The sequence below is a fragment of the Petaurus breviceps genome, unplaced genomic scaffold (assembly GCF_028583685.1).
Source record: "Petaurus breviceps papuanus isolate PSGF00001 unplaced genomic scaffold, PetGlider_PUasm1.0 90769, whole genome shotgun sequence".
Taxonomy (NCBI): Eukaryota; Metazoa; Chordata; class Mammalia; order Diprotodontia; family Petauridae; genus Petaurus; species Petaurus breviceps.
In genome coordinates, this window is record NW_027187341.1 from 15192367 (window position 1) to 15264455 (window position 72089).

General features: G+C 36.6%; 1 protein-coding gene across 3 annotated transcripts; it reads right to left on the reverse strand.

The window, feature by feature from the left end:
- Positions 1-4832: 4832 nt before the first annotated feature.
- Positions 4833-59961, reverse strand: LOC138146660 (TSC22 domain family protein 1-like). 3 transcript variants are annotated; one of them, XR_011164559.1, is made up of 3 exons: positions 56815-59961; positions 8024-8193; positions 4833-7162 (listed from the first exon to the last, which is right to left on the reverse strand). XR_011164559.1 is itself a non-coding variant. In XM_069068702.1 (3 exons), the coding sequence occupies exons 1-3, from the start codon at positions 59688-59690 to the stop codon at positions 7145-7147; spliced, it is 3051 nt and encodes a 1016-aa protein (XP_068924803.1). In that variant the 5' UTR covers positions 59691-59961; the 3' UTR covers positions 4833-7144. The 3 variants fall into 3 exon arrangements, 2 of the variants coding, with proteins under 2 accessions (XP_068924803.1, XP_068924802.1); XM_069068702.1 differs by having other exon boundaries at positions 8024-8180; XM_069068701.1 differs by having other exon boundaries at positions 4833-8180.
- Positions 59962-72089: the final 12128 nt, after the last annotated feature.

A 72089-nucleotide genomic window follows, 5' to 3' on the forward strand; every position in this document is an offset into this window, starting at 1 on the left:
GTCATATTGCTAAGATTTATATAGCACTCAAAGTTTTGTAAAGTGCTTTCTACACTGTGCTGTCTCTTTGGTCCTCACAACCACTGTGTGAAGATGCTACTATTATCCCCATATTACAGATGAGTAAACTGAGGCTAAGCCATTAAGTGATTTGCCCAAGATGACACTGCTAGTATCTAGATTTGAACCCAGGTCTCCCTGAATCCAAGCTCAACACCCTAGGTACTTATTTCTGAAGGATACTTTTGCCTAGAAAACAGAGTATTTAGGGGGAAAGTGATAAATCTTCAGATATTTAAAGACAGTTCCCATCTTGTAGAGGAATTAAGTTATTCTTTGTTGCCCCAGAGGACAGAACTAGAACCAATTAACTGAAGATAGAGAGGTAGATTTTGGCTCAATAAAAGGAAAGCAGCATGGAGTCAGGTGACCTGGAGGGCAGTTTCCAGCTGTCCCAAGACATTTAATCTCCTCATACCCCAAGGCCTCAGTATTTTTATCTGTAAAATGGGGCTGTAGGAAGAAGGGAAGATATATTGGACTAGATGACATGCAAGTACCCCTCTGGCTCTACCACTACATCATTTAATGTCTAAAAACGGGACTCTCTAAATAACTAGGGATCCTCACTGTAGCTATTCAAGCGGAAGCTGGATAAATACCTCTTCAAAGTTGCTATAGAACAATCATGTCATACTAGATAGAAGGGAGGGGGTCAGTAATCTATACATAAGGATCCCTGAAGATCATATACTGACTTAGTTTTAAAATGTGATGTTATCTGCATTTTATTATATTTTTACTTATAGTTACATATTTCCCAATTATATTTTAATCTGGTTCGGGCTGCACTTGGGAATGCTGCCTGCCATGTATGGGTCACATATCTTGATGCTTCTGCTGCAGAATATAGGTTACTACATATAGAAAGCCTGAATAAAATGTTCTTTCATGTCCCTTCCAAATAAAACGATGTTAAAAATAATAAATACACTGTATTATAAATAAGATAGAATTGATATAAAGAATTCATGAATGACCCATGTACATTTATATATATTCCATAAAAGCAGAGGTTCTTAGCTTTTTGTGTATCGTGGTCCCCTTTGGAAGTCTGGTGAAACCTATAAATCCATTCTCAGAATGGCTTTAAAATAAAATACTTAGGATTACAAAGGAAACCAATTATGAAGTACAGTTAGAAAAATATATTTTTTAATTAAGTTCATGGGGCCTGAGTTAAGGATCCTGTCAATAAAACATCTGTTTACAAGAATTATATAATAGAGGCTAGATGTTGGTGTGATACGATAAAGTGAAATTTAAAACTAAAATATTGGATATCCCTGACAACCAAAGGTCATTTGAAAGACATGATATCTCTAAAATGATCATATAAATTAATGCCAAAATATCCAATTTATGAAAATTCACTTTCTACTCAACATTTCAGTAGTATTAAATTAATCCATTAATTTAGTACTCAATTAATTAGGTACACATGACCAATAGCTGGCATTTCTACAGCATTTTAAGGTTTGCAAAGAAAGGACTTTACATGTTATCCTAATTAATCCTCCAAACAAACCTGTGACAAGGGAGTACTATGATCCCCATTTTAAAGAGGAAAAAGAGGCTGACTTTGCCAGGGTCACACAGCTACTAGGTATCTGAGGCAGGATTAAGATTCAGATCTTCCTGATTCCAAGTCCATCCTTCTCCACCGCTTCTACTACCTCGATGCCAAGACAGGTACACCAGCAAGAGAATCTTTAATAACCAAAGAGTAGCTCACTTTTCAGATTAGTATCCCCTCAATTCTGGAAATTGAGACAATATCTGTCATGCTACAGAACAAAAGCCCTTTAACCTAATTGAATCCCTCAGAGAATCAGTTTAAATATAAAATATTGACCAAATGATCCATTCATATCTTTATCAGTGAATCTGTTTCACTTTTGCCTATAAAAATGTATGAAAATGTTATTTCCTTTGTTCTTCAATCTGAACATGTCTGAAGATAACTAATATGTGAAAAACAACTAATATGTGAACTAATATGTGAAAAGCATAATGAACTCCTCAGAACAAAGACCACTGGATTCAGTAATTATGTTTTATATATTCTATATAGGCCTAATAACATAAATAAGAATATCTACTCAGATTGAAACAACTTAACTTTTTGGGCCACGTAGTCAATGACTATTCAATGTCAGTTAACAAGAGAAAAATGAACATGAGTAAATCTTCTCTTATTAAAATTTTTAGTAATAGTCGACTCTTGTTACTCTGAAGATGAATTATTGTCAGTGACACAAGGCTTTTCCCCAACCTACTAACCAGCTGGGCCTCAGGTAGCAGGTCATCACTAGGACAGTCTGGTTGAAGTATAAAGATTCAGTATCTCTGTGTATGAATTCTATGAATGCATTCCAAAAAACAATCATTTTCCAATTGTTTACTTATCTTCTTCCATCCATTTGAACCAATCACCAAAAGTTGACTGCTGTTTAATTAGGTAAATTAATTAGACCAGAGAAATTACAAAAGTTTTCAAAAAATCAAAATGGAAGGTCAATTTTTGCTTTAAAAAAAATGAATCATTTCAAATCAACTTTCAATACTTGGCTGTCTTTTCCTTACCTACCTCTTTGAGGGATATTTTTTAATAGAATTCCTAAAAACCATTCTGAAAACTTCATTTACCCTTTAAAAGTTTTCTGTCTTTTTATTATAAATGATTTACTCACAAGGATCCTGAGTGTAAAGGTATTTGTTTTAAAAAAAGATATTAGACAGCTATAAGTCTAATTTTTAAAAATTAAAATCATTCCAATTTCAGGAATATGCACTTATTTAAAATGTTAATTTTTCCCTTGATTAACTGTGAAAATTGTACCCTGTAAATACAAAGAAAGTAAAGAAACCATAATTTAATACCTTAAAATTTTGCCAGCATGGCATAGTAGATAGAGGGCCTGCCTAAAAGTTGGGAAAAATAGTTTCAGTACCGCTTTAGGGCAATACTGGCTATAAATTATATACAAATTGCTCATTAGAGCACAGGTAGTTCTCACACTAAGGGCCCTCCACTCCAATAAAATCATAGGCTTAAGTTAAAAAAAAATGTTTTAGCATTTCCCTTACTCTATTATATTGCATTTTAAAAAAGCTTAGAAAACATGTAACCTGTATTTGATACAGGTTTTGATTTGATACCTGTATTTTATAGCATTAAAGCAATGAAATGAATTGTGTAAGAAAAATTAAGTCTACATCATTACTTTATAGTCATGATGTGTTAGTTTTCATTTTGTGAGAATATACAAATATCAATTTGGTTTCATATTGAAATATGATAATATTTAAATAAATTGATAATATTTAGAAGACATTTTTAAAAGTACAAAATTTATCTCCATCTTGGTGGAGGTAAAGTGGATATTATGATAACAAGAGAAAAATCACTGTTGTTAACCAAGTTACAGGCATATATGCCCAAGACTATGCCTTGAGGATATAAAATTAAGCCAACTGGTATTCTATAAGGTTTAATTTAGAATAATCCTTCCCCTCTATCCCTCAGTTTTAAACTAGACCTGAACAAAATGGTCACCAGTTCAATTTAGTATTGAATTCTTTTCAACTTTTAAGTTTGGTTTTTTCTGGAGGCAATCACACAGCTAATAAGTGTCTGAGATAGAACTTGAATTCAGGTCCTCCCAACTTCAGGGGCTAGTGAGCTAACCACTGTGCCATCTATGGTTAAGTATTAAAAGAAAGATTTTTTTCATTTTCATTTCATTCCAGTAAGTGGAATACATATTAGGACACAGAATTTTTCCTTTTAATAAATGGCAATATATATATATCAACAGTAATTAGGTCATGCCAACTGCTTCTGCCCAAAGTTCAGCTTTGACGCCTCCATTATTAAATAAAAATTTTAATTAAATTAATTAATATTAAATAAAAAAATAAACAAAAATGATTTTATGGGCATAGTCAAGAACAATGCTATATTTTGGTTAAAAAGTAGTTTCAAAATTTAATCTGGCATTTGTTTCCCTTTATTAATAAGCAAAAACTTACCATACCCTTTGGTATAAAGTATGTAGATGCTACATTGTTCAGATTTATCAAGAATTCTTTAAAGTCTAATTCCAAAGATGTGATCACCCTACACCATCTTTACTAGCCTCTACCAATACACTTACCAGAAGGGAGCACCCAACAGCAATGAGCCTGAAAACATTTAGTACTATTATTATTGATCATATTATATAAGTATAAATATACTTTTAATTTTTTTTAATTCTGCTCATAAGACCATTATTTTATTTCAGGCCAACCTAATTTATTTTGGGCCCCAGGAAAGGGTTAATTTAACTTGAAATTTCTTGCCTAAAACTCCTTCTCAATCTTATCCTGAATCTGCATAGTTCATTTGTGGTGAAATTCCTCTTCATATCCCAGAGATAAGTCCATGTGCTCCTAGTGGACTCTGCACAGAAAAGGCAAATTCTTCCATCTGATCCAATTAAGTTGATGGCTCCAAAAAGACCTAACTCTTATTCAAGACCAAATATCCTCCTTTCCCAGGTTGCCTCTCACTGGAGTGTACTGCTAACAGTAATAATGATAATGATAAAAACATGCATTGATATAGTGCTTTAAGTTTTGCAAAGCACATGTTAACTCATTTGAACCAAGCCAAGACTTTGGGACTGTTACTAACTACCAAGAGTTAATTAATAGTGAGAGTTCAATTTCCACATCAATGAGTTGAGGCAGAGTCTAAAATAGAACAACACTCTTCCTTTCAACAATTTTTGTCAATTGTGTGCAAACCTGTTTCTTAACACAGGCTATCATCTTCAAATGTCAGGATTTTTTTCAACTGTTTTAATCTGTCCAGCTTTTAAGTAATAATCATTTAAATTATGTCATACTACAGAGATTCAAAGAAAAATTTAAATTTTAAACAATGTTTACAGATTGTCAGATTTTTTTTTTAACTTCTGAAGGCTAAAAAAAATGCTACATATTGGAATGTTTATTTGCTATGTACCAAAATGAATCTCATTTTCTGATGACAAAATATGGTCAAAATAAATTATTCTGGAGAAAAATAGCAAAGATTAAGCTAATTTTAAAAATGTAGACAAGCAGACTAAATAAAACCACTTATTTCACACACTAACTGTGTAAAGAACAGTTTTCATTTAAATCCATTCCACTTTTAAAACAGAATCACCCTCCAAGTGAACAAAAATCAATTAAATAGTATATTATATTCAGAAATGTCTAGAGAAAATACAAAATTTTTCATTCATTTTTAAACTGTCGTATTCAATGTCTATTCCTGAAATACAAATAAGTCATTTATAAATAAGCACATTTCTCATGAAGAAAACATTTATTTACATAATCATATGTACAAATATTCAAAAATATTAACCATACTAAGAAAAATACCAGCTTTGTCTTGATGGTCATATAAAAAAAACACTGAAAAATATAGTACTATATACAATCTATTGTCTTACTGACACCAGATATTCAAAATTTGTCAAGAAAATGTTAAGTTTAGGTAAACAAAATAGAATTTAAATAAATTCACATAAAAATACAAGTTTAATTTTTAAAAAATCTTTTTGGGCACTAGCTATAGGGTCAGGCACTTTTTAAAAAAATAAACCTTAAGGAATTACTGGGATTTAATGCAAGATATTAAGAGACCAAATTACTGTTCATCTCCAAATTTACAATAACCAACCAACAATAAAAACACAGTAAGTCTGAAACTGAAAGTTGGTTTTGGCTTGTGTCATGGTTTATGGACTTTAATTTGATTTTCAAGAAAACTATTTTACTTACTGAACTTTTAAATTTTTATTTCTGTAAAATTCTTGATTACTATCATTTTAGTATGCATTGAGAAAATAAAATTAGGAATAAATTGAAATGGTACACTTTATGGGAATTCAAACCCCTTATGAGAGAATTCTACTCAAAGCTAATGTGATATCTTTTACATCTCTTCCTCTATTAAGGAATTATATGTGTAATAAATAATTTCTTTACAACAAAAATAAAAATTTAAAGGAATTTGGAAATTGGGGGCAAGGAAGAAGGCAGGGATGGGTAGGAACCAGCAGCAAAATCTTTCGTATTAATCTTAAAAACTCTGGTACTACATTTTTGATTTTTAAAATGTGTAACACTGCACTTTAATCAAATATAAGTAAAAATCATACATCAACATCCAAATAAGCACTTCCCCTCACTAATAAGAGTTTAGAATAACTAATGTTTAACAAATCTCCATCACATACTTTTAAAAAGTTGCCTTAGAGCTTTCTGAAATTGAAGTGTGCATCCGCATTAGGCACGCCTTCCTGCAGCACCATACCTCAAATTAAACAAGGTATATACCACATTAGAAGACAGACCAAGTTGGACTAAGAATATACTCACAGTGTAGCCTCTTCTACTACTAAATTGGAGCTTTTGTAGATAGATTTGATGAATGTGATGGTGGTAAGGTCCAAGATTAGAAAATAGTTAGGATTTCAGATCATAATAGTTCCTTATAGTAAGTACAAATAAGATATAGCTAGAAAATTAAACTCTCCCCTTTATCTTCCTAATTCCTTTAAAACATGAGGCAAGGAGTCAATTGTGTTAAGAATATCTCAGTTTGGCCATCCATTTTAGATTCCCTATACCACTGCAGAAAAATGTGCTCCATCTGTTTCATTGCTAAAGTCAAAGGGCAGAGACTTCTCTAGAACTGCTTTTAAAGGGAATAGTGTTTGGAACTTCCTGCAGCTCAGTCTTCTAAATGAAAAGAATTATTTTCATGGTCACATAAACATAACTCCAATCTGAAATGATTAGTTCATTATGTAAAAGCCTTTCCATTTCCAGCACCAACAGGTCATCATATAAAGCCAGAAAGCAAATTTTAAAGTTTTTAATGGAAAGAACAGGTGATTCTCTCATCCTTGTGTCTTCTAGATATCTTACACTGGTCCATTCACCACTGCCTTCCAAACTGCTGGTGTTGGCATATGTGACAGACATCATCCATGAAGACTCTGCTAGAGAAATTCCTTTTGCTGAAGTAGTATGATGTTTACCAGTTGAAAGAAATCTGGTCAATTAGAGAAGAAATAAACCAGTCTCCCATTAACCCATTATCAAGATACCTGAAGTCACGGTAAGAGTCTACCATGGAGAAATGTAAACTGGCCAAAGGCACTTTGTTCAAAAGACTACCCATCATAGATGACAAGAACTTCCAAAACTAAGAAAAATCTAAGTCAAAGTTCTTTTGACACAAATAGCATTTTCAGGATAACGAAAGCTACCTTTGAGTATATTTAAAATCAGCTTCAACAGATATTACATCCTGATGTTTAAATTAATTTGTATTTATATTACAGAATGAAGCCTACAGTAAAGCTATAGTGGTATTATTAAAGCATCTTCTAAAGAATTACCTTGTATTAAATCCTCAAGTTTAGGTAGGATGTAGACCAATTTGGTAACAATTTCAATCCTGTAGATCTAACTTGCAGGATAGAATAATACCTGGACATCTAGTAGTACAGAATACAAGCATTCAGATATCCAGACTGCTCAAGTGTAATGTAAACTTTTTGAGCCATTGGGACATAGCAGACCATCAAAATGTCCATCAATACAAAATTAATTGCTAAAATAGCCTTGGCTTCTATCTTGAAATGCCTATAAGCTACTGATGCATTCACCATTTATTCATGTCCCCATCACTCAATACTTTCATAAATGGGAGAAGGAGGTGAGGGGAAGGTAGAATTACTTCTAGTTCCTTTTTTTGAAATAGGAACCAGATAAATAGCTAATATTCTTTGAAAAATCAACTGCAACATGATTTGGTTCTTGCATGAACCCAGTGAAATCACTGGTATAACTAAATGGAAGAACACTCAGATCTATAAAGAAACCCAAGTAAATAATGGAAAGCACCCACTTGTTTATTATTCTTTCCCACTCTCTCCAGAAGCTGGATATTCTGCCTCCAATGGTTCAGTGGAGAAAGTGGACCCCTGACGTCAAAAGCTCTCCGTGGTCTTGGCTGTATCTGTGGTTCTAGGATCATTCCTTGCACCTCTGGTAGGGGAGAAGCACTGAAATAGAGAGCTGAATATAGATTTAAGAAAAAAACTCTTATTAAGAAATTACAATCTCTGATCATTTGAGTTTGTAATGGCTTATTCTCAGGGTAAAAAGAAGCTGCTTTTCTGTATAATTTCTTTAATGCCTTAACAATTTCCAAAAACGTTACCACCACAAATGATAAATTCTTTGGCCACTGTTGAGAAATACCCTGGTTTGAGTCTAATAATATACTTCTGACATAATATTGTAGTCCATAATATACTATATGAAAATTAACTTAAGTCTCAAAATTGAGTATTTACTTTCAAATTGTACAGCATGAGATAGAAAACTGACATAAGATTAAGACTGACATGAAACAAGAGGCAATTTATCTTAGAGGGGACAGTGAAAGTTAATCCTCTATATATATTATCAAAGGGGAGTCCCACTGCAGTTAATCCTGATGTCGAAAACAAAAGGAGGGCTTTTCAAAGAGTAGGCCATAGCAAAACTAATAAGAATTGTCTAAAAACCTTGGTAATATCCTAAAAGATTGAATTTCTCCTTAGTCTTTAAGTCACAAAGAAGCAACATCAAGCTGCAAGTTTCAGTCCACCCCTCCCCCCAAGAGTCTGACCAAAATTAAACATAAAATTAGTCAAGATTTCTGAAAAGGCACTGATAAAAAGGTATTTCTCTGTCATTCAGGCTAAGAAAGAAAACTGCTTGGGTGGGAAGGAATGGAGAATTTGATGTATGTTAGGCATAGAATCAAGGTGAATACTGAAAGACAGGGTGATCATTTGGCATTCAGGACAATGTCAAAGATAAAGAAGTTATTGCTAATGATTACAATGCAGAAAATAAAACTTGGAAATGTGTTCAACTAGTAGACAATAAAGATACACAAGAGAAAACTCTTATTATGGAAAGTAGAAAAGAAAACATGTGTAAATGTCCTAAGTTTCTAATCAAGCACACACTGAGAGGAGGCCATAGAGATATAAGTGACAAGAATTAAGGGGGCTGAAAGATTTATTATCGGTACCTTGAGAAACAGGGTAAGTGTCTATAAGAAAGAAAATGCTAAGAAGAACTCCAGATTTAGTGCTGGAATTGAAGATACTTTTGATGCTCTTGCTTTTTTAGCCAACAAATTACTATTATGTTATGGGAGATGAATCTGGGGGATGAACAAAAGAAGATAAATTAATCTGACATGAAATAGTCTCTCACCAATTTGCTATTTAAAAGATTTCTTACCTGTGAGTGGCTAAAAGCCTGTGTTCCTGATAACTATCAATCAACATTACTGAATGCTTATTCTGTTAGCCTGTACTTAAGGAGTTTGCAACAACCAAAACATGCTGTTAAAATGCTGTCACAGTTCACCTTTTGGACCCACCTCCTGGCTCTGCTCGCCAATTTGGGATTGTTCTGAGCTGAAAAGGAATGGTTATTTCATAATCTAACTGAATGAGTGAAGTAAATTCTGAACTGACATGATCTTGTGCCTTAAGAAGAATTGTTTATTTTCCAAAGAAAGAGGCAATAAGACTTTAGAAAAAGCAATGGTAATCAGAAAAAATGCTTAACTGCCATTACAAAAAACTTGACAGATAAATAAGAAAAGAAAAACAGTAACAACCAACAGTATTAAAATTCTATCCCTATTAAAAAAAAAATTTGAAAAAGAAACCTGAGAGTAGGTGACCAAGGGAAAACAAAATTTAGCCAAAAGATATTGGTATAGAATCCATATCAACTTTCTTAAGTGTCTACTCATTAGCATATAAGCTAATAACAAAGTCTAATAATTAGATGTATTTAAAGTACTAAATTTGTTTTCAAAGAGAACATACCATTCGATCAGCAGGCTATTAATATACCTTATAATAAACCTCACTAATCTCTTGGAACAATAAGGACTGGAACAAGGGAAGAAGTTTAAATGAAGTTTGAATGAATAAAGCAGGAAGATTTTCTTCATTATAGAAACTTTCTTTAAGAAAGAAATGCAGGGGCGGCCAGGTAGAATAAGGAGTAAGAGCACTCGGGATGACCTGGGGATCGAATCCCAGGCTCAGACACTTAGCACCCACCCAGAAACACCTGGCCGTGTAACCTTGAGCAAGTTACTTAACCTCAATTGCTTAGGGGCAGCCAGGTGGCTCAGCAAGTAAGAGCACCGGCCCCAGTGTCGGGATGACCTGGGGATGGAACAAGTTACTTAACCCCGATTGCTTTAAAAAAAAAAAAAAAAAAAAAAGAAAGAAAGAAATGCAGTTTTAATTATTTTCATTATTTATAAATTATATGTATATGCATATATAGGTATCTGTAATTTACTTGGTGTCATTTACCAAGAGTCTTTTAGCAAACAACTTTGATGAACTAAAAAAGTTTTAATTAAGCATATTTTTAAAAGTTCCAGCAATATAGCTTCTGTTGCCATGTTAACTACTATGTAATAGTTTTTCAAGTGTCTGAAAACTATTTCTTCTAGTCAATAAACTCTCTTCATACAATTATATCTCCATAATCTGCTTAATTTTGCTTTAATTTTGAAAGGTAAACATCGCAGGTGATCAGAACAAACTCCAAACTAGTGAAATATGAGTTAGCAGTGTTTTGCTATATTTGATGTTAACTGAAAAAGAAAAATTTTATTACCTAGTAGACTACACACAGCTAAAGACTAGGCTTTCTCTCCTACAATTGCCCTTCATGACTTCCAGAAATGAATCAAAAGCGGATTTAAAATACATGGGAAATACATGTGCATCCTCTTGTTTCTTTAGCTCCCACAAATGAACATAATTCATGAATGTGGATACAATAGAGACTAGACCCGCAACATTTCACTGCTGTAAGGAAGTAAGGGAGAGAAACCTGAAGACTGAGAGCACCTTTGTACCTTACAGGCTTTTAGAAAGGTGCTGAGGGCAGACAGGTTCAGCGTTTTGCTGAGCTTCAAAAAGCTAGGCTATGTCCAAGACAAAACTCTAAGCTCAGCTCTTCTGCTCCCACTGCATGCTGCCACTGGAACTGTGGGTGTGTTTAAGGTTCTGGAGTCCAATCCAGAAGTGGAATAGAAATGGCTTCTAGTATAGTTTCTTTTTTAAAAAAGTGTTCAGGCCCACCTAATGAAAAGTAATTATAGTTACCTCCCAAGCAGTTACTATCAATTCTTCAAGTACACATTATTCAAATGGTAGCAAAACTTCCTCAAATTCATGCTGGCTTCTGTTTAACACAACTTCAACTAAGTAAGAAATGTAAAAGGCCTCATATTTAAAGAAAGAAAAATCTTTAATTACCTCTCAGACTTCATGAAAATATTCTACTTATCTAAAATTTATTATTTTATTTTTTGAAAATTAATAAAGCAAAATATTTTACTAACTTATGAGCTAGAAAGATATTGGTAGAAACTGAATAAGTATAGACAAGAACAATTTTCAAGCTCCTCCCAATTCAGGTTAAGCATCTTTGATTTATTTTGAAAACTAAAAATTTCCAGAGCAAATATATTCATTTAAATAAATTTTAAAAATAGATTGTGAAGTAATATATAAAGGATCCTAGAAACATTTAAGAGAAATAGTAATTCCATTTCCTCCGGACTTTACTTCATAAGCAATCTAAGCATCCGAGGCCATGTCCAACATGATGAATCTCTTACAGAAGCAAGTTCCTAAAATGCGCACAGGCTAGCAACAACTGATTTTAATAGGAATCATCCCTTTCAATTGTTTTCTAAGAAAGGAAGAAACAAAAAAAAGCATATGTACTCCAACTTGTAGAGAATAAACTTCTAATTAGGTTAACTGGACAAACTGGGTTCTTATAGATTTGCTTTTTGCAAATTTGATCAAGTTCAAGAAATACTAAGTCGTATCCCAAGATAAGATGACTCTGAACAGAAGACTCTATGAGTCTCAAATTTTTAAAGAAGTATTTAATGTAAAAGACTAGTTACATACAAACCAAGGAATATTGTATTCTGAACATAAATTCCTTTCTGTTAAATTTTCTGAAAATGTGTAGCAAATAAGCCACACACAAATTCAATTTTTAAACTGGTTTTGTTTTATGTGGCTTGGGTAAGTATCAACAATTCAAACAAAATTAAGTGTCTATGCTATCTATGGTACCTGTGCTAAGAGTCATGGAAAATACAAAAATAAAGTAAGACAGGGCACAAGTTGCCAAAGGTACTTACCACCCAGCAGGAGAAAATATACAAATACAAAAATGATAATGCCACTGTACTAAGAACTAAGAAATGTACTAAGCACCCTAATAGAAGTACACAGTACTATACTAGTTCAGAGGAAGGAGAAAACTTTTAGCTAGGAGGAAAGAGAATTTAGAAGCATCAGAGCTGGGCATCAGAGGACATGTAAAATCCTGAACAAAAGATGAAGGAAGTAATTCCAAACAGTGAAAATGGCACAGAGGTAAGGGGGCAATAAAATGGAGAGTATGCGTTTAGGGAAGAACAAACAACAGAGTTCAGCTAAAGAATAGGATGCATGAAGGGCAACAGTAGGAAATAAAGACTAGAAAAATTGGTAATGGATAGTTACAAGAAAAGCCTCAACTTCATGTGCTAAAACATAGAAACTTAAGACTTTATTCTATAGAAAATGGCAAGTGATTTGATCAAAATTCTCTTTAGGGCTTTGCTTTTAGAAATAGTGCCTAAGATGGTTTGGGGAAGAAAATATCAGGAGGGTAGAGGAGGACTAAAAATCTAACTCAAAAGTCAAACCAACGAGACCCTGAAATATGACAGTGATATGGAGAACAAAAAGGTGAGATCAGATGTAAGAAATACTGAGGAAGGAAAACTAACAGACCTAATGATTGATTCAATATTGGGGGCAAGTAAAGGAGCTTTAATTCCAAGCTTTCAAGTACAGGTAATGAGAAGACAGTAATGACATTTACAGAAATAAGCAAGTCGAGGGAAAAGAGCCAATCTGGAAGAAAATTTTAGCTTTGAATATGTTGAGGTTAAGATGCTGGTAAGAGGCATTCTAGTGAGATCAAATAAACAGTTGGGAACACTGGTCTGAATGTATCAGCTGCAATGAAAAGAGAAGTGGAAACAATGAAAGGTTCAGCAAAAAAAGGATTGGAGAAAAAAAAAAAAACGATAAAGGCCAGAACCTTAAGAAGATGCCTTCATTTAGAGGTGGGAAGAAATATCAAATTTGCCATTAGAGGTACAGAAAGATACCAAAGAAGATGGGAAAAAAAGAAGTCAACAGTCTGATGTGGCAGAAAGGTAAAAGAAGGCAAAGACTGAGAAACAGCTATTGAGTTTAGAGAAGAAAACTTAATAGTGATCTTTGGGAGAAGCACTGAATAGGGAAATGGAGAAAGAAGTAAGACTTGAGGCAGCAGGATGGAGTACTTGTGGAAAAGCTTGTAAAGGCTAGAGGGAAGTTTATTTGTAATAGAACTGGGATTCCATATAGCAGAGTAGGAAGGTTGGTTTAAAGAAAAAAGATGTGGACTGATCCTACACATGACTAGTTTGGATAGGAATATGAGGAAAGGGGGTTTCAAATTTAGGTAAATAACTCTGAGCAACAGAAATGAAGAGCTGAAGAAAGCAAGACCCTGAATAAGTTGGGAGGATATTTGAGGGATAGGAGGGGAAGAGGTAGGAGGGCAAGACTGTAAAGATACACATATTCAACACACTATCCTATTCCCAAGAAGGAAGATGGAGTACTAATTCTTTAAACAACAAAACAACAATGTAAGCAACATTCTTACTATGTGGTAAGATACCACCATTTTTAACTATTAGTGTATGTATGTGACTGATTATCTGAACCTGAACTTGACAATTCAGCGATAATATATCATTTACAAATCTGGATGACCAAACCTAAGTTCTGAAGCAGATGAGACATCATTTTCACCCCATGTATACCGTTAAGACCTAAGCTATTACTCAATCCTTGTTGGTCCTAGAGCATGTTGGTCTCGAATTCAACAAATACTTAGGAAAACTCCCTCAAACTGCAAGAGAAATGGTCACTGAACTCCAGGAGAGGAAAACAAAAGTAAGCAACAAGGGAAGAAATCCATCTATGATCAAGACACAGATGGAATAAGAAAAAGGGGAAAAGTTATTGTTTTATATCTAAACAAAAGTAAAAATGTTGATGAGCTTCTTCCTTGCCATGAAGGGAAAGAAAACATTAACACTTAGATGTTAGCCTTTAGAGAATACAAAACTCTTCCAAGGGACTTCCCTAAGATGATGCATTTTTTTTTTTTTGCCAAATACAAAATAAACTTGGCTTTAAATTACTTAAATAACTGTACTTTCTATTTTGACAGTTTTCAAAAAGGTACTTCACCTTCAGTATCTAAAAGAATTACCTTTCTTTGAATAATTTATCTAACAGGCTCTCCTAGTAAACTTGGTGAGGTGAAATACAAATTAATTGCTTAAGTGGATATTTGAAGGAAAAAGCAACCCAACAAAAAAGCTAAAATCTGCAAGGGAAAAACCACCCAAGGACAAAGCCAGAGGGTTGCTTCTCATTAACACTGGTTGTCTACACATGAATCATTTTATTTTATATAAATCATTAAAGGAGTTTGTCCTGTTTCTAACATGGATATATGGATATATAGAATAGGTAGGATAACATGGATACTTTGAACTAAAAAAAAAATTAAATTTATTTTTCTTTGCTTTTATGCTTGTGTATGGGTTTTAAAGTGAAAGTTCTTATACATCTAGTCTCTCAAAAAGCAACATAATTTTTAACATAAGCTGAAACTACATACTCTCAATCTGTATTGTAAACTTTGAAGATATTTTTGAAGGAAAAACTCATTAAATTAACATTTGTCACCATCTAAGTGTGCACTTAAGTGGAAAGTCAGAAAACTTGGATTTTAGGAAAAATAATTTCCAAGTCTGCTAGGGACTTTATTTTCCCTGTCTATAAACCCACATATAAAAAACTTGAAAAGCAACACACACACACACACACACACACACACACACACACGAACAGAAAAATCCTAGATGCAAAAGGAAAAAAACAAAACACACACACGCACACACAAAAGAACTACTGATTCATGAGTATATTTAACTGGACACTCTCCTAAAATAAAAGTTTTTAATGGCTTTATCTATTAGAGCAATTTAAGGGGTTCAGTGTCTAAACTAGGCTACAGTGATTCCAAGATTATGGAATATCGGCTTTTTGGAAAGATTTTTCTTCATCTAAGAAAATTTCCATGCAAAAAAAGGTTATAGGATAAAGGGATCATCAAAGGCAAATCATTCCCCTAGTTACCTAACAATTAATGTCAAGTCTTGCAACAAACTATTAGCTAAAGTACACCTCTACTTAGACCTCAGAGATGACCATCTCCTTTCTACTGCTCTGACTGATAGAACAAAGTACATAATGGAGAAGGAAAACAGTTTAAAATAGATGCACAAAACCAAGCATGTAGTAGTAGCAGTAAAGACATAATCCAGTCATAAAAATGAAAAAGCTCTCCAGCTACCTTTTTAATAGATGGTATGAACTATAAGCACCAGAATAACTGAAACCACAAAAACTTAACAGTTTGCTTGCTCCAAACCACATCTGAATAATAAAGCTGGCAAATCTATGCAGTCACAATCAAATGAAAAGAATTCCATGAATACAACTTTTAGTAGAATGAGAATCCTTGAACTCAGTCAAGCAAACTCCTTTCATGGCATGTCTTCATCCTAATTAGCTTGGCTAACTAACTGTTCATGCTTCTTTTTGTTTGTTCTCCTTTTTCACCTTTTACCTTTTTTGCTGCGACTTTGATTTTGCTTTTCTCTTATGGTTTAATGAATGATGCCCTATTAAGTTATTCAAAGTAAAGGAAAACGTATTGCAGTGCACCTACTACAGTTACACAATCAGTAACACTTTAAATTTTCAGAGGTCTGTGATTTTGCAGACATGGGCATTCCTTGTCGCCCACGAAGAGAACAAGACCCCTAGGAGTTGGTCAATGACCTATGAGAGCTGCTGCAAGCAAGAAGGTCCCTGCCACATCAAGGTTAGTTGGTCTCTCTGACAGACCTAGAGTCCACTGGGCCCCAAGAGCAAAGCTTCCAGAGCTTACATTCTACTGGCAGAACAGTTAGGGACTCATGGTTAGCTTTCTATAGCAATAAGCTACATGTGAAAAGGGAAAATGTGGCCCTATTCTTTTTTCAAAAAAATTAACCAAAATATTGAAGTCCTCCTCTATACTAAGATCACAAAAGAAATCAGATTGGAATGGATTTGTGTTTTCCTTTCTACTGCAAATATGATAAGACAGTATGTTTGCAGAAATAATACTAAGTCTTTGATCTGTAAGAACCTACTTGGTTCAAATGAGGGATCAAAGTGAACATTTTATGCCATGTATATTAAGACTGAACTGTGTTGTCACATAAATATTTTGACATTTAACTCTGGTTATTAAATATATTAAATGATGTAGCTGAAAAAGCAAAAAACTTTAAAACTAAACTCACCAATCAGAAAATTTTAATAAAATTTATACCTCATATTTATTTCCCTAACAATAACTTGAATCAGAATTTTCTCTGCATAATATTTCCTTTTAAAAACCACCACCATGAAACAATTTTTTATAAAAAGTTCTTTGGCATTCATACAAATAAACCTAATGCATGATCATCAAAATGAATAATACTGTGAAATACTATAATAACCATACTTCATACTAACATCTTAGAAGTATCATTCACATAGGGGCGGCCAGGTGGCTCAGTGAGTAAGAGCACGGCTCCAGTGTCGGGATGACCTGGGGAATCAAATCTGGGCTCAGATACTTAGCACCACACCCAGAAATAACTGGCCGTGTAACCTTGAGCAAGTTACTTAACCCCGATTGCTTTAAAAAAATAAAAAAGAAGTATCATTCACATATTAGAATGTGCTAAAACATATATACATACATATGTATATATAACAGATGGGAATTTTTAACACAAATTAATCACAACTTTTTAAAAAACTAGATTTCTGTTATCAACATGTGAAATAATGACAACATGTAATAAAATTTATAGAATTCAAAAGCTGCTTTTGGTTTTACATTAAGACATCAGGTTGAAAAGTCTAGACAAATCATTATGTATGTGTTAGTTCTCCTCAATTAAAGGCTAAGGAGTCACTGATCAGAGGACTGGAAGGAACCTCAAATGCATCTAGCCTAGCTGGCCCAAGGGGGTTCATTTAACTTTCACTTGGAGGCCTCCAGGCAGGGAAAAGTCAATACCTTTGGGGTAACCTTAACCAACTCTGGGACAGTTCTAGCTGTTAGTCAACTTTCTTTCCATTAAATTCTAAATGGCTTTCTTTTCAACTTCAGTAATGCTCTTGGGCAAGCAGAAACCTTTCTAAAAGTCAAGCCGTCCTCCATCTTTGAAGTCAAGAAGAGACAATCTTTGGAACATATGAAGACAGTCGTCATATCCCTGTCTTCAGAATCCGTGCAGTTTTTAAACTTTTTTTATATAAACCGTAATAACTCAGCTTATATGTAGCACTGATCTATAAATGCATTTAGAAGATAATTGAGTCTTCTCCCAAATAAGGTCATCTATTTGCCATCAATAGGACATTGTTTACCTTTTCACTTACAGTATCCATTTTTCATTTGTCACAGGATCTGAAATAAAAATACACTGTATACAATTGTGTAATGCACTCATCCTATCATTTAAAAATAAAATATAAGATAATTGCTGTCATATTATAATTCAAGTTATTAAGTTTTAGGAAAGTATGGGGCGGCCAGGTGGCTCAGCAAGTAAGAGCACCGGCCCCAGTGTCGAGATGACCTGGGGATCGAATCAGGGCTCAGATACTTAGCACCACACCCAGAAATAACTGGCCGTGTAACCTTGATCAAGTTACTTAACCCCAATTGCTTAAAAAAATTTTTTTAGGAAAGAACAAAGACTTAATTACATGTGATTTTTTCCTCAATTCTTATAGAAGTATTCAAAAGCAATATCAAGGTCATTTGTTTATTACCGATGAGTAGTCTAATGATGCCATATAACTGCAACTCATGCAACTCCACAATTTCAACAGGATGAAAATTACCCCAAGAGCAATGGAAAGACACAAGGGTCAAGGTATACCATCTAGAAGCATGTCACCAACAATAATTTGCCTGCAAGAAGAGGCATAAAATTTATCACTTGAGATCAAATGCCTGAGATAAAAAAAAAAAGTGGGTCAGTCACTTAGCTAGAATGAGACAACAGACAACCTGAATGTTAACCAATGCTGCTGAATCATTAAAAGAATCACAAGGCAGGTTCAACAGGTACATGGAGCTTCTACAGAGGATTTATGTAAAGACACACTTAAGAATCGCATGGCAGGGGTGGGGTGGAGGGGGTGGTTTGTAAGATGACATGAGGTAGATTGTGATTTATAGATAAAAAGACTAGCCACAACGATAAAGCCACAGAGGCAAAATAACAGTGCTACTTTTTTTTTTACTTAAAATTATTTTAAACAAATCACTCATTTCATATCCAAGAATATGTCTATTAAATTATTCAGTCATTTAAAAATGTTTTAGTCAGACATTTCTTAGCATGCATTAATATGAAAATAGTTTTAAGGATGAAAAGGGGTGTGTATGTGTGTGTCTGTGTGCATGTGTATGCCTATTTGTTAAAGTGAAAAATGTTTTAATCAATGATCTTGACTTCCAAGCTTCTAAAGAATAATAATCTAAGGTTAACTGCTATATGCACAGAATCAATTCCCTGTGTAAAAGGAGTTTGTAATTGTGTGCCATCAAGCCAGATCATACATAGAAAAACTGCCCAAACTAGTTTAGCTACGTTGATAAATTTTAATTCTGGTGGTTCTTAAAGCACTTATACCTGCTTCCCTCTACTTCTATTGTTATTTTGACACAGCCAAGTCAGTGTCTGAAAATTAAAACCTATCTGAAAAAGAAAACTGAAACCAGTATGGGGAGGTGGGAGAAGGGTTTTTGAAAAAGAATGAAGACATCAATTAATATGAATGTCTAAAGATAATATAATGACATGTGATTAAGGAGGTGTAATAATCACAGTCTGGGTTTGACCACAGAAACAAACTTTATAAATCCTTTACAGCTTTCAGGATAAAACACAAAATAGCCCCCAAAATTTAAAAATAAAAAAAAAAAAACCACCCTCAAGTAATTAGCTACCTTTATGGATAAACAAGAGAATTTTTCAAGACTTCTAAGTCATTGAAGAGGCAAGACAAGGTTAAGAATCAAAGTCTGACAAGGCTAAGAATCAAAGTCTGAGGTAAAGCCCTACTAGGCATTTTAATTCCTACCTTGTTTTAATGTCTTTTGGTTGAAAACAAGGTAGTATGGAGAATGGGAAAGCTACTATGGTCTATTTTTTCCCCAAATTAACTACATTATTTCAGTATGATACATAAGGCGGAACTCAAATATTTAAATTTAAAATGCTCAACAATACAAGGTGTTTTTTTCATTTTTCACTTCATGTCTCCAAAACTGTCCATAATTCAAACATCTATAAATTGAATCACTTTAAATGCACTAGATCTTAGGATTTAAAGATATCAAATAGTAAATTGAGATATTGTCTAAAATTATTGCTCCACAATTTTATCTGAATTTTTTTTATCTTCAGACTGAATTTATTTTAAAGTAAGATATTCTTATAATACAAGCAATAATAATGGAAAGAGTACTGGATACAAAATCAGATGACACTGGTTTCTAATTCCAGCTCTGTTAGTATTACTGAGTGATTAGGCAAATTTCACTTCTCCTGTATGGGGCCTCAGATTCTTTATTTGTAAAATTATGGACTTGAACTAAATGGCTTGCTAAATCACATCCAGCTCTATATCTAGGATCTTATAACAAAAACTTTAGAATTATGCAGAAGGAAAAATGAGAAAGAAAATGAACAAAGTTGAACAGATAACCTGAATAGGAAAATAGGATGCATGTGTACTTCTATCAGCAACAACTCCTTGTTCATTTCTACCTCTAACAAAGTTGGGCCTAAATTGTCATTTGGGAAGTCATCACATTTCTCAGATATGTAGTAAATCTTCTCACTATCAATGCTAAAAATTAATCTCATTTTTCTTTCTTAAATTCAGTTTAAAATATTATCATTCTCAAATGTTAATACTTTCATGTCAGTCTGGTTGTGATAATTTTAGAGAATGGCAGTTGGAGGATCAAGATGAAGAGATGACTTTGCAAAGGTTGTTATGGTTGTTTTGCAAATTGCTCTCTTTCAATAACTGGTTCAGGCTATCATGCAGTGGTTGCCCCCAGTTTGATGCCCTCCACTCCACTGGCATCAGACAGTCTATATATCCAATCAGCTTTAGTCATCCTGCAACCCAGCACTCCTGAACTCAAGCAAGCTACCAACTTCACTCAGACTCCATGGCCAGCAGGGATTTCTAGCTACAAGGCGAATTTTAGTGAAACAAGTTTGTCGTTATATTGACAAGAGAAAATGAGATTCAAAAAGAAATCCAAAAATCCATACCACTTAGCTAGATGTTAAGAACATCAAGTATCAAACTTGTTTCCACAAACTGACCTGGGTTTAGCCCTGGAATACCTAAACAAACCACAGAATCACTAGTTTCAAGGACCACAGTAAAAGTGAAGTAACCTAAGTTTTTATTTATAATTCTTCATTTAGGAAAAAATAAATAAATAAATGGTGGTTAGTAATACTTTTGTACTTCAGTTGTCAGTGCAGGATAGAAAGTTTTCACCATTCTTACTCTACCCTTCCCTCAAATACATACTATGAATTACACATAAAAACATGTCCCAAAATCTGATAGTAGGGATATTTCTTGAAAGAAATGGAAACTTTAAATATCTGAAATCTGTGGTTCTCAAAATATGACCTACTAAGTGTTTCCCAGGTAGTCTATTAGGGAGTCTTTTGTCTTAATATTTATACTTTTGTACTTGGAATTAATAATCTTAGAATGTTGTACTTAGGAAAGGGTACTATACTACCAGTCTTAAGGTCTATAATTTAATTCTATTTCTGCCACTATCTGGCTGTGACCCTGAGATAATGTTCTTTTCTCAGATTCCACATTCAAGAAAAAAGAGAATTGAAAGAAGATCCAAAGATCCGTCCTTAAGTACCACTTTATGGAATGACATCAAATAAAAACAGTATAAATACAATGCTATGTCACTGAAAACAGTCTGATTTTCTCTATATATTCTCATGATATTTTTTGCATCCACAAATAAGATTCAAGTAAGAAACATGATCTATCCATAAAATGTCATTTAGAACTTTTGTTTTAGGGTAATGATTAGCATTCATCTTTAATGTCAACAATGTCATATAATTGTACCTCTAAAAATGGGGATAATTTCAATAACTCATAAATGAATTACGATTTTGAAAAAATAATTCTGTGACATCTTGTATTATCTAGAAACACTCCAAGCCCCTAAATGTCAATAAAACCAAGCCAAGAATCACTGGTTTTAAGAACCATGGTAAATGTAAATTTTGTATATACTGAGAGAAGCTCTTGATTCAACTTCCTGTATTTGTTAAAAACACCTGAATTCTCTGTTATCTAAAAAAAAAAAAAAGTGCTGGCTAAACATTCAAGATAGTAAGAAATTAGTATATTATATTGAGATAACCAGTTTTAAAATAATTTGATATAATATACAATACAAACTAAACCAAGTATCATTTACTCTTTGATGATTTAGGAGGCACTTTAGGATCTTTCAACTAAATGCTGATGACTAATAATTATCATTATATAAGCAAAGGACTGAAATGACAAATTTCTGTTTGACAGAACAGTTTAACCAGACTGAGTTATTTAAAGATGTTTTCTACTGCTAGGTTTACCAAAGCAATCAACTATGTTATGATGCCACTAACCCTAAGGCAACTGCTGGGGCATTAGCCTTTGCCTCACCAGTCATCTTTCTCACTGTCTACCCACCCTGCCTCTTTCTTCATTACTACTGTGACACTGTGGCCTTCTTCACTTTCTGTTTCTTCATTCTCACCTAAAACTTGAGGCTGCTGATGAAATTAATCAGCATGGCAGTACTTCGGATGAAAGGTAATACATATTCTTACATAGTGTTAAAACAATTCAATTTGACACTTACATGCTCAAAGCACAACATTTTTTCCCTTAAGCAAAGTCATGCTGGTTCGTGTGCAAATTTCTAATAGCAAAACCAAAACAAAACAAAAAGCCTTTTCTATAACCTATTTAGTCCCCTGCAGCCTAAAGGAATGCTTGTTTTAAAAAAATTAGAACTCTAAATAGTTTTCATTTTTTATGATGGGGAAAAAGGAGAAGCAAAATTATGCTAAGGAAAGAAAAGGGGATAAGACTTTAGGTATGCTTATTTCTCTAACAATGTCACACTAAGAACACTTTCATATGAGCAATTATAAAGGAAAGTATTAGAAATGACAGTTTAAAACTATCAAAAACAAAATAAAAGCAAAACTATAAAAAATTAATTCAACTGGCAGAATGTGAAAATAACTGAGTAGCTTTGAACTATTCCATGTAATAGTAAAGTAAGAGGTCTACTTCAGTAGTAAATAAGATTTAAACTATGTGGCCACTGAGAGTGATTAACTTAGCTAGTACATATAATAAGAGAACCTAATTGAGACTAAGTTGAACTTTTAGTTTGAGTCTAGTATTTTATCCTTCTCTAAAAGACAAATCAAAATAGCTTCTTTTCACAGTTCTAATATCCCTTGTTTACATTCAGAAATACAATGAAAATAAAATCCACAGAAAGCAACATGATGCATTATACTGAGTCAGAAGTGATATTTTCATCATCATTGTTAGTAATTTACTACATGACTCAGGGCAAGCTATTTCCCCTCTCTGGGTCAAAGTTTCCCCACCTGAAAAATGAATGGGATGAACCCAATGACTTCTAAATTCCCAAGTCCCTTAACATTCATTACATCTATGGTATTTTTAATTTCCTATATAATTTACACAAAATCTGTTTACACAATTTATAACCACTAGCCTGATATCAAGTGATTAAAGTGACATTTCAACAGAAAATTTCTACATTTAAACAATAATGGGTCGGCCAATGACTCAAAAATTGGGTGTGGGTCCATAAATGAATGCCATTACTAATTTACAGAGAAATTAATTTCTAATGGTACTCTGCTTTAATACTATTCATATAAACAGCGGTATTAGAGATATTCCTTTAAATATTCTATATACTTGTGTTTTCTATATAAATGAAATTTACACCTTTGACTAGAAGCTTTAGATTAGTTATTCTTCTAAAATTGTCTTACCATACTTGTTTTTTTAAACATAGTGCTTAAAACAATTAAACTTTTTGTTCACAATTTAGGACCAACATTGCATTTAGTAGTATCTCAACACAGAATGGGACCTCAGAAGCTAATTCGTTGAGTCAATACTCTCTGAAATGAGTGGTCAAGCAGCTTTTGCTTAAAGACCCTGGGGGGAAGAGGGGAACCAACCACTTCTTAAAGTAGCCCATTCTGCTTTGAGAAGTTTTTCTTGACATCAAAAGCAAAAAAACTGTCCCTTTGCAATTTCTATCCTTTGATTTAAATTCTGCCCTCTGGAACAAAGCAGAACATATCTAATCCCTGCTTCCACAAAACAGTCCTTTGAATACTTGAAAATTGTTCTCATTCACCTTAAGCTTCATAGTCTTCACGCTAAACCGTCTCCATTCTTTCAACCAATCATCACTTGTTAGGAATTTAAAACCATTAACTACCCTGTTATCCTCTGGTCTCCAACTTAGTGGTGTCTTTCCTAAAATGAAAGGCCCAGAACTGAACACAATACTCTAGATGGTGGTCTGACCTGAAAAGAGTATAGAGCAATATGACCACCCTAAAACTGAAAACTATCCTCTTAACAGAACCTAAGATCTGTGAGGCTACGAGTCTACACTTTCCACTATATCTCACAGATCTTTTTCATGTGACCAGCTGTCTGGACAATACCTCCGGCAATCTTGTACTAAGAGAGCTGATTTTTTTAACCCAATAAAAGACTTCATATTTATCCCTATTATATTTCAGTTTATTAAATTCATGTCAATGCTTCAACCTACCAAGATTTTAATAGCCTTTATCCTCCTACCTTTATGTTGCCTCCATCTTAAAAAGCATGCCATCTATGCATCCAAGTCACTGATAAAAAAATATTAAACAGCCCAAAGTCAAGCAGAGTCCCCTGAAACATTACTCTAGAGAGGGCAGTCAAGTTGGCATCAAGCCAATAATGATTGGGTTTGCTGAGAACCTGTTTAACTATACTGTTGAGTCCACAATGCTTCAACTTTTCCACAGTAACAGCAAATAGGGGATTTTGTCACATGTTTTATTGAAAACTAATGTGGCAGCCTAATCCCATCAGAAAAATAATTAATTTATTCTCACACGACCTTTTCTCGATGAAGTTGTGCTGGGTATTTTCGATTACTATTTCCCTTTTTTAATCTATGCAATAATCATCTCCTTAATAAGAGATTCTAAAATTCTTCCAGCAATCAGTCAAGCTTACTGAATTAGTTTCCAGTTCAATTTTCTTCCTGCATAACAATTTTTTTCCTCCAGTCCTTGTACCTCTTCCATTTTCCATGCTCTAGCAAAAGATAACCTGACAATGGTGAAACAATCTCCTTGGCCATTTCCTGTAGTACATAATTATAGGTCACAGCTGAAAGAGACATTAGAGGTTATCTAGTACAACCTCATTTAAAAAACTAGAAACCAAGACCCCAAGGTGAAACATCCTGCCAATGTCAGTAAGGAAGTGGCAGAAAAAACATATGAACTGAGTTAAAATGAAACAGTCCTTCCAGTGTGTCATGTATCCACCATCTTTTCACAAGCATGGTATAGAGTTTATGAGGACGTTCATTTCACATATCCAATCAGTTGCCCCAAAGTCTTGTCAATTACCTCAGTATTTAGTTTCCACATTTTTCTCTTAAAAGACCAACATTCTATTCTAGTTCAGGTCCTCACTCATTACCTCTGCTTGATTGCAACTGCTTCCTAACTGGTCTTTCCACCTCAAGTCTCTCCCATTTTCCCTATATCCATCCTCTACACAGCTGTCAATGAGATATTCTTAAAGCAAGGATATGACTACGTCACTAGGCTGGCTCTCTATTCCTCAAAAATCAGATATAAACTCTGCCATTTAAAGCCCTTCCCAACCTAACTCTCACCTATCTTTCCACATTTATTGTACATGACTCCCCTTCTCAGTTTCAGTTCAAACCAAAGAGCTCTTTTAATGTTTCTCACACACACATTCTATCTCCTATCTGTACCTCTGCACAAGTTTGTCACTCATGTCTGACATGCACTCCTTTCTCACCTTCCCATCTTTAAATCCCTAATTCTCTTCAAAGTCCAAGACAAGTAAGTATCACCTTTTTGAAGAAATCTTTCCATACGTTCCTCCCATTCCACCCCCCAAGTTACCAGTGCCTCACTCATAAAATTACTCTGTATTCATTTTGTACATATTTTGTATACAATTATATTTATATCTATGTTATCTCTCCTATACAATGTAAGTTACTTGACAGTAAGAATGGATTCATTTTTGTCTGTATTATCAGGGCCTGGCTGTGCTTGACACAGAAAAGGAATTTGATTTTTGCTCACTGGTTGATTGTTTTCTCACTCTTACCTATATCTAACTCCCTATTCAAGCTTTTTTTGTTCTGTCTTTTCTGGTCTAAAGATCGATCTCTTTGGCAGAGCAGACTAAAGTACGAGTAACTTTGCATTCTCTCCACTATTAATTATCCATGATCCCTTCTTTTTCTACAAGGTACCTTAAAAATCATTTATATGGTCTTCAGCTTTCCTTGCCAGCCTCAGCTGGGTTCCTGCCCAGTTTAGGATTCCTGACATGGTTCTTCCAAGTCCATGCCAGTCTTTGTCATCCTTCATCTCTCCCACAATACACAAGACCATTTCTAGTGCACATGTTTTTGGCTGCTTAAGGACCATCCACATTATAATCCCATTCTGCAGAATAAACACAGTAACTTCAAGGCAAAGAAAAATCCAGAACAAAGCATTTGGCATTTTAAAGAAAAAAAGATTAAAAATCCTCTTATTGTGTACTCTAAGGAGGCCTACCATAAAATAACAATAACAGAAATGCATTATGGACCCTAGGCCTTGTAGGAATCTATCAACATTTATTGTATTCTCTTAAAATCCTGATCATCTTCCAAGAAAAACTGTTTTAATCTGCTTACTAAGAATCATTCATAACAGGCTTAAGACTATCACAAATGCTACATTTGTGGAATTTTACCATACTTAAAAAACAAAAGCATTTATTAGACTCACTAACCCAAGTCTAAGCTCTTGTGGGAACTTTCTTCCCTCATTGATCATTAAAATATTTCCCAAATAACCTTCTTTCTAGCTTCTGCACGTATCTCCCCATTTAGTCATATACAATTTTCAAAGTAATTTTACTTGTTTATGAATATCCTATCAAGTCATTATTTCACAATCCTTTATCCACAAAAGCATATGGTCTGAGAATTTAGTTAAGAATTTAACTCATCCCCAGACCTTCCTTACTACTAATTTCCAAAATGACCAAAAGAAGTCACTTAGGTGCCTTTAATACAACATAAGAAGGTGTCAAATTTCATTCACCTCCTCCTAGCCCCAAGGAGGAGGAAAGAAATGAACCAACTGGAATTACCTAATTTCCCTATTTACAGTTACATACCTTCTGAGACAAGTGCTCTTCTAGATTCCCCACCCAGACCCTAGCAAAAGCACACAATTTAGGTGAGCTATGAGACTTCTTATATAATTTATTAAACATCTTTTGATTCTCACTACTAGGACTTACTCATTTAATAAGTATTCACACCCCTTTCATCTAGTACACTAAAGACCACTTTAGGTCAAGTGGTTTTGCCCAAAGTCACTCAGGTAGGAAGTGGTAGAATCAAGATTTGAACAGAAATCTATCTCCAAAAACCAAACATCTTTTCAATGCAGCAATTCTTTGCGGCACATATGGTATGAAGTAACTCAAAACTTATAACCTCCAAATATTTGACTTTATTAAAACATTCAACATTATTTGCACACTTGAAATCTAACAGCTACTAAACTGTGATCACCGTGAAAATGTTCAAATTTCTACTCTAAAAGAATTATGTTAATACTGACCTTAAACAAAAGTAAATTATTTTAGTTATCTGATAAAGATATGTAGCAAGGCTCAAGAATGGAAGTGATACTGGTAATATGAATTCCACTTCCAAAGTGGAATGTCGTTTGCCAGATTCATCTCAACTCAATCAACCAGAAGAGTGAACATTAAATTCTGATAATATTATTTCACTCATCCAATAATTTTTTTCCAATAGGAAATCTAAAAACAAACTGCTAAGAAAAATTTCCACTTAATCTAAAATTTGAGACATTTCCCTCCCTTAAAATATTCACTGAAAAATATTTAGCTATATTTCCTTAGCCAAATTCTTACAAATGCTTTCTTGAAGCTACCTACTATGTCCAGAAAACATTAGAATTGTTGCCTACGTAATTAATTTTTGTGATCTGTAATAAGTCTCTTGAGCATTTTAATTTTTTTTTCATCTTTTTAGTTGCTGATATTTTTTATTTCCAAGATGGTCTGCTTATTAACCCATAAATCTGTCATAATGTCCCTATAATCCCCCAAACAATCAGTTCTCAACATCTCCTTTCTTTTCATTCCACCTATTTACTAATTCCACCTACAAAACTTCACAAGGCAATAAATAGTACATTGTGCAATGAGGATACATCATGTTCAAATCAAGTAATGGAAGAGTATTGGTTGTGGTGCTAAGAATAATTAAGCTGAGGTCCAATTCAGCATTTACATTCTCCAGTCAAACATTTCCTTAGCTTGCCACTTTTTTTTTTTTTAACCAATTTGAAATACTGGAAGAAATGTCATCTAATTTCAAAGTTGGTACAAACGTTATTTTAAAGAAAAGCAGGAAAGCCAATAAGGGTAACTAGAATGGCTAACAAAATACTGATAAAAGCCCATTTCTGGATTAACTATTATCCACAATACCTACTCTGCACACCTCATAAATTACAAATTAGGTTTATAATATGATGATATGGAATAGGGAGAATCAAAGTATAATAAGCAGAGAAATGAAAGGGACTTTAAAATCAGTCTGATCCAACCCCTCCTTTTACAGATGAAGAAATTTAGGTCAAGACAGCCTAAATGGTTTTACCCAATGTATCACTCAGATAGTAAGTGGTAGAATCAAGGTTTGAACAAAAATCTAGCTCCAGGGGCAGCTAGGTGGCACAGTGGGTAAAGTACCAGCCCTGGAGTCAGGAGGACCTGAGTTTGGTTCCAGCTTCAGACACTTACCACCGACACAAAAAAAAAAAACTAGCCATGTAACCTTGGGCAAGTTACTTAACCCCAATTGCCCTCCAAAAAGGCAAAAAAAAAAAAATCTAGCTCCAAAAACCAAAGATCTTTTCAATGCAGCAATTTTTTGCTGCACATATGGTATGAAGTAACTCAAAACCTATAACCTCCAAATATCTGACTTTATAAAAACAATCAACATTGTATGCATACTTGAAATCTAACAGCTACTAAATTGTGATCACCCTGAAAATGCTCAGATTTCCAGGATTATCACTCTAATCGAATTATGTTAATACTGACATAATCATCTATTAATTATAGATACTGCCATTCTCTATGATCAATGCAGTAAACATTTTAATAACTGAAATATAATTAAATCTGTTCTATGCAGTCAGTATGGCTGGATCATAAAGTGCATATAGGGGAATAAAATCTAAGACTGGGCCCAGGTTGTAGAGCTTTAAATCTCTTTATATCTGAGACTGGAAGAAACAAGAAGCCATAGGAGTCACATGATCAGACCCATACAGAAGGAAAAATCTCTTTAGCACCTGTGTGGAGGATGGTTAGGAATGCAAAAAACTTGAGGCAGGAAGACCAACTGGGAGGTTATCAAAAGGTCCAATAAAAAGGTGATAAAAGCCCAAATGTGGTGGTTGTATTGTGTGCAAAGAAATCATAAGATTTGATCCCTGACAAAATGGAAAATGCCCAAGATTTGGAATCAACTCTTACTAGCTACATGGCTCTGAATGTCATTTAACCTATCTAGGCCTCTGTTTACTATCTGTAACACAGGGATAAAACTACATAAATGATAATAATTATGGCTCACTATGCTGAGTATAACACTATATAAATTTGTGTGTATGTGTCTGTGTGTGTATAAATTACACAGACTTGTAAGCTTCAAATGAGTTTAGGTACCAATTACACATATCCAATTACTTTAGTTAGAAATAAAGAACTGATCCTTATAACCTGACCATTGCATAATGGGAAAGTATCTACAGATCCTATACTTGATTATAAGACGCCATGGGGGGGAAGGGAGGGAGGGGGACAAAATGTGAAATTCAAGGAATTGTTGAATTGAATCCTGTAAACTAAAAGGAAACAAATTAATAAATTAAAGAATTAATAAAAAAAAGAAATAAAGAACTGAAAAGAGCCACAGAATTTTGCTACTTGGACTATTAATAAATAATATTAATAAACAAAAATAAAGAGATGCTATTAATCATCTCTTAACTAAACAATAAAGTAGAAAGAGCTAAATTTAGTCTGTTCTTTGGAAGCTAGCAAAAAGGATGGGATTCATATGTAATCAAACTCTAGGGAAATTTGACAATCTGAAGTCACACCTAAGACTTTTTTAGAATGGTGTACATCATAAATTCCCCCCCCTCCTACTACTAATCTGTTCCAGTGTTACTTATGATTTTGAAGACCAAATCTTCTTAACCCAAAATCAGTATATATGGTCTAATAAAAGCTATGCCTTTGGCAAAGACTCAAAGTATGCTTTCTTTTGCTGAAATTAGGACTCAGAAAATCTCAAACAAACAGTTCCCATAATTATAATTCTGACTGAAAATTCAACTTCAAAGACATTAGTGCCAAAGGGGAATGAAAGAAATATATGGACACACTAGGGAAGAGAGGAGGGGGGGGGAAAAATGTAAAGTAATCGTGGGCCAACAGGAAAATAGAAAGACAAATATCAAACAATCAGGATAAAAAGAGCAACAGAGTCAAATCATTTATCTTTATCACATATTAAACAAAAGCATTTGATTTTGACTAATATGACTGAATTCTACAAATTTTACATTTCATACCAGAAGGCCAACAATTTCTTAAATGTTCATAGTGCTAAACAACTCTCAACTTCAAGAAAACAAATGTACAAAATAGAAGCACAATTCATCACTCTTTTTTATATATAAAGTATAATTTGGAGATCTATACTCTATATGATGCTATATGTCACAGCATCCTATGCCAACAGTTTTGGAATTGGAAAGAATATTAGAGAATAAAACCAACCCTCTCATTTTTTTTTTCCAGGCAATAAAGCTGAAACCCATTTAGGTTAATGGCTCTCTGCGTCACATCCTAAATAGCAGAAGCAGAGATTCAAACCCACATCCTTTGACTCCAAATTTAGAACAAAACCCTCTGTGTCATAAAAATCACCAAAAATTACTATTGCTACTTGGTGCTACTATGTGCAGGTCTTTTCTTCGTTATGCCAGGATTATACCTTGATTTACAATAGCAGATGCTACTAGTAGAAGGCTCTTTATAAATCTGCCTTTTTTCCAACTCATCATAGCCCATAGTATTTAATCTAAAAGAGCAGATAAAAAGTAATGATCCTACCTTAACATTCTAGAATAAAACTGAAACACTAGTTTAACTGTTTTTTGGAAACCTTAGGTATCTACAACACTGATTCTAATGCTTCTGCTAGTCTTCAAAACCTTTTTTGGAACACCAACATTTTTGGAGTTGATATCAGAAGCAACCTGTGGACACAAGAAAATTCTCATTTCTTTATAGTCACAACTATTTTAGCTGCAAAACAAATTTTAAAACCTATTATCCAGTTTGATTAATCATTTATATCACCGAATCTGGCTCCTTTATTGTCAGAGGGCCTAACTGACATCTTGCTGATCTGCTATTAAAGCCCTGGAAAGTCATAAAAACAATTACCAGGTTAATAATAGACAGGTTTTTGTTTGCTTTTTAAAGTTCAAAACTTCTCTGGCAGAACTGTTAACACAGGTATGAAATAATGACTGCTGTGATTAATTACAAGCATTAATTAGGAAATATCAAATATCAAATGATGAGAAGCAATTAAGACGTAGATAATTTAAAATCATTTTAAGATTTGTATTTATCTTCCTGATACAATATCTATGTCACATTATATTAGGTTTCTGAAGTAGAAATGGACAGTGCTTCTAAAGTTACTCTGATAGCACTTAACACCACTTTTGATCCTTTTTCATAATCTTTTATTAAAAAAGCAGAATTGGTAGAATGGATAGAGGGATAGCCATGGTTTCAGACAGACTTGGTCACTCATAAACAGTACAGGATCTGGGCTCAGGGAGCCCAGAGTTCCAATCTGGCCTCTGGACCAAGTCACAGTCTTTCAGAGTTTTCTCAATTGTACAAATAAGAATCATAAGAGGACCACCTTCACTGGGATGTTGTGAGGATCAAATGAGATAATATTTGTAAATGCTTAGCACAGTGCCAGGTACATAGCAAGTGCTCAACAGATGCAAGAGTCCCCAAAGGAGATACCCATCAGTTGGGGAATGGCTAAATAAATCATGATATATAGATATAACATAATATTACTGCACCATTAGAAATTGTGTGTGATGGATACAGAAAAACATGTATCGATACAGAGAAACAACTGTCAACTTGAAAAAAGACAAGTTCAAGGGACTCCTTAACAAGATCTACATGAACTGATGCAGAATGAAGTGAGCAGAGCCAAGAAAAAACTATAAATCAGTAACTACAGCAAGGTAAATGGAAAGAACTACACAACAAAAAATCAAAAGTATATGTAACAAAATTATAAAGATCAAACAAGACTTGAATGAAGAGATATATAAGAAGGTATCCTCCATTCAGCCCTTCATGGAAGTAGTAGGGTCACAGCTGTCATATATTGAACATGTTTTCATATTTTTTCAATATATCAATCAGATATGCTGACTTTTGTGTTCCTCTCTAAAAGCAGACTATTTGTCATATGGGATGGCTCTTTGGGGAGGAGGGAGGGAGAAATACTATGGCGATATAAGAAATAGGAAATATCAATAAAAAATTATTTTTTAAAATGCTAGCTTCCCTTCCTTCCTTCATGTCCTGCACTTCTGATATATATTACTGGTGTGACCATGGGCAAGACACACCCTTTCAGTGCCCCCAACCAATTAAAAAGACTAAGTTACAGAAAATGTATTTGCATTGGTAATTTATGAAACAAAGTTCCCCACATTGAAAAAAAAAAAAACATAGTTTTGAAAAAAAAAATTATTTCAATTTTCCTTCTTGTCTTTAGTAAATAGTGGTTTTTACTGATAAGTATTATGATACTGATGCATCTTCTTAAAGGACCATAGCCACCATCTGTCAATGATGATCATACAGTTAAGTGGATTAACATGAACCTTGTTGAAAGATTCTAAGCAGTACAAAACTGATCTGTGCTTTAAACTAGACTTGAATTCAACTTTCTGAAAATTGGTTTAACATAACACTAATCTTTTTCATGCACTTAAAAAAAATTTAAAAACATTAAGTGATTTATAGGTAACTATACAAAATAGAAACTTTAAACATAACTTTAAAACTTTTACAATAAAACATTCCCTTCCATGTTTACAATTCTTTAAAAAAATTTATAATATTTGATTGTTTGCCAATTCATGCCCAATGATTAAACTATTCTGTTTAAAGTTATCCAAAGCTACTGCTACATTGAAAACGTGTTTTTTTTTAATGAGAAATAAAATTAAAGATACCATCAAACATTCAAAAACCAAAGTATTGCCCTTTCCATATACCATGATGGTAAAGTAGAAAACATAGACTTAGGAGTCAGACCTGTTCCATCCCCATGCTCACTATGTCAGCTCAAGCATGTCATTCAGTGCCCAAGAATATCAATTTCCTCATCTGCCAACTAAGCACTTTCCTCATGGATTTGTTGTGAGGTTCAAATATGATCAAATACTTCAAAAGTCTTAAAGCATGAGATAAACATAAGCTGTTATTTTCTTGATTATGCCCATTAGTTAAATAAGCCATACAAAGTGAGAATTTTATAGTGATAACATAATTAGCTATTTTTAAATGAAAATATAAAGTTCATCTTATCATAAACATCAGTAACTTTTAACACTACTTCATTTTTGCTTAAAAGGGCCTTGATTTTTTTTTTTATAATTTAGTATTCCTCATGATTCTAGATGGTATATTAAATAGTACCATTCCTCCTTTTTGAAGTTGGATAAAACAGATTACAGGAAGGTTTGCAGACTTGCTGTAGTCCTCAAAGCAAGTCAGTGGGGGAAAGATTACATTATATCTCTCTCATACCTTTCACATATTTTAGACCACTGACCACCTCTCTCACTATCATTAAAACCAGTTACAGATTTTGATACAAAGCAGTTTCATTTATTTTTAATTTCTCTAATAAATGAAATCCCAACACAAATACTTCCCTACCTGAAGCTAACATTTACTTTACTTTTTCATTCATTTAAATAAAAACTGTATACTCTGGGTTTATATTGATCTAAAAGGCAATAAAGCAAATCATTATTGAGCTATTAAAACAAATGCTTTGCTAGCCTGTCTGATCTAATACTTTAAAGAAGCAGTCTTTTAGTAAATTTGGCATTTTTTTTCCATCTTTCTCAAAATGCTTTAAAAATAACCTCTTAAAATTTACTTTTAGCAAAGCGTTTCATCTTAACTTCGGCAATAAGTTAGTTTTCAATACAATATGTTGCTTAACATAGTATTATCTCCGATATAATGATTTTCCCCCTACAGGGTAGTACACAGACATGAAATGATGCATTACACAATGTTCCAATGGAGCAAACTGCCACCAATGGTAATGACGGCAGAACCAGCTGCTCTGGAGGTATGCTGCTCATGAGAAACAACAATGCAGCCACCAGAGTGTGCTCGTTCTCTGCCCTTCTTAGAGATATTAAAAGTGAGAACATAATCTGATACCATCTATGTATTAAGAACTACACTGGATACAGGAACATGATGTAGATAACAAGAACATAGTAGCTCTGGGTCAGAAGACTCAGGTGTGAATCTCAGCTGTGAGATTTGTCTGTCAGTCTCTCTGGACCTGTTTCCTTGAGAGTGACACCAGTGTCCTTTCAAAAATTAAATGAAATTGTGTGCAACAGTGTGCTTTACAAAACACAATCAAGTTTTCGATATTGTAATGTTCTTTAGAATATACAAATACCTAATACAAATATGTAGGTGAACATACTATAAGTTTCGTTATTCTAATGATTTTATGATTTCTCAATGAGCTCACTGTCCAAGTTACACTTTAGTAGCCTCTAAAAAGCTATCTGCGGTCAATTAATGCCACATCTCTATGTTATGAACACCTGAAGTTGATTAGTCCCAAGCTCTGTCACTAACTAGTTCTATGAACTTGACAAGTCTTTTCACTAAAACTGAGTTCTAAGTCATCAAAAAGTCAGATGATCATTTGTAGGCTCTTCTAGAAAGGGGCTTCTTACTCAGGTATGGATTCAATTAGATGGCCTCTGGGATCCTTTTCGCCTCTAGCAGTCTATGACTCTGTAAGACTGAGCTAAATTCTCTCCCAAGTCCCTTTACAGATGTAAAACTCTGTCTCTATAAGGTTTACTTTGAAAACAAAGGACTTACAATAACAGACAATGTTTCAAATAAGAATAAAGTTAGAATCTGACATTTGATGAAGTTTTGCAACTTTCTTAGGCTTAAAAAGTTATTATGCAGAAATGCAGCCAGAAAAGCAGAAATGGGATGGAGGGGGGGTTTTCTGAAGAACAATACTGGCTATATCCATTTATATGTAAGCTCCTTGAAGGCAGGGACTAACCTAATTACTTAATCATAGTCTGGGCCTTGAGAAAAACTGACTGAAATGAAATTAATTATTTCTTGGCTTAGTTTTAGTTTGTTGAGATTTCCTAGGAGCCTCCCCTTCAAAACTGTATTTCTTCCTTCCTGACTATATTATAAATCTTACGAATTAAGAAAGCTAACAAAACTTGTAGAAATCAACATAGCAGTAAAATTCAGTGCTTTAAAATGATAGCAAGAATGACTAATGGGAAAAAGAATGTTTCCAAAACAATTTTAGTATGTGAGCTAATTTACAAATTGTTAACTCTAGTTCTCCACTGAGGTCTAACTATATAGGATATGCTTTATTGTGAAGGCAATTCTAAATTCTCAAGGATATTCCAGTGGAGAGGTGGGTTTGTCAGGTCTTAAGCTGGAAAATCACTGAATAAGCTGGTGATAGACTTCTTAGAAAGTCTCCTCACCCTGGTCCACAGGGTGATAAAGGGAATGCATAGACAAGTTGCAATTTTACACTAATTAAAGTACCAACCCCTAACACCATCATACATCTCTGAAGGACTGTGAAGCACAGGTTTTAACCCAGTGGCTATATTTCAATGAAATCCACTTTAATCATAAGCTGTGTAACTTGTGATAGAAATACAGAAGTCATAATGACAATTCAAAAGCATTAGAAAAGGATTATACAATGAAAATACCATATTAACTAAAAACATTACCTGATATAAGGTCTTTAACACTGAAAGAAGCATCTTGCCTATTATGGAGTCTTCAAGCACTGACTGACTAAAAAGCAAAGCTAGGTTACATTCGTGATCCTCCCAATCAGTCTTGATTTCTCCCATGTTGAGCTTATTACCCTAAGAAAGCAAGTAAGCGCCAAATAATGCACCTACCAATAGCATGAATTCTTATCTTGGTCCTTTCCCCTGGGAAAAATCAACACTGAGAAGAGCAAAGTAGCTACCACCTTTCCCCACCTCCTCCAAGCAATGAGAGTTCTTCAAAAGAGGGGCAAAGAGAAAAGGAAACAAGAACAGATAAAGAAAAGCAGCTACCTCCTTTTCTGTTCTCTCTTCCAAGTGACAAGGCTTTTGGCATAGCAATAAGAACCTGTCAACACCCACAAAGTGGACAAAACAGCAGCTATGACCCAAGACTAAGAATGAGAACTTTCTTTTAACTTCCACACATTTAAGCAGCAAAAATGATTAACTTTGTGGTGATGAGGAATCCAGAAGATTCATTAATTTAAGAGACATAGGATATATAATCATAGGCCTTTAAAACTGGGAGAAGAAAACTAAAGCCTAGAGAAGTTAGTGATTGCCCAAAGTTGTACAAATGCTAAGTGGCAGAAATGGGCATAGCAGCCACCACCAGTTAGCCACTGTCATCTCTCTCTTACCACTGCACCATACAGCAAGCCACTCATTTTGAAACAAACAGTGCCTCTAGCAGTGTCTTACTATTATACACAGCATACAGTTGAACACTATATACTCTATATACAGTTGCACGCAGCATACAGAGAACAAAGTTCATTAAAATGTGAAGGCACACAGTATCAGTTTTGCTCTCAACCAAAAACTGATTTACTTAAAAAGCACACAATATTGTTGACATAACATATATACTTTGACAGATTTTGTAACACATTTAAATGGGGGCAAGGAAAAAGGAGAAGACTTGGTTGCTATTTACAAAATAATCAAGATTTTATTATACTGCCCTAAGAAAAGTAGCTAAAATTATACTTCAAAAAGTAAATGAAACAAAGTCTTCTTAAAAAGGAAAAAAAATTTTACTGAAAGTAAAACTCTAGTACTCTATGAAATCCATATGCTGAGGCAGCATGGTAGAACAAAAAGAGCATGGAACTTCGTTCCAAGACAGCTTGGCTTGAATCTCACTTTCCATATTCCCAATTTGCTTTACACCTTGAGGAAATCAAACCCTCTAAGTCTCAGTTTCTTCTTTTTTTGAGACTAAGTCCCCACCATCTTGCCCACATTGGAAGTGCCAAAGCCTTTCGTGGGTCTCATCCCAATACTAATTGGTATGGGAACCTTGATCTGTTCCATTCTTCTTTCCTTATGGAATCTGGTGGTCTCCCATTCCCAGGTGCTCACCATACTGGCACTATATTTGGTGTGTATACCTGACTGGTTTAGCCCATTGCAGGTCAGAACTCCTTTGCCTCTCCAATAGCAAGGATTACAGGTTTGTGCTACCATGCCCACCCAGTTATTCATCTTAAGATAAGAATAATACTTGGGAGTACATACTTCACAGGGTTATTATAAGGATGAGATAAAGTTATATAAGATATTTTTCATTTCCAATAAAAATTAAAAAACTATTGCTAATAATTGTGAAGTATATTTGTTCTGTATTTTTTAGTTACTAAAAGTCCTCTGTGATTTCTGTATATAGATTCTATTTTCTTGTTTATGGTATACAGAACTCTACTGGCAACAAAAACAAAACAACCAACCCTTTACTAGCCCTAGAAAAAAGGATGAGGTGAAGGGTTTTCCTTATGGTAATAGATGAAGAAATGAGCATAAGACCATAATGTCACTTCTAAGTGATTTAGTGATGCAAGTTAAGACTGGCATCATCATGCTCAATCTTTGAACACCTATCCAAATCTCTGGAACTAATAAATACCACTTTCATTGTATACTAAATAACCTAAATGTTAAACAAACTTACTATACAAAAGGAAAAACAAAAATATTAAAAGGAATATACAAAATTTAGGCATATGCTTTAAGGTGCTGGCAAAAAATTTAAATGATTCTATGACACAGTAATGCCTTATTTATAAAGCACTGTGTTATATGTCACTGAATTTTCCAGATTACTAAAGGTTTTCAAGCTTCCAACTTTGGAAAAGTTTCGACTGAAATCTTTCAAAAGTACATATGCTTCCCCACTTCCTTAAACAGCAGATATATCAGTGTTTTCAGAAATCATAAAGACTGTTTTTTTTTCTCAGACAACTCTAACGATCAAGTAGATCCTAATCTTCTCCTGCCTCAGTGTCCCAGTTCTTCACAAGGTGCCACAATCAACAAATAACCTCACCCCAGTAGCAGCCTTCTGAACACTCCATAGGTTGGTCTTCAGCTGAGAGCACAGCTACCAGACTATCACTCACAAGCTTTCTAGTTTGATAGAAATTGCCAGACCTCTGACTGTTATTCAGTCATGACTGGATGAGATGGAGGACTTTAGAAAAACATCAAAAAAATAATTTAACCCTTTTTTAACAAGACAGTTATCACTATAAATAATTAACTGTTGTAGTCTACAGCACTTTATTTTTTTGCTTTTGTTTCCTCCCTCCATGCCCAGCTAGGCTGCCCCATCTACTGCTATCCCTGAGCCTACTTCTTCAGGTCTGTTACTTCTCCATCCCTAACTCCCTCCCAACCTGCTGTAGTCTAGGGAAAACAGGGAAGAATTTGGTGTCAACATGAGTCTCCATTCCTTCCTAAGTTAAACCTGAGTTCAGGTCTATGCCAGGTAGAAAACGGGAAAATAATTTGAAAGTATAAGAAAAGTCACTACACTTCATATCCTTTGACATCAATCCTATTATCAGACATATACCCAAAGGAAGATAAAGTCAGAAAGGTCCAATATACACTAAAATAGTCATAGCAACACTTTTTGAGGTAGGGGAAATTAACCAAATAAACAGAAACAAGGTGGGTGCTCATCAACTAGAAAATGGTTGGACCAATTGTAGCATTTATGAATTCAATGCAATATTGTAGCAAAATGATCAATATGAGAAATTCAGATTATCATGGCAAAATTCATAACAACTGACACAGAGTAAGGTAAATAGAACCAAGAGTAAAATTTATACAACTCCAATAACGTAAATGAAAACAACACTAAAACGCAGCCAAATAAATTAACTGCAAAGATAAATAATTAAAAACACACTCCTCCTTTAGAGTTGAAAGATGAAGGACTACAGAAGAAGACTATTGTAGATAACATCAAATGGTATCCTTCCAGGAATGAGTTCTGACTAATTCATTTTTGGTTTTCTGCTTTTTGTACAAGGAAGAACTCAAAGCATGGTGGGGTAACATACAGGAGCAAAGAGTCAAGAGACAGCTAGCATTTTTAAAAAATGGGATTTCTAAAAAACGGCTTGTAGGACTTGAGCCTGATCATGTGCCTGCCTCACAGCTGGTCACCACAGCAGTAAAAGCAAGACTGATTTTTCAGCCACGGGTCTTGAAAACCACTCAGTGTCTTAAAGAGTTGTGATTTGCACTAGGGGGAGAAGCAGCTTGCTGACAAAAAGTACAGATCCTTCAATAATAAAAGAAAAGTTTGAGTCCAAGAGGATAACTATGGAACAGAGCACTGGGCTTTACTGGAAGGGCTCTTCGATAACTCTTTCCAACGTCTGAAGCCCTGGTATCCTAGGCAGCGTTCCAGAGAGTTTAGACAACCAGAAGCTTGATCTCAGGGCAAATGGGACATTACTTCAAGTTTAGCTCCCATCCCAAATCGTTTTCAATAAATTCAATCCACAGCCATAAACTAAACCCTTAACTCTAGTATTCCAACTGATAAGAGCAGCTCATATTCTTATAGCACTTAACAGTTAAAAAACACTATATACAAATATATGTATGTTAAAAAAAAATAAAATTTATCCTCTATAATTCTGGGACTTGGGCCAAAGTATTATCCCCATTTTATAGATAAGGAAACTGAGGCTCTGATATTAAGTGACAAGTTAAGCCCATACCTGAAACATGAACACCTTTCAATACATTACTAAATATCCAACAAGTAGTTATATTTCACTTGAAAATCTCCAATTATATGGAACTCAATTGCTTGAGGCCGAGCATTTCATTTAGGGTAAGTTTTATTCATTAGAATGTTTTTTCTTAAGTTAAGGACAGATCTGCTTCCTGGTAGCATCTATCCAATCATCCTGATTTTGTTTCCCAGAGACAAGCTAAATAAAACAAATTCACCTTCTACATGACAACTCTTCAAACATTCAGATACAGTGATCATGTCCTCTTGTAAGTCATCACAGGCTGAGAGGTAAGGCAAGTCTTCACGTGATACAGTTTCAAGTGCCTTTACCATCTGGATTAAACTCTAGCTTTGCAATATCTTTCAACAAATGGCAATGTCCAGAACTAAATACATCATTCTAGATAGAGTGTGATGACGAAGGACTTTATACATTTATTAACGCAGCTTAAGATTGTGCTTGCCTTTTTGTTTAAATTATCAAACTGATGTTTCACATCGAGCTTGAAATCCATTAGAAAACCAGGTCTCTTTGACATTAGCTTTCTGGTCACATCCGCCCCCTTTAGGTTTCAGAAAAAACTGCACAAAAGCTAGTCTACATTTCTTTGGAATTTCATATTACATTTTGACCATCTTTTCAGATCACTGAAATATTTTTGGATATTAATTCTGTCATCCAACAAAATAAGTCCTTGTTCAAAGTGTTGCATAAGAATAGGACCAAGGACAGAGCAAAGAAAGAAGCCATCATAGACTTCACTCCAGGTTGGCATCTAATGTCTTGTCCATTGGTTCCCTCCGCCACCCCCAAAAAAAGATCAGGCTAGAGAGCGGAGGTGAAATGAAGATACAAGTTTCACTGATTTCTGGAAAACAACTATACTCCTACTACTAATAAATACTTTGATATCAGATTTCTTGTTAATGTGGGTTTTCTGTCCAAAATACCAATGGAATGCAGAAGACTTTGGATCAGTTATTCCTGTTACTGTATCCCTAGGACTTAGCATAGTGCCTGGCACACAGTAAGGTCTTAATAAATGTTTACTGACCAACTGGCCCATCTCCTGAAGTCTTTTATGATGGCCCTTCCTGACTACTTCTTCAGTGATAAGATACTGCAATCACACTAACCAACTCTCTATTTCCCTTCAGGTAACCTGCATCTTTAAATTCTTTTAAAACTAAGTATTCCATGCTTCACAGTCATGTAGAGTGAAAGAATACTGGTGCTTAAAAAAAAAAACAGATGGACTTCTGTTACAGGGAATAGCTTGGGATCATTAAAAAAGAGAATTCCCAAATGCAATTCAGACTATTTTCCTCCTATTTAATACTGTGCCCAGTTCACTATCCTATATGAAGCATATGTCCAAAATATATTTACTGATGGATCACTTCTACTTCATGAATAGCACAGAATAATGATAACACTTGAAATTTAAATATAGTACTTTAATATCTAAGCATTTTGCATTTCTGATCTCTCATGATCACACCAACCCTGTGATGTAGAAGATTTCAGGCAGTAATATATTGCACAGATGAGAAAATAAAGCTCAGAGGTTAAGTGACTTACCCATGGTCATACAACTAGTTAAATAAAGGAGGTGGAATCTGAACTTGGGCCTCTCCTGCCTCCCAGTCAGCACTTACTGACTACATGACACTGCCTACCAATTCAAATGCATATGCTCTCCTGTCACCTATTAACGCTGCACACAAATGAAAACATACATATTAACATATAGGGGCAGCTAGGTGACACAGTGGATAGACACCAGCCCTGGAGTTAGGAAGACCTGAGTTCAAATCCAGTCTCAGACACCTGACACTTACTAGATGTGAGACCCTGGACAAGTCACTTAACCCTAACTGCCCTAAAATAAAAAACAAGGCAGGAACAAAGTAACTTTAAAAGCTTGATGTTTCCTCTCCGTGAACTTAAAGACTACACAATGACTTTTGGAATACCCTTTAAGAACCATCAAATGATAGAGATTAAATCGGTGGATTTTTGCTAGTACAAGGTTACTGAAACCATGAGTAAACTATTCCTTTAATATAAAAGGAATTAAGTTATCACATTCTACATAGGAAAAACATGGAAGTTCAAAGTTAATACTTTGAGATATTACAGAACCTTTTCCATGCACAAGTCTTTAAAAGTCAAAACGTTAACTTCTACATTACATTCCTGGCAACTTAAGATCTTATAATTTAAAAACAGATATCCTTCCCACTGAAACATTTGACTGTTTTATGGCCATTCAAATGTCACTGGATGTTTATAGTATCAGTTACATATTTACTGAAATCAGAGGCGATTTTTTTTTAATTGACAGGGACTTCAATAAAGACAATGAAGAGCCATGCTCTGGGCAATGCCCATACTGCAAAGCATGAGCCCCACTATCACCAAGCTAAAAGCCTCATCTGTATAATACTAACAAAAAGATAAGTTCCTATTTTTTTTTTAAATGTTAACAAGCCTTCCAAGGACATCAAATGTCCTTGAGTACAGGACATATGGCCCTCTACTGGAATGTGCACAACTCCACTGCCATCTACTGTACAAATTCCCAAAATTTCCTGGGGGGAGGGAAGGAGAGAGAGAAAGATAATGTGTTTGAGGCCTGGTAGAAGGACCTACAGGACAAGGAAATCAGTTACAAAGGCCTACACAGGAAGCAATCCACATGTACCTGTGCAGTCATAAGAACTGAAGGGCACATTCACAGCATCATTCCTTGGCAACCTACTTAACACTACGAAGGACAAGGGGAAAGGATGAAATAAACATATCAACCACTTTGCTACTGCATTTGTTTAGAAATTAAGCATGTTTATATTTTTAAAACCGTAACATGGCATTGGGTCCTTTCTGCTGACGTAGAATCATTTTTCCCCAAGGAATATTATACCCAGGGAGAAGAAGAAAGCAAATCTTCCACGCTCCTAGTTGCTAGACAGTCTATTGGGGAGATGATTCTGCCAGCTGGTGCTAAAAACAAAAACAAAAACAAAAACAAACCCAGACATGACTCACGCTAAATTCAAACATCTTATTATGACCAAGGCAAAACAGGCAAAAACATGACTTTTTACAAGAGTGCTAGACCTGGAGTCAGAAAGACCCAAGTTCAAATCCAACCTTAAGACATTTACTAGTTGTGTGACCCTGGCAAACCACTTAACTTCTGTTGGCCTCAGTTTTATCCATCTGTAAAATGGGGATAACACCACCACCTACATCAGAATTGTTGTGAAGGTCAAATGAGATGTTTATAAAGCCCTTAGAAGAATATCTCACAAGTGCTTAACAAAAGCTTGCTCCATTCCTCCCTTCTCTTACTCAATTTTGTATACCCTTATATGTGCATACATTTTCTCCCTCAGTAGAATTTAAGCTCCTAGAAGAAAGGGACCCTTTCACTTCTGTCTCTGCATCACCAGTTGCTGGCACAAAGGCACTTATTAAATGCTTATTTTGATTGATTTACTACACTACTGAGTCAAGCCATATATTGCCCTTTTGAAACTTCTTGGCTGCCCTTCAAATTCAATTTAAGCAGATTTCATTTTTATAAAAAACACTGCCTTTGTTTTGTGTGGGTTGTAAATTGATTTGCCCTGGGCCCTGGCAAGCCAAAAAATGATTTTACTTCCACCAAAACAATATACCTGTTGAATTAAACTTCAAAAATATTAACACCATCCAATGTTTCCCTAACCCATGAAAATCTAGAGATGTTAAAGTAAAAATCAACTAATGGTTTCTTAAATTATTACTGTTGTGGCATTAAGGAATCAGAAAAGTCTGAATTATGTGGCTAACAATTCCAAGGGGCAATTCAGCTCAGTGAAGTCTAATAAATAATGATATCAATGAATGGCCAGCTAGCTGCTTCAATATTCAAGTACCACAATGACAAAAAAATTCTCAATAAAAATAGAAAGTAAGTTTGTATTATATTTTAATAAATGTTTCCTTTTAATTAAATGTCCATGGATCATATGGATTGACTGGACACTTGGCTAATCTTAGATCTGCTGCCATAAGAAAAACTAAAAGAACAAGGCTATGCATGGAGAAAGGCAAAAGTCTTCTTTGATACAACACTTAGGTTTAAATGGGACTTTTCTAACAAATCCCTCTCTAAAAACTTTCTTCTTTGTGTGAGTATTTCAGCAGATCTGTGGTTTCATCAATGGGGCAGGTGAGTCCCTCCACTGATTCAGATCACAACTCCTCCACACGTGAATAGATGATTTCATGAGTTGCTGTGGCCAAAGACTTCTCACCTGCTGCCCCATGTTTTGGTGATGAGTCTCTCCAAGCTTAGCCAGGTGGGTCCTCAGAGGACAGTCCCGTCGTACTAGAAGTTTTTCCAGACCTGACAAGGGCTTACACTCTGCTGGCATAGCCTTCAGGAATTCAGGGTCTCTTCCACCTGCCATGAGTCCATTAAAAGCCTAGTCCTTTAGTGGACTTTTGTCGGAACTCACCTCTGAAATCATAATGGAAATCAATGGGGAAATAATTCAGTATGCAAATTTTAGCTTTATACACTTTTCAGGAACATCTCTGCACACAAGGTCCTCCTTACCTAGTTTCTTGACTAATCAGCTGCATATCTACAAGATACCCACATATCCAGATGAAAAAAGAAAAATTCAAGCAACTTGCTGCCATCTTGATATTTTAAACACCTATTTGGCTTAACTGTTCAATTTTCATATGAACATTTGCTATCACAGATGTAAATGTATTCTGTATTTTTCAAAAATAAATAATGCTTCTTTACCTCACATGCATTTAATTCTTAAGTGTCTGAGGCATTAAGATATAGTGGACAGAAGAAAAATCTAGTCTGTAAGACCTGAGAAGCTAATCATCCATATGCCCCTAAGAAATTTAACTCTCTGGGCCTTAAGTTTCCTCAGCTACAAAACTAGGTGGTTGGACTCAACTTCCCAGGTCCTTCCCAGCTCTAAATATATTATACTATTATTAGAAAAATAAAGGCAGAATAGTTGCATGTCACTGCTCTTGCTTTCATATACTGGATATCGCTCTTTATATGTATACTTAAATAGCAAGGCTATTTTTCTCAATCTCTTATTTCAAGAGAAATTTCACTTAATTGCTCAATACCTGTTCTCTTAGTTTTTTTCTCCCTAAAAATTGGTATGGCAGCTGTCCGTTAACAAGAAAAAATAATAATAATCTCCCCTTTAAATTATGACCCTTTAAATAGGGTCATAGATCTGCAGCTAGAAGGGATCTCAAAAGCCAACAAACCTAAGACTACCATTTTACAGAGGAGCTCAGGTAAATTAATCTCACCCAATGTCACACAGGCGCAGCTGGGACTTGAACCCAGAATCTCTGACTCCAGATCATAAACCATCTAGGTCAACTTTCTCAAGATGATTGTGAAAGGAAGCAAAGATGCTTTATTTTTAAAAGAAACAAAAAGAAATCTACAGAATTCTACAAACAATAGTACACTTTTAGAGACACTAAATTAAAAAGCACTAATAGCTGTATTTGGAATCAATGTTATTTACAAGTAATCATCTATTCCCACTACATGATACATACACTAAGTATTTTCCTTATGACTGGTTGCTTTGGCAGCAAAAAATATGAATTAATAGCTATAAGCTTTTAATTGCCCTGCACACTCTCCACATTTTATAAAAATCACCTTTAACACAAAGCAGAGTCCCCGTCCCTTTAAGGGGCTGCATTTGAATCCAGCCCTTCAAAAGGCTCCGATGAATAAAGTCTAGTACATTTATAACACAGCATCTGCTCTTATAATAAACTGCTACGTAGGGCAAGGATTTAAATGTACAACTCTTGTCAGAATATTGATATTCTTTGTTCCCTGTTGGAGTTTCTGGCAAGAAGACATTTCTAAGGGAAAGAAACACTTCTAACTGTAAAAATCCCTTTTCTGGAAGAGGTATCTCTTTAGCCAAAGTTCTCTTATTTAAATAAACAAATGTAAATCCTCAACCTCTCCTGATCTGAGTGAATTTACCATATTTTTTTTTATAAACAAAAACAGTAAAACAAACCATTTCATGAAATTAGTCTCATTTAGGGTCTCATTGGTAATAATGTCTGAGATTTTTTTTAAATACTTCATACAGATGAAACACCTTTTGTAACAGATTTAGTACTAGTTATGTGAATCAAAATATTGTCAAATTATATTTTATATATTCTTATCTTCTCCCCTTTTGCACAGATACTGCTGCTTAACATAGGGGTAGAAAATTATGTGGTGAAATTATGCTGGCTAAGTTAACCAGGGAATATGATATGTCTTCAGGGTGTCAAGCTATAAGCCAATAGCCTTGACATTAAAAGGATATGGAAACATTTAAACATAACGATTCTACATGAAATTCCTATGGGCAAATTTTTCTGTTAGGCATAATGGAAAAAGCACTAGATTTGCAAACAGAGGCTTTGAAACCATTCTACACTTACTAGCTGTATGACCACAGAGAGGTCACAGCCTTGTTTCTTCTGCCTCAAGCTCCTCAACTACAAACTGGGGAAAATATGACTATAAAATGGGGAATGATATCCCCTGCACAAGAATGTCATGAAGACCTCAGAAGGCAGTGTTTGTAGAGTTCTCTGTAAAACCTTAAGTACTACACAAGATAACACTACTTGGCCCTATAATTTAGCTGGTATAGGAAACTCTGGGATGAGGACATGTCCTCTAATAATTCGGCCACACCTTCATCAAAACACTGAGAGGTGAAATGACTTCACCAGGATTACGAGTGGTATGTCCAAGAGGATAAGCAAACCCATCTCTTCTACAAACTGTACCATGCTGCTCTGGCCACATTTCTCATTGTTTAAATACTACCCTCCTATGTCTCCTCTCTGTCCTGAAGAGTTAACATAGGGAAACAGTAAGTAAAAATAATGGACTCAGCTCTGTCACAACAATTATGACCTTGGATAAATCACAGCCTCTCTCTGGTCCTCAATTTCCTAATCTGTAAAATGGATATTTTTAACACAGCATATAATAATACCTCCACTAATATTTCATAGTGTTGTTATGAGGAATGCTTTGTGGATTACATAGCATTTTCTCTATAAATATAGTGGTCTTCAGTTGCCTCTCCTAGCTCTAAGACAAGGGCTCTTAATCTTTCTAGAGTCATAGACCTTTCAGCAGTCTGGTAGAGCCTATGGACCCCTTTTCAGAACACTTTTTAAATACATAAAATTAACACACACACACAACACTATTCATATTGAGATCCAATCATAATTTCTTTTTGAAGTTCACAGACCCCAACTCCTTTGTCAGGAGACAAAGAAAAATAGCATCACTATATTAACTTCCAGGTCAAAATTGGAATGCTACCTATTTCCCAACCTCAACATTGCCCACCTTGATGGCTCAGAACTATTAGTTTCTCCCTCCCCCAAAATGGATTTCTTCCAAATCTCTACTGAACAGAAGCTAAGACTTTCCTCCAGGTTCCATTCAGATGCCATATTTTGTTGGAAGCCTTTCTAATCTCTCCCACTCACTTAATTGTCAATGCTCATTTACCTCACATTACTTTATATTTACTTATCTGTGCACATGCTGTATCCTTTCAGCAAAATGAAAATACTCTGAAGGAAAGGACTTTTATTTCTATCTTCGAATCACAATGCTTAGCACAAAGCCATATTAGATGCGTATTAAATTTGTTTATCTAAGTTGAAAACAAAGTATCATGAAGACAAAGGGATCAAGAATGTATGTGTGTGTGTGTGTGTGTGTAAGAGAATGAGAAATTATTGAGTTCCTAGTAAATCTAAAACTTTAAAAGAGCAGGTGTTCATTTCAGAGTCACAAGGAAACCTCAGTATACTATCCAGTACATCATGATCCAGAATGGATAAGAATAAGTCAAACCAAATTAAGTTCATTTCCCTTGTTGACAGTTACTAGAATAAAATAATGAGAATGCCTCAGATTCACCAAGGAATTTGACAAAAAGGTGATATACAATTAGGTGGGTTTAGAACTACTTGACCAACAAGGCTCTAAAACTATTAATAAATGGATTGATATCAACCTAAGGGGAATGCCTCCAGTATAACACTAGAGGGTTCTACAATGGTCATATTGTTTGACATTTTTATCAAAGACTTTAGGTAAAGGATCACCAAATTAGCAAATGACAAGAAGCTAGCATAAATAAATAGATGGTGGAACTGAGATCCAAAAAACTGATCAACAATCTATAATTGCTAATTGCCAAAAAAAAGCATTCAATTGTATGATACCGCTAAAACTACGCAGTTTAAGATAAGCACGTAAGTCTCGAGACCAGTCATGATCACAGCTCACAGAAATCTAGGTAAGTCTAAAGGACCTCTGATGCAAGCTAGACCAAGCCATAACTGAAAAAGAATACTTTCTTCAACATATCCAAAAGTAGGTATCCAGATCTTGCTTGAAAACCTTCAGTGAGAGGAAACTCACTATCTGCCAAGGCAGCCCATTCAGCTTTAATTATTAATTAATTAATAATTAATTAATATTTAATAAGATGTATCCTTACATCAGGCCTAAATTCCTTCTCTGAAAGCTCCATGTCTCAGTCCTTCAAATGCTTGAAGACAGCTAACACATGGTTCCATGCTCTACAAACCACCTCCAAAGACCAGTAGTCTTCTCTTCTCCAGTCTACTTAACCAGAAGATCTTTCAACCAAGCTTCAAATGTAATCAAGGCCATTCAGTATTCAGACTGATTTCATCTTGACACTCACCAGTTTATTAATGTCCCTCCTAAAATGTAGTACATAGAAATGAACATACATCAGGACTATCAGCAACCCTAGACCTCCATCAGCAGTTCTCAAAGTGTGGTCTGTGTATCCCAGGAGCGTCTGAGACCCATTCAGGGGAACCATCATAGTCAAAACCATTTTCACAATAACAGATGGTATTTAATAATTCCCTTTTCCAACTATTTCTCTGTGTAAGGGCAGATTTTTTTTCACATACTTCAAACCAAAACAACATATACCACAACAGATTGAATGCAGCAGCAGATATGAGAATCCACCTATCTTCTATTAGGTTAGACATTAAAGATTTTTGCAGAAAATGTAAAATAATGCCACTCAGTAAAATTTTTGTTGGAAAATGGTTATTTTTCATTAAAAAAAATGTTATTTAACATGTAGGGTTTGTTCTTTTAAATGAAATATTTTAAAAATTTATCAGATATTTACTTCTAATACAGTAACTCTTCTTAGACAAAACCCACACAAACGCTATCTGCATAAAGGGGTCCTGAGATCAAAATGTTTAAGAATCGCTCCCCTAGACAATCTTCCTCTTACAACACCACAAAAGATCAAGTGAGCTTTTCTGGCTACAGCACAACACTTCTGACTGATTCTGAGTTTGCACTCCACCAAAACTTCTTTTTTCCCCTCAGATTTACTCAGAGTCCTACCTCTCTCATCTTGATTTGTGAAGTTGAATTTTTTAATCCAACCACAAAACTTTACATTTATTTAATTAAAATTCTACCTCGGATTCAGTCCAATATTCAGTTCAGTCTTTTTCCAGTTTTGTTTTGTTTTTTGAGGATGGAAGACAAGGCAACCAGGGCTAAGTAACTTGCCCAAGGTCACACAGCTAGTAAGTGTATCAAGTGTCTAGGCCAGATTTAAACTCAGGTCCTCCTGACTCCAGGGCTAGTGCTCTATTCACTGTGCCACTTAGCTGCCCGTGTTTAAGTCTTTTTTGATGCCGATTGTCATCAATATCCTTTTCATAATGGCTTAAGGCCAATCCTTGATATAGCTGAATTAAGTATCAACAAAGTGCCCAGACTCAGTGCCAGAGATCCAAAGGCACTAACAGTACAGCAAAGTTAAATGGTCACAGATCTAAAACTGCTGAGGTCCTGTGAGTCCATCAAGACCATTCTCTTCATTCTGTACCTAAGGAATCTTAAGTCAAGAGAAGTTAAGTCACAAAATCAGGGACCAGAGGTAAAGATAAAAAGAAGACCTGCTGGTTTTTTCCATATTTGAATGATTCCCTCGGTTTCTATTTTGAGGTCAGGTCTTTCGATTCCAAATCCAGCATTCTACTGTACCGCAGACCGTGCTGCAAGGCTAGCAAACTCTCATTTCAAAAGTACCTAAGTCTGGTCTAAAACATAACACTGGCAAGTCATTCTAAATCAAAATTTGGTGGGATTTATTTTTCATTCAGTTTTATTCTTTTCTGGACAATCACAAGTATAAAATAACCTCAAAATTCATTTAACTTCTCCAGTCCCATTTTCCTCATGAATAAAATGGAACTAACTGTTCTATGTAGTATGACCCCCAAAATCCCTTTCAACCCTAACATTGTATGATTCTATCAAAGTAGCCCCAATGGGAATTCCTACACTTACTCCAATGGTGCTACCTATTTGAGGAACCACACAAGAAAAGGAATGTGGCTAAAAGAACAATTTACACAGTGACCAGAGTAATTTAAAAGAAAAAAAAAAACTCTGAAAGACTCCAAGAACTCATGGCCAATGCAGTGACCAATCATGACTTCAAAAGACTGATGATGACGTGATGATGCATACCTACTATCCACTTTTGGCAGAATGAGGCATCCATTTTTAGACATGGTCAATGGGCTGCCTTGTTTCATTTCATTACATCTAGTTGTTGCTAGAGATGATTTCTATGGGGGAATGGAAGAGAGTTTTCTAGGTAATGACCAAGATCATAAAAAAAAAACTTCAACAAATGACTTTTTTTTAAATAGAAGAAAAAAGGTTCAGAAGGGGACACAAACAAATATGGCAGTATTTTAACTATCACATTAAATTTAGTACACATTTCAAAAACTACATAGCTAGAATTCATGATTTCATATACAATCCTTTTTCTTCTTTGTATGTTGAAATATGAATGAATGCTTACACTAAAACTTTTTTTAATTTAAAAAACATTAATCTATATAGAGGCTGAATGGTAATTCATCCGGGTTGTGGTTCTTACCCAGGTACTGGTTGGATGGGGCAGCTGTCTATCATTCATTCCAGGTCTGAGATTCGGTGATGGATGCATTTGTACCTATTTTTAAATTCTAGATTTAGAACAAGAAAGGACCCTAGAAATTATTAATGAGGGGGTCCAATCCCCTCATTTGACAGAGAAGGCAATGGAGGCTCAGAGAGTCTAAGTGATCTTCCCAGGCTCACACAACCGATGAGCAAACTGAAAATTTGAAACCAGGTGTTCCTGACTCTAAGTAATGCAATCTGTCCATCACCTCGTCCACCTTATTCACTCTACTCTGAATGACATTTTAATTTTTTCTAAAAATTAAATATACTCTCAAAGAATGAAAACTAGCCACCATAAAGGGCATTCAAAACAATGTGCCACAGACTGTTAAGAACAATTCCAAAAAATAAGCTTCAAAAAAGCAATATCAGTATCTCTGAAATAAGTATATAGCCTAAGAGGATTGTCTGGAAGGGAATACTCATTTAGATGCTGAAATTCTCATATATGTCTCAAAAGTTATAGTTATACTTTCAAAATTCATCATAGGCACATATTTCAGAGTCCCCTTAATGGTCCCCCAGAACAAAAATTTGCATTAGAAAAATTAAAAAGACAAATTTAGCAAGTTATTACTGAAAATAAAGGTAATTGCAAAATGCATTCTAAATACTATGAACATGTTCATAGGCATTACAAAGAACATGGATAGGCACAATACATTTAAAGTCTAATATTTTAAGTTCTATTTCTAACTTACCATTTAATTGCTAAGCAAAAAATCCCTCAGGATATATATATAATTTTCCTCTCAAACTTCACTGTTTAAGGAAGATTATCAGACAGAAAAAACAACCAAAACAAAACAGGAAATGGCTAATTCTAATGCCATACAAAACATTTAAACAAAAGCTACTAGCAACCAGACTTCGTTACTCCATAATTAACTAGAATATGGAAAGTAAAACTGTGAGAAGGCAAGGATGGCAGAGCAGCAAGAAAAAGGAGTCACTTCTGATTACAAAAAGATTAAGTCTAGGTGGAGGGTGGGGGTAGAGAACAAAAGGGAAAGTAGAGCTTCAGCTTTCAGGGATAGCAATGTGACCTTTAGTATGACTGACTCTGGAAACATAAGAGGAGCTTCCAAATTCCATTCTGCTAAAGGAAAATCCTGGATATAGTTTATTTCATTTTAATACACAAGTTTTCGTGTATATTTACAATGTTTCTCACAAAGGCAATACAAAACTATAATTACGTAGTAATGTACTTGAACACAGTATTACTATGATAGCTGTGCTGGACCATAGTACTCTATATAAAACAATTCACATTTACATGAAAATTCTTTCTTTGTAAAGACCATATAAGGGCAAGTAATGACATTATTCCCATTTTACAGATGAAGAGGTTAAATGATTTACATAAGATTAAACAATCCCTTATACACCAAAACCAACAAAAATGGATGAATGAAAAAGCATTTATCAGGCATTCACAGGCTGATCACCAAAAGGAAGTCAGAAACAGCTTGCTATTAGACAATTTATTAATAAAGTAGCTGGTAATTGGAAAAAGAAGAAATTAGTACATGGATTCCTCAATCCTTTCGTTCATTTAACACTTATTGAGCACCTACCACATAATAGGCATCAGATGGACATGGAGACAAAGTAAAGACAATCCCTGGCTTCTGAGAGTTTACGAATTGGGAGGTGAAAGGAACACAACTATAATACAATGCAGAATATAAAACAAATGATAAAATGTCCCAACAAATAATTCCCAAATAAATTTTCACATTGCATATTACACAGGGATTTAAATCAATCAGGAACGTTTCTTGCCATATGTGTTTAAAATGAAATAGTAATCAAATTTTTTAAATCAAAAAAAAAAAAAAAAAAAGAACTCACCATGCACACAGCACATAAAAATGTAACAGAAAGTAGCTAACATTCATTTAGCTGTTGTGATGGTGCCAAGTACTTCTCACAAACTTTGGAGAGTAGAAACCATACCTATCAAGTCTGAATACTTGCCACTGATGCCCTGCTCTATCAGCTTTAATGACAGGAACTTCCTCACAACAGTAGCAGTCCTTCACCTACATCTACAACTGCCTAGTCTTAATTCAACCACCGCAGAAAAGAACATAACTTGCAGATAACTGGTTGATCATATGTAGTATTTATCATCAAAATTCAAGCTCCATATAAGGTACACCACAACAAAAAAAATCCCAACACACCATTTACAGTGTCATTCCCATTTAAAATTTTAGGGGAAAAAAAAGCAATGTTATCAGCTACAGATTGAAAAAAAAAAAAACACACAAAATCAAGATAGATTTAGCCTTTAAACATTCTACTCTAATACAGTTTAGTCTACTGTTGCTATAAGAATGGTTTAGGGGCAGGAGCTAGACTAGATAATCTTTTCAGATCTTCATGGCTGATTTTTTTTAAACTCCCTCACCCCCATACACCAATATGCTCATGTGTATACACACAAGTGTATGTACATATACAGACACAAAACTGCATGTAATTTCCAAAAAGATATTATTTAGAACCATCTGCCTCTATGGTCTTTTCCGGTGACCAATTAAACATATTTTCCTAATGTCTAAGACTACATTTTTTCCATCTGAGGCTCTCAAATCATTTTTTTATACAACTGCATTCTGAAATAACTATTCTTTATATACTGTGAGGTTTTCCTCACCTTATGCCTTTATCAATATATAATACCCCCATATCCTTTTTCCATCATAGCAAGGAAACCAGGTCCCATGTACTACAACTGATCAAAGTAGTGTAACAGAAGCAAATACAGAAAGAAACATGCAAAGAAAAAATTTTTTAAAGTCAGAAGATATTCCTCTAGTTGTACAAGTTCCCTTCCAAGGTCAAATTTAGTCAACATAAATCCCAACTACAGAGAAATGACAGAAACAAGTTGTAGCAAATTACTGTATACAAGATTCAACGTCAACCTTGTCTACATCTAGTCCTCCTCCCTTCTGTCCCATTTACAAGGAGGTATTTGATAGAGAAACATTTTAGCTGTTGGGTTTTTGGTGGTTTTTTGGGGGGAGGGGAAAGGTGGAACAAAGAGAGGGAGGAAAATCAGGAATTTTAGCAGTGACAATTCAAGGTTCAAAGGGACTGTCAAGGAGACAGCAATAAATTAAAAAATAGGGACTTGATCTGCAAAGATCCTAGGCCAACTGAAATAACCTAGGAACAGAATCTCTTCTTCCATCAAAAGAAACATTTGCTCTTTTTCCCCCCAGTATCTCCTTTCTATAGCAACCAAACCTTTCCAGATTAAATCTGCCTTAAGGTCATACTGTGCCTGCATTTCCACTCCCTTGTTTCTTTGCTACAATCAGAAAAAGTGACCTCCACAAAAAAAATTTTTTTGTGGTCGAAACACTACATTTGCATAGCCTCAATAAGCAGGATATGTTTTGGTAACAAGTAAAAATGGCTTTGTCTTTCATTCTTCTGGTCCAGAAAACTGGAAATAAGTCTTCTACTACTGGGAGGATAAAGGGGACAAAACTCCATCTAAAATACTTGAGACCTCATAAAGGGTCATTAACAATCAGGACAGATTCACAAACTGATTAAGAATGTGTGGTTTTCATTTGCAAGTTCCATTCACTTATCTTGATTTCTTTACTTTTAGGCTTTCATAAAATATATCTAGTTAAAGAAGTTTGAGGACTTACCTCATATAAGTTAGACTATGAAATTGCTACTACCTCTAAGGATTTAGAGTACACTTAAGACTAACAGCTTTTTTTAGCTGGAGAACTACATGTGAGTCTTAGGTTATGGTAAAAATTATGGGTAAATTAAAAAGGACTAATAATAATTATAATGGAATTGTCTCCACTACAAGAATAATGGAAACCACCTTTTAGGATGTAGTTTTACGAGACAAAAAGAAAAATATCCAATTATACAATTTCCAAAACCAAAATGTCAAAATTACCTTGAATTAAAATCTGAAACTAATAACAAATATGGTTTTAACATTAAAAAATAATTTAGCACAGAGATATTTTCAACTACCTATAGCTCTCTCATCCATATCTGGAACACTACTTTCAACAAGACATGAGACCCTCACCTGGCTTGAGTTTTCTCTAGAGTCCTGATTTTATCATCTTTTCAGTCTGCAGTGAGGTCATAACTCAACTTGCTTGAATATAAGTTGAAATCACAAACTGTCTTAAAAACTCAAACATGAATGGAACTCAGATTGTAAGCTTCTTCAATCCACATTTAAGTATAGTGCATCCCTCCCCCCTGTCTTATTCACAAAATTACAAACCCTTGCTATACCTGAATAGAAATTCTCCAAAAATGAATTTATATTTTGACCTTTACCAAAAACTATGAAAGAAGAGTTTCAACTTTTTCACCTCAGCTAGTCTTAAATGTGATCCCATGATATCAGCTATGTATGTGCACCATTACCCATACATAAGAGAACACTAGTTTGAGAATATTTTAGGTTTTCTGTATTTTTTGTGCACGGTAAGGGGAGGGAGCATGGGGAGGAAAGAAGTATGGGGAAGGAATTCTTTGTCATCACATCTCCATACCTCTAGAGTTTCTATCAAACCCAATACCTTATTCTAAAATGGCTGCCACCATGGCCTACTCCTGGGCAAGGGAAAAAAAAAAGAAGAAATCTTAATGGAAATTAACATGAAGCAATATTACAAAAATTTAAAAACCAAATACATCTGATACTAAACATCAACTTATTAAAAATGTTAATTATTTTGATAAAATGTGCAGAAATAACAATATGAAAAATGTTTCCATTCCTTTAACTATAAAAGGTTTGGTTAAGTCAGTTGAAAATTAAAATACTAAGAAGTTAATTAGGTTCATAGAAGTACTAGAGCATTAGGAAACTTAACTGAAATTAAGTAACCTTTCTCTACAATCTCAATGTGATAGCAACTGGTAACACCATCTTCCACAGGCTATAAAATCAAATGCCTTAGAACTGGTGGGGTGAGAACTTAAAGGGGATATCTAGCTTTTCTAATACAGGAAAACAATTTTGCCCACAGTACCTGAAAAGATGGCCAAAGGGTTTCAATCCCTTGAAGATAAGGCATTACCAAGATAAAGATTAAAGGACTGAATTTTTCAGGAATTAAGCTGCTATTCACTAGTTTTGCTAATAAATTGTTTTAATAAGACAAACCGGTAATGTCCAATTTACTAATCTCTAATGGTGAATAATCCCAAACAACTGTGCTAACAAGTAATTAATGTTCACAAATACTAAACTTAGACTTTATGTGTACTCAGAAACCATTCAGTTTTACTCATTCTTATTCTTAAAAAAAAAAATATTACCCTGAAAATATTTTTCAATAAAAAAATGAGTAAAGTTTATAGCTATTGAAATGCTGCAACGAACTACATAAACATAAAAAGCTATGTAAAATATTAGCTAAAAATCTGCTGTATGTATCTGCAGACACAGGGCATGGTCTTACCTCTCATCCTCGCCATCAACGAGGGGTGTGGTCAATGGCAGCACCTTCAACGGGAAGAGGGAAGCTGAAGCTGCTATGGCGCCTCCACTTCCATCAGAGACTGAGGCCAGGCCCCCACTGCTCTCCCCAGTGACAGTCTGAGGTACGCCAACTGCTGCATGCTCCACAGGATGCCTGGCTTCTTCACTCTGGCTTCCGATGGACTGAGTTAGTGACTGTGTGGGGAACTGAGTAGAACTTAGTGGGATCTGCTGCGTCACAGGCAAATTTATGTTAGTTGCTATCAAGGGAGTCTGACTAACACTCTGAACCAAATTCCCATTTTGTATAGCTGAAGTTTGTGCTATATTCTGAGGTGGACCCAAGTTTGTAGGAGCAACTGGTATTGCAGGAGGGACCACAGAACCAACTTGATTTGCAGCAGGGATATTGCTTGCAGAAGGTAATGGACTCACTGGAGGCAACTGCTGATTTGTTATTCCTGGAGCCACAGATTCTGCTCCTGAAGCCACAGATTCTGTTCCTGGAGCCTGGGATTGTACAGTTACCAAGTTGCTTTGAGGTGCAATGACCAGCTGCGGAGGAAGATTTGAAGCACTGGCTTGAATTCCCTGAATGATTCCAGGCTGAGAAGGTGGGACCACCTGTGAAGGTGGAGGCGTCACCTGGCTGACAGTGGCAGGCTGTGGCACCACAGCTGGGATGTTCACTTGCTGACCAACATTCACAACTTGACCGCTAGCAGCTACGGGAGGCATTGCTGGTTGGCCATGTCCAACAGGCTGGCTTGGCGCCCCTGCAGGTTGTGCCTGGACTGTGGTGGACTGCACTGAAGGCTGAATGCTCTGTGGCTGAGCAACAGGCAGCACTGGGGCTGTTCCCACGCCTGCAGAACTTGGTGGGACAGGGGGCACTGGTGTTTGGAGAACTTGTTGATGTTGAACATACTCTGGTATAGTCGTAGTGATGGGATTTTGATTTACTGGCTGAACGTGACCTGGGGCCACCTGTGTGGCCACAGTTTGTTGCTGCTGTCCATACTGTAACTGCTGCGGTGCTACAACAGGCAAAGCAGTCTGCACCAGAGGGGCTGTCTGAGAATAGGACAACTGGGGTTGAGCCAGGCTGGAAACAGGAGGCTGCTGTCCTAAAGATGATGGTACACCAACGAGGTTAACTGGGGGTGACTGAATGCCAGTCGCAGCACTTATACTGGCCTGCAGAGGAGGCTGACTTCCCTGCTTTTGCGGGGTATAGGTCAGCTCTTGAGAATGCAACTGCACCGAGGCAATCTGAGACTGAGAAATACTCTGTGGTAGACTAGCTGCTGATACACTCTGTGCACTAGGACCACTACTGAAATCCATGGGCTGCTGGGCCACACCTGGCAGGACTGGCGGCTGCTGGACCACAGCAGGGGCCCCCATCTCTCCACTCCCCACACTTTCTGTGTAGTGACTCAATGTACTCACATTACTGCTAACTGAACTCCCACTAGTGCTCTCCCTTTCAGAGGTCACTTCAACTGGGTTTTGTTTTACCGTCTCCACCACTTTGTTTACTGCTACTCCTTCTGTAACTGCTATGGGATTTTCTTTTTCATAGAATTCTGTGCAAGTCCATCTACCCTTTTTAAAGGGTTCAGAACTAGAATCTAATTTCACAACTCTAAACCTTGATGTGCCAGCTGCTGGTTGTTGCTGCTGAGCTGAAACAGATCCTACAGCCATTCCTGCAGCTGGGGTAGGAACATTGTTAACAGAAGAATTAGTACCATTGCCCATGCCACTTAGTATATTCACATTAACACTGCTGCTAGCTCCAGGCACAGCATTTACACTAGCAGTACTTGTAATGTTACTTGAAGGTATGTTAACATTACTAGGCATGCTGTTTGTCACATTAGGATTAACACTACCCATTGCTGTAACGTTAACATTATTTATTGTATTAGTGCCAGCAACAGAATTTATACCTATACTGCCAGGAGTATTTGTATTGCGGACATTAGTCATTAGAGATGCAGGTGTGCCAGTGGATGATACAGCAGAAGTTGGTGCAGCTGGTAAAACACTGTCTGAACTTCCAGCTGTGGAGAGTTTTCTAGACACTGGACTTGGGGGTGGCCCTCCAGGAACAGCAGTGCTGACACCCGCATGGGATGGATGGTGGTGCCCATGGTGAAGGTGGTGCCCGTGGTGGTGGTGGTGATGATGGAGATGGTGTGGATGAACACTGCCATTGATCACGACATTCTGGGGTGGATGGTGAGGTAAATGATGCTGAGGAAGGTGGGGCTGGTTGGGAGAGACCGCCCCAGGGGTCTCAGCTTCCTGGAAGTTATTCAAAGTCTCCTCTGAGGAGCTGCGTTCTGGCTCCCCCAAGTCAGTGGCCCTGGAAAGGGACACGTCCAGGATCTCAGAGGAGGACAGGTCCTCCGTGTGGGACTCGTCCAAGTCATCGTAGCTCTCTGTGTCCTCCGCTATGCTGTTGTTGGAGCTGATGCTAGCTGAGATCTGGGCCGGCGTGACGCTCGTGATCTGGAAGCCGCTCTTCTTCTTCATTTGCGCCCCGCCGGGCGGTGCGGGGAGCTGCGGGGCCTGCGAGAGGAGGTGGAGGCTCTGCGGGGGCGGCGGCGGCGCCGGCCCACCAGCCGCCGCCCCGGGCAGCGGCGCGGCAGGCGCATAGTCCTCGGCCGAGGCGGCGTGGCTGCCCACGCCGGGGCCCGCGGCGCCGAGCGCGGCCCCGCTGCTGCCGCCGCTGCTGCTGCTGCTGCCCCTTCGAGGGACCGCGGCGGCCGGGTGCGCCATCTTCCGAGCCCCGAGGTCTGCGGCGGCGGCGGCGGCGGCAGCCGTGGCCTCGGGCGGCTGGTGCATTGTGTCTGCACCCGCACAGGGATCTTTGTGTTCACCACGCAGGAGCCAAAGGCAGCGTCCCCGCTCCTCCTCCGCCGCCGGGGCCTTCTGCGCTCCGCGAGCGGAGGATGAATGAGGGAGAACAAGGCAAAATGGGGGGAAGGGGTGACACTATCAGTCCTCGGCCATTCACTTTTCCTTCTGGTCCTCTCCACCCCCTTTTATACAGTCCGCTTCACTAGGGGAGGAGGGGGCAGGGGGGGAGGTAGAGGAAGGAGGCAGGCAGACTGAAGAAGAGGGGAGGGGGGAGAGAGAGAAATGCCCACGTTATCCGGCCAACTTGGAAACCACCACTACCACCACCGCCGCCCCCTCCTGCCGCCGTGCCGCCGCAGCCCCTCCACCGCGCCCCCCGGCCCCGGCACCCGCGGCCCCTCCCCCTGCCCAACTCCTCGCTCGCCCCTCAGCCCGCCCCAACCCCAGAGGGCTGCCCCGGGAAAGGCACGCCCGGAGGCCAGGCCGGTGCAGCTAAAAGCCCGGCGTCTCCCCCCCCCCGCCCCCTCCCCCACCGCTAGGCTAGAGGCTGCTCCGGGAGGCACCGCCGCCGCCGCGGCTCAGCCCCGGACCCGGAGGCTTCGAAGGCGCCGGGGCCGACGGGCCGGCCGGGGAGGGACTAGGGAGTGAGGGGGGCGGCGGCAGCTGCTGCTGCTGCAGCCAGGGGGAGGCCGGTAAGGGGGGAGGGGGAGGCCGGTAAGGGGGGAGGGGGAGATACGTACGATCCTCGCACCCAGCCGGGGGGCGGCGGCGGCGACGGCGGCAGGAACAGCAGCGGCCGGGTGGGCGGGGGCGGTGGCAGCGGCGGCGGCGGTAGGAGCCCAGGGACCGCTCCATCACTGGCAGCCGCGGAGCCCCAACATCTTCCTCCCTCCGGGCCAGCGGAGGGCTGCAGACGCAGCCCGGCGGCTCCGGGTTGTCGGCCCTCGGGGAGGAGGCAGGCAGGCAGGTCCTCCTCCCGGCGCCCTGGGAGCAGCCAGGGGGCGTGAGGCTCTTCTCCGCGGCGGCGGCTTCGCCGGGGCCGGGGCTAGACGGACAGACTGACGGACGGACGGGCGCCGCTGAATGGAGCAGGAGGTGGGGGCGGCTGAGGGAGGGGGAAGGGAGTGGGATGGGGGAAGGGTGTCGGGTGCGCCCGGGGGTTGGGGAGGGGGCGGCTGAGGGGGGGTTGTTAGGAGTGCTCTTCTCCGGGTGCCCCGGCTACGCCGTCTCCCCCACTGTCTCTCACGGCATTGGAAGAGGAGGGACGGGCTCCCGAGCCCGGGCGCAGGAGGAGGAGGAGCGTCCGGCGGTAAGAAGAGGAGGAGGAGGAGGCAGCGGCGGCCGGGGGAGGGGGCCGAGGAAGATGGCGTCTGCGCAGGCGCTCTGGCGCCGCAGACATAAAGCCTCGCCTGGCGGGGAGAAGGGGCGGGGCCGGACGAGGGGGGTGGAGAGACGGTGTTCGGGGACTCGGAGACCCGCCGCCGCGGCCGCCGAGCTCGGGTGCCCTGGACGGAAACTACCGAAGCCTGGAGTCGGATGCCCAGGCGCGGGCGCGGTGGGGGCGGGGACTTCGAGATCGGGGAGCGAATCCGGGGCGGACAGCGTGATGCTGCCAGTATGGGGTGGGGTGGGGCATGAAGTGAGAGAGTGGGCGCGGGCGCGAGCGGCCGAGGTGTGTCCTCGCTCCCTTCGCGCTTGGGGCGTGTGAGCGCGTGCACGCGCCCCGGGGAGGGGGGAGGGGCGCCCTCTGCAGTGCCGGGGGGAGGGGCGGGGCGGGCCGCTAGGCCATGTGCCTGGAGCGGGCCCCTGGTAGAATGGGGCTCTTCTCTGCAGCGCAGCGGGTTCATCACGAGTTCTGCTTCCCAGGAGTCCCTAAGCCACCACATGAGTCAGGCTTTTTTCCCTCCTCTGTCACCTTCCCTGCGCGGAGGATGCCCACGCCTGCCTGCCTGCGTGCATCCACACACACGCACACTCGGATCTTCCTTCACGCCTCTGGCCTGACGGGCGGCACCGGCCCCGAGCTCCCGCCTAGGGTTCCCCTTTGTGTGGGCCAGACCGCAGCTGCCATGCGGTCCCTTCTCTTGGCGGGCGGTGTGCGCAGGAGGCTCCCGGGACCGTCCAGGCTGCAGAGGTTAGCAGCTGCAACCCGCATCCCCGTAGGAGGGCGGAGCGCCCCTGCTCCGTGTTCTTCCTGGGCTGCCCCTCCTTTCTGTGTGTCCCTCAGGTGACAGACGTCCACAGGTGGAGCCCATTCTCCTGCAGTGCCGAGGGAGAACGACCCGATGATGGCAATTATTAGTGTGATCCATACAATATGCATGACATTGTAACCATACAGTATGATCTTAACAAAATTACCCATGTTTAGTGCGTTAAGGTTTGCAAAGCGCTTTACAACTCGAACGTCGAACAAAAACAATCCCCTATCATTAAGCCAGATGAATTCTGAGGTATCATTTATGACGGAGCAATCACATATAAAACGGGAGGAGGACAGGGAGGTGAGGAAGCTCATCCAACAGCTTCCCCCTTTGATTCTTACTACTGTAGGGCAGCCAAACGTGAAGAACCCAAGTGTAGACAGGGAAACTTGAAGAAGGCTTTGAGTAATGACTGAGGGTCAGAAAGATGTGCTTGCAGAAGTTCTAACTAGAAAAATGGCAAGATTCCACTAGTCTATAAAGCTAGTCTGAGTGATCTGGGTACTTGGAAACGAAGAAGTTTCCCAGAAAGCTCCAGCCAAGGTAGAAATGTCAAGGATCCAAACCAAAGCATTCTTCCCCAAATTTTCTAGTTTTAGAATCAATCCTCTTACTTTCCTGGCCCAGGAAAGGCAGAACTAACTGTAAGACCTATTGAGAGAGGATGTTTATTTAGTAACTCTGAAGCTAAAATCATATGGAGGGGCCGTGGGAGCCTGAAAAACTGGATCTCAAGTTGCAATGTTGACTTAGGACTGAGACACCCAGGTATAACAGTTAACTTCTCTAAACCTCAATTCCCTTTTAGATGAGGTGAGAATATAACGCCTTTGCAATAGCTGTATTTTCGAAGTGTAAGTTGAAATACACTGCCACATGAGCTCAATTATATTTTAAGATGCTTATTCTTGACTTTCGATTGACCTTTGTCAGTGTCGTTTTTCTGATCTTTTCTCCCCCTCATTCTGGTTCAATATTCACTTTAAAGACTGACCAAATGAAAATATCACAAGACTGTATTTTTATATTCCCTATCTATGTCTCTGGGTGTATTTTTACTTTTTAAAAAAAGCTCATCCCTTTTTTTTTCCATCTCAAAGGCTTTGCAAATGATACTCTTGGTTAATGGCCTTGCTATCAATTTTTGAAATGCAAATCTCATCATGTTTTTTCAACAGTTTTTAAATGGGAAATGGAAACTATCTTAACTGATTGAAACTCCTTGTGGAATGCAGATAGGCAAAATACTGTTTCTCCAGGGCTTGAGAGAGAAAATATTCCTGCAATCACAAAACATGATTTAGGACTGTTTTATATGTTATTCAAAACAGAACAGTTTCACACCACCTAGGGGCCCCTCTTAACATCATACTAGTATTTGGTCTGAGACAAAAAAGGCCACCTAAGACTAAAGTATTAAATTATAACCCAAAGTTGATATTAGAAACAAGCTACTTAAGTATCCATAGAAAAACATATACGCCTCTGACGGCACTAATAAAAGTACCATTTCTTTAAAAATTGATTTTCAGACTTCACTCCATGGAAGTCTTGGGTTCCATGAAACAAAGAGAGCTTTCCAAAAAGCAGAATCCCCTATAAGTAGGTAGGCTAGATCTAAAAGCAGGGTTAGTTATGAGTAGGAATGAATGGCTTCTGAATACCCTTTCCAACTTTGAGTTACAGTGATTCTGATTCAGTGAGTTCTTGTTTTTTATTAGAATATGGGGTCCCAGAACTCAAGATCTCAGGACATAAGCAAAAAGATCTACAGCATTTGCGCACACACACACACACACACACACACACATATGCCTATGTTTTCCAGCTGTCACTATTGTGTCTGTCTATGAATAATAAGCCTTGAAAAGGAGAGGAACAACCAAGCAACATACAGAAACCAGAATGCTTAAATCTTGGACTTGACCTCTCAACACATACCTAACCTTTTTTTGCAATTATGTCCATGTTTTTATGTTAAAAGTTGTTTCCCTAGAGAAATGTTAAAATTTCACTGTTTTTATCATGAGTGTCTATATTTTTTTCAGTAACTTTCATTTCTAGTCATGTATTGAAGTATTTAATGTAATACAATTAGAATACATTTTTGAATCTAAATATTGAGGGTCATTTTTTTTTTTTGGTTGTACCTTTTTAAGGACTGTTTATGTTAGAAGTCTTTCTAGTTCCAGAGCTTGGTACACAGTAGCTACTGAATCACCTTTCTGCCATATAAAAGATTAATCTTTATTAGCCCAGGTAAGCAAGTGTTACCATTATTTTATAGATGAGGAAAGGGAAACCCAGAAAGGAATCATATGACCTCATCTAATATCATGTGACTATCCAGGTCTTGTGATTCCCCAGTCCATGCTCTTTCCATACTGCCTTTATGATCAATTGTAGCTATTGTTTTTGTTTTATCACAAGGCCACTCAAAGAACAAATTCCCTGGGTGTCATAAAGGGTGGGTCCGCTTTCACGCAGAAGATAGGATGTTGTATAATATTTAAAATAAACTAATTATATATATATACACATGATAATAGCCAAATAGATCTTTTTTGCACCTAGAATATCTGCTAAAGCAAGGATAGATATCCATTTTATGTATCAGGCATACAAAAAAAATGTTACTACTTTGTTACAATAGTATGTTTTGAGTCAATATTCATGCCAAAGTATGTGAGGACTTGTTGCTGTAACAATCCTGCATTTCACCTGAATGTCCTAAGGAAATGTTAATATTTGAATACTATCTTGAATGTTTCATGTAGAACATACTACAATAAATCATAACTTCTTGTCTTTGGAAAGGACTTGTATTTATAAAACAAGGGAAAGAATGCAATTTTTAAAATACCTGAGTTAGAAACCATATTAAAAAAAACTGCTTTTGCACTGTACAGAACTAAATTATATTATTTTGACTAATAAAGAATTCATCAAATAGGAAATAAACCTATGTTTGCATGATGGAATAGAAATAGCACCAGGTTCCAATCCTAGCACTAACACTTAACCAGCTCTGCAATCATGAGCAAGTCTTTTAGCCTCTTCAAGTCTTAATATCTTCTTCTGTAAAATGGAAAAATACTTCACCTTCCTACCTCAAAAATCTACTCTGAAGAAAAACACTGTGCAAACACTAAAGTATTATTATATATTAACATGAACAATTATTAGCCATTCTTTTGTTCCACTTGCTTAATATATGACTATGCAAATGTGAATGAATATGTTTTAAGGTCATAGAATATAGGATCATAGATTTAACTTAAAGAGACCTTAAGTGTCAATGAATCCAACCCTCTATTTTATGGACAAGAATTTAAGGCCAAAAGAAGTTAAATAATTTGTCTGGGTTCACACAGCTACTAAATTTCCAAGTTGAAAGCGTAATCTGTATTCAGCCTATTAAATATCAGATGTAAATTCATCTGTGTCAACTAGGCATTTTAATATATTGAAAGGGTGGAATTCAGGACCTACCTATGGTAGTATGCCCATTATATATCAAAGATGGCTTTACTAATAGAGCTTCATGATAAAGAGGAAAATCTTTGGAAAAACAGAAAAGGGCATAAAGAAATGCCACATTAAATTTTCTGAGCAAGCATTGTAAGCCACAAAGATGAAATATATTTTCACATTTCTGATGTAAGTAACTAATAATCCATTTAGGTCATTTGTATGTTAAGGAGAACTTGATGTAATCGTGACAGGACTCTTACCCCCACTGCTTTATTTTGAGTTCTCAAAGGCAACAAGGTACAACGAGTCCACAAAGTACAGACTCGGGCTGGAAATGCTTTGATTTGGTTCCCTGTCCAGAGCGATCCTTTGCTAAGTGCTGAGAGGCTCAACAAAAGCCTGACCTGTAAAGGTCAGAAGGGAGAAGGACTAGATGTAGGTAAATGAAAGGTAAACTTAAAAGAAACTCAGTCTTGTTGTGGTACATTTCTGCTTCTACAGTGACAATGACAGTGGCAGAAATGACAGCAGAATATGCTGACAATCTTGGACCATCTACAAATGGTAATTTATCTGTTGCTACTCAAGGTGCCATATCCATCCAACAACCAGCACATTAGTGGAAGACCTGAACCACATCTTGAAAGTATCAATAAATATAGCTTAATGCAAGGACTACTGTCAGTCAATGAAGTTGCCATAACTAGCTTCAACAGGGCAATAAAGAACATATTATACTTTTGCTTGATCATTACTTGGTAATAAAGACTGCTTCCTTACAGATTCCTTAGGATGGGCATAAACAAAGAGACTGCCAATGAAGGTAATTTCAGCTTATATACTTGTATCTGTTACAGAGGAGAGTGATCCTAGAAAGAACTTGACAAGAGCCTCCAAATTGTCAACGTATACTTTGATCTTCAGGCAAAAGCAGGCACAGAAAACTATAACAACAATCAGGTTGGAAACCATGTTTCAGAAATTCTAATGATGTTCACAGAAGGAAAAGATTTCAGAAGGGCTGTACAAAAGTGAAAATCATATTAAAGTCTATGACCACACTCTTTGTCATTTAACCAACTAGTCTGGAGCTTAAGATTTTAAAATTTTGTTTGTGGAGTATTATGAAATAATTAAATATGGTGTAGGTCTTGTTTCATCCCTCCTCATTTCTCATCTGGCTGTACTAATTTAGAATTTCTCTGACTTCTCCAGCAAAAAACAGGAAGTTCATTATAGGGAAAAACTCATCATCCAGTAAGATCCCATTAGACTTGAGAGTCTACCTCATGCCCATTCTGTCTCCCCCTGATTAGAAGATACAGCCATGAGTTTCAAACCCTCCATTTAAGGAGGAAGCTAGCTCAGAACATCTCATTTCTCACGCAGCTGCATTACTTTCCAACTTCTCTAACTTTTCCATGGTGCCTCCTCTTGGAGATTACTCCCTGGGTCCCCCTCCCTTTTCAAATTCTTTTAGTTATATTGCTTTCCTCCGTTAGATTGTAAGCTCCTTGAAGGTCGGGGGCCATCTCCAGTTGTCTTGATCTATATCTGGCCACAGGACCCAGAGGACTCCAGAGGACAAAGTAAGGCTGGTGACTTTGTAAAACCCTCCCTCACTTAAATTCAAATCACTTTAGTCCTGGCATCACCTTCCAGACTTCACAGTCCTCTTTGTCAATGAAGAACAAAAAAACAACTACAATCCTAGAGGACTGGAATTGTCTTATTTTGCATTTGTGTTCCCAAGACTTAGCCCCTTCTCCAGGTACACAATAAATACTTAATGAATATTTATTGACTGATTTACCGCACTAGGGTGCTATTCCTATATTTCATTGTGGCTTGAAGGTAATATTGGGTTCCTGGGAAGGATATGTTTCCCCATGCTCATTTGTCCAAATAAAATGGAAAAGCTTCAGTTACTGAGATATATATATATATGGTTACTAGGGGTGTTCAGGGAGGACTAGCACCTCAGGTGTGAGGGCTTACCAAGCTTTTTTCAGGGCTACCTTTGGTGTCCAACTGTTACCCAATTCTCACTTGTGGCTCCAAGAAGCTGTAGCATGTTCAATGGCCACATCCTGGTGAAACTGCCTGACTAAACCACCTTGAGGGTAACTGACAGGCCTCAAACCCTTCCAGAGTTCAGGGGAATGTCTACCTCAAGCATGTGAAGACTTTCCCTGGAAGAATGGATGGATGAGAACAATTTACTACACCAGCCATGAAGAAAGCTGAAGCAGGTCAAAAATCAAAGTCAAATTTGAAAAGTAAAGATGAGAAGATAGCATATTAATTACAATAGTTCCAAGAATCAGATGTCGATTCTGAAAAAATGGAGAGTACTAAAGACCAGTGTTTTTTAGAGAAACAACCAATGCATCTATACAACAAGAAGGCTGAAATAGCCTAGAAACCCCCTTAGCCAATAAACAGTTAATCTTGGCAAGCTGAGAGAAGTGAAAGTGAAAGACAATGCTGTTTTAGAGTAAAAGGTCATTTGTAAGTATTATAGAAGGAGATAACAGGTCTTCACAAAGAGGCAAAAAGCAATTTAGTGGGGAAACATACCTATAATAGATTTAATAATATTATTAAAATATAATATAATTTAAATAAAAGAAGACCCACCCGAGTCAGATTATCCTGAAAGGACTTGTATATGAAACTAGAGGGAGAGGACAACAAGTAGCTGTGAAATGGAACAGATTTCTGTTTCTAGAGTATGTCTTTATGAGTGATCTTTTCTCATCAATGACAATAATGGAGCTGCCACATTTGGTCTCTCTCATTTCAGGACCAACATATATTATGAGAGGAAATAGAAATTGTACTCCCAAAAATGGCCAAGAAAAACATCGGAAGGTATTTAGTTTCTCATTTCTAGATCCTCTTGGAAATGGCCTAAGATATACCTGATAAAAACCAAAAGGAAAACCATCACTCTTGCATAGTCAGGATTAAACAGGTTGGGTTGCATTTAGAACACTTCCCAACATTTTAAGTTGTCCCAAGTTGTGGTTTATTCCATACTGATACACACAGAATAATGAAACAATCTGAGAAACACTTCCCATATGGATCTTCCAGGGAGAATTTGCAGAAAAACACAAGATGAAAAGGTATAAAACATCCATACCAATGAGATCACAGATAATAATAGACAATCACTAAGTTTTATAATGCTCTAAGGTTTGCAAAGTATGCTACATATATTATTTCATTTGATCCTCACCACAACTCTGTTAAGTAGTCAACAATTATTATACTTATTTAATAGATGAAGAAATTGAAATTGGGAGAGGTTAAATGACTCCTGGGAAGTATTCAAGGAAGGATTTTACCTCTGGTATTCCTGGCTCCAACAAGTGCAGCTATGCAAATTTTTTCCTTTGGTCCATCCAAGTATCAAAGTAAATTTCTATAAACAGCATTTCTTTTTTAGGAGTGTAAAGTAATAAATTTTTTCATATATCAGATTTCCAGATTAATCTTTTTTTTTTTTTAATGTGGTTGGTTCTTTCATGGTTTGAGAAAAAATAACTTCTATCTAAACTCTGAGGAATTAAAGAAGTGTGAGAAAATGAGATAAGGATATGAACTGAAAAAATAATAATTTGGGTATAAAATTCCTATAATCACACAACATTCCAAATCTGGCTCCTCTTCTGTGGGACAGTTTTGAGTTGGTTTAACACTAGCCAGTTTATTGTCTTCTGATTTTGCTGTGCTACATAATCCTTAAAATCTTTGGCGTTCCATAAATAAATGATCTGTATTGAACCTATGGGCACCCTTTTTTTCTTGATCCATGCAGTTCAAAAAAAAAAATCTTTCATTTTAGAAAGATCAATGGTTCAAAAAGTACAATGGTATGCTTGGTGCCATATGCTTGGGGAAAGGCATTAATACTACATATCACACCTAATTGAAAAAATGCTCTATCAGATGGGGAAAAAATGTTTCCACTTCAGTTATATAGCTCATTGCTAGAATATGAAGTTTTGCCAATAACAATCTCATCTTTCTCACCAGTATGATCAACTTGTCAAAAGACAAGTTGTCATTTGCACATTATTTTGAATGTGTTAGATAAAAAGTGCTCCATAAATCATAGACTCTTAAAAGTTAGAAATTACCTCAAAGGTCATCTAGTCGGGTTCTAAATTTGTACTATATATTTCATGATTCCAGTAAAATAGCTCCATGAATGTAATGGAATAGTATTGTATTATAAGAAATGATGACCAGGCAGACTTCAGAAAAACCTAGAAGACTTATATGAACTGATGCTGAGTGAAATGAGAACACTATACAAAGTAACAGCCACATTGTGTAATGACTGACTTTGATAGACTTAGCTCTTCTTATCAATGCAAGGCTCAAAGACAACTCCAGAAGACTCACAATGGAAAATGCTAAGTCCAGAGAAAGAACTCTGGAGTCTAAATACAGATGGAAGCATCCTATTTGCTCTCCTTTTCTTTTGTTGTTTTGTTTTGTTTCTTTTTTCTCATGGTTCTTCCCATTAGTTATAATTTTTCTTTACATCATGACTAATGTGAAAATATGTTTAATATGAATGTATAAGTAGAACCTATATCAGATTGCACTCCATCTTGGGGAGGGGGAAGGAGAGAGAGTGGGAGACAATTTTAAACTCAAAATCTTACGGAAGTGAAAGTTGAAAACTAAAAATAAATAATACACACAACATATATGTATAGATAGAGAAATAGCTCTCATTGCTCTGTAGAAGTGAAATCACCGAGATCAGCAATGTACTGAGACAACCAATATTCCTATATATTTTATGAAGTGTGGCATAGTAGGAAGAGAGTCTTACAACCTGGACTCCATTTTCTGCCTCTTTCACTTACTATTTAGGTGATCTTCTCTTAGTCATTTCACAATGAGGGAAGTTTCCCTTATTGATATGATGGAAGTAATAATACTTGTATTACCTAGCTCACATAGCTGTTTTGAGGAGTGTTCTACAAATTGTAATACATATAAATGTTAGTTATTGTTATTAAATTCACCAACACCTGGATTACCAAAAATCTCCAAGTTTCGGGAAAAATCATCTATTGAAGTCCTTTCCAAGCATGGGATTGATTATCCTTTGTCAGAACCATTTTTAGCCCATTCCCACTGATGAAGCTTATACTTCAGGGGGAAAAAACTGCTAAGAAGAAATGTGTTTTTAGTAGCTTGGTATTTAAATGATCATTTCTAATTTCCAATTAATATCACCACCAGAGGAAAATAATCCTAGTTAGGAGGTTTCAAGGCCAAGAGGTCAATTACGTATTCTTTTCTGAACCCAACCAAATCTAACAGAATGAAATCAATGACTTCACAAGGAGTAAAGCCAATCAAGTCGTTGCTATATGAATGAATATAGACCAAATATGGATGGCAAGCATACAAGAATCAAGAAAAAGAAATCTCAAAAGGCACCTTGTTGTACAATATTACATAGAACATACACATACACATGTACTTGTCCAAATCAAAGCCAAGTTTTTTTGGTACTTCCTTGTACTCTTTGCTACAGTCTTAAGACTGACTCAGCCTCCTCGCTGAGTTAAATTTCATGTTAATTGCCAAGCTACCAAAAAAGTTTCCATCAGAAACTGGAAGAAAAAGTACAGGTGCTTTCTTACTCCCACTATTTATAGATGGGAAAGAGACCACACATGATGCTGACTCAGTATTTTGTCTTTGATGTATTGAAGAATCTCTAACCATCCCTTTCTTTAATTCAAAGTTTACACTGGCATGAAATTTACATCTCTACTCACTTTATATTCTGAATTAACTATACATAGCTATGTGAAATGCATCTTTGAAAATTATATCATTCAATCTTGCTGTAGATTATCTCAAATTAATCATATTTATGTATTCTATCAGAAATTAACTTAGAGAAATTAATTAAAATATATGCTGCTTGAGGGCAAAAGTGATGCCACACATACTAATATATTGCTCTTTTACAAAATCTGATATAATGCTAAATTCAGGGTACTTGCCTAATAAAATGTCTTTTGACCTTTTGACTCACTTTTAGAAAAAAAAATCTTACCTCCCACATTATTTGGGAATAGCATCAACACTAATTTCCTGTGATTACTTTTGAAAAAAGTATATGAATGGTACTTTATGAGATGCTTCTGATGAATATGTGGTGGATTCCAGAAATTTTTGCAGAGAAATGTAAAGATTTTGGCTGATTTATCCACATCTATATACCTTTCTATTTTCTCTCCTAGTCTTTGTAGATGTGTGTTTAACCTATTAATACAATTTAAATAAATTTTCAATAGAACTTCACATCCAAAACATTTTGGGGGAACAAAAACAAAACTGTTTTTACATTTTTTTAAACTAGTATGAAAGATGAACTTGGAGGGGATAGAAATAGGCAGGAATCAAATCTTTTCAACTGCCAGTAAACCTTTTTCCCTTTTCCTAATCTTAAATAGCCCTGTGTCTTGTCCTGATAGATAGCTGAGGTTCTGTTTAGAGACTTTCAGAGATTTCATCATGCCTTTTGTTAAATACCATGGGGAAAAATAAACAAATCCTATGAGGAATCAGAGCTCTTTAATTGTCATGGAATCCTAGGATTGCATCATTTCAATCCTGGCTTTAGGACATGAAAGTGTTCTTGTGCCTGAGTGATAGGCTG

What these genes read in the sequence shown, in the direction of transcription:
- LOC138146660 (XM_069068701.1), bottom strand. Translation starts at nt 59,690, where the DNA reads ATGCACCAGCCGCCCGAGGCCACGGCTGCCGCCGCCGCCGCCGCCGCA. An exon ending in GTTGATGGCGAGGATGAGAG is followed by an intron (nt 8,181 to 56,814) that starts GTAAGACCATGC and finishes TCTCTATTTCAG; the next exon opens with TGCTTCTCCCCTACCAGAGG.